The sequence below is a fragment of the Capsicum annuum genome, chromosome 3, assembly GCF_002878395.1.
Source record: "Capsicum annuum cultivar UCD-10X-F1 chromosome 3, UCD10Xv1.1, whole genome shotgun sequence".
NCBI lineage: Eukaryota > Viridiplantae > Streptophyta > Magnoliopsida > Solanales > Solanaceae > Capsicum > Capsicum annuum.
In genome coordinates this window covers 198,949,227-199,021,315 of record NC_061113.1, presented here as the reverse complement: position 1 = coordinate 199,021,315, position 72,089 = coordinate 198,949,227, and the positions used below count along the sequence as shown (strand labels likewise).

At 32.9% G+C, this 72,089-nt stretch overlaps 1 protein-coding gene and 1 pseudogene across 1 annotated transcript; both read left to right on the top strand.

Annotated features, from left to right (window-relative positions):
• Window positions 1–11,550: 11,550 nt before the first annotated feature.
• LOC107866205 lies at window positions 11,551–12,552 on the top strand. The gene is made up of 2 exons (XM_047408564.1): window positions 11,551–11,676; window positions 11,791–12,552. The coding sequence occupies exons 1-2, from the start codon at window positions 11,620–11,622 to the stop codon at window positions 12,376–12,378; spliced, it is 645 nt and encodes a 214-aa protein (XP_047264520.1). The 5' UTR covers window positions 11,551–11,619; the 3' UTR covers window positions 12,379–12,552.
• A 43,757-nt stretch (window positions 12,553–56,309) lies between these two features.
• Window positions 56,310–56,446, top strand: LOC124897489 (annotated as a pseudogene).
• The last annotated feature ends 15,643 nt before the right edge of the window (window positions 56,447–72,089 follow it).

Below are 72,089 nucleotides of genomic sequence, written 5' to 3'. Positions count from 1 at the left end.
TAAGGCTTCAGTATCCCCAGGTTGACAAACACCAATTTTTACAATTTTATGCCTAATCAACATGATCCCTAAGTCAATACCAATTGACATGCCCTCTAAAACATAGTAAGACTATCAAGAATTTTATTTGGGTATTTCACTAAACATTTAGCTTGCATCTCAATTTAACACTTGTTTGGAAAATATTTGGGTACTCAAGATTTCCCGAATGATGCACATACCAATCAACAACAGCAACCACACAAAACATCCTTAATTTAAAAACGAATTAAGCAAAAAAATCACCAATTCAAGCTATGGTCCTACACATGCTTCTAAAGTTTAAGTTCAAGCATTAAGAAAAGATTTAAAGGACATAACTGATGCTTGAATGCAATTAAGGATGATTAAAACTTCAGAACCATTTAATAATAATGAAAATTGAAAGATTTTTGGGTATTTTAATGGGAGTGTATGGATGGACCATTTTAGAGAGGATTTTTTTTGTAACTGCTCCTCTCGCGATCGCGATCGCGATCGCAACAAGGGCATTGCAATTATGATGGCTCAGTCATCACGATCGTGAGTGTCTTGGCGATCGCAATACCTGAGACCATGCTGGGAAGACCTGAGTCTTCAGGTTGTGATCGTAACTCCGCAGGTCGCGATCGGGCTACTTGAGACCAAGTTCAATTCCCCTGTTTTTCAACTAGGGTGTCTTCATGTTCACTCTACTTCATTTTTTGTTCTCCAAGTTTTTCAAATGCACCTCCAAACTACCCAGATTCCATGGATTAATCAACAATAAAAATAAAAACTACTCTAACAATTAGAATTCAAAGGATTCCTATGATGGGTTGCCTCCCATTCAATGCCTGATTTAATGTTGCGACGCGATGTCCATCCATTGTCAATTTGGATCCTTGGGCTGAAGCAACCCAAGATCCATTCCCATAACACCGTTCACTTTCTTATCTACCACATCGATTACCGGCACCACTTGTAAGTCTATCAGTTGCTTCTTGTTTTGCACACCCGGAAAGAGACTTCATCATTGCATACTCAAAATTTCATCTCTCCACATTCCATATCAACTAGAGCTCTACCGGTGGCTAAGAATGGCCTCCCAAGGATGATTGGTATCTCATGATTGATCTCACAATCAAGGATGGCAAAATCAATCGGAAGGATAAACCGGTCAACCTTAACCAACACATCGTACAATATGCCCACCGATTTCTTAATTAAATGGTCCGCTATCAGGAGTCTCATGGTGGTGGGTGTGGGAGCACCCATGCCTAGCTTTTGATACACGATAGATATATGGTATCAAGTTGATACTAGCTCCAAGATCACACAATGTTTTTTCAATTTGTACATCCCGATGGTTCTAGGAATGGTAAGTGAACCCGGGGCTTCCTTTTTCTTCGCCATTGTGTTTGCCATGATAGCACTATAACTATGAGTTACCTTGATAGTCTCACAATACATAAGCTGCGTCTTTGACATACCTTGTGGTTACCTTGATTGCCTTGATGCTAACCGCACTTACATCATCCTCTCTATGAATTAAACTATTTATAGTTTCTTAATCATTTATTCAATTATTCATACTTGCGACAGGTCCAAATTTAACACTTCAAATTCTGTTGGGCGGTATATTTGTGTAAGGAGCCCTTATGAATTTTATAGAAAATAGAATTATACCTACTATTTCCCCTCCCCGCATAAACTAGAATGTTAAAAACACTTTAAATTGTTTCAGATCTTGTCATCATGACTAGTGTCTAGCTATGATAGTTAGTATTATTGTTACTCTTTATAAATCCATAGTTATTTATTTATATCGTTTATACATTTTTCTTTTCCTCTTCTTGGATGAGAAAGTCGAAGAAAAAATAAATCATGACGGAGACACATCTTCCAGAAGGATTCCATTCATTAAGTTCATATGTAACTTAAAATTTACTCTATTTCAGATTAATGAGTACTGTATTACTTTTCTTTTTAATCGCCAAAAGAACTACAAGGTCTTACATGACATGTTTAAGATCATAAGAAAATTACGTACATGACATATCCGGTACTAAGACACATAAAATGAAATCGGAGAGTAATTAAATATTCATATCAAGATACACCGATTCCTTCGTTTACTTTTACTTGTCACGTTTCGCTTCTAGAGAGTCAAACTGCATGAACCTTAACCAATATTTTAAGATATATTTTTCATCATATTAGTATGAAAAGGATTGCAACTTATAACATTTTTCGTATAGTTTTCGAACATCTAATTGATTTTATATTTAAATATTAAATTAATCTACATCAATTTAACTTTAAAATTTGGTTAAATTGACTTTCATAAAACGAAAGGTGACAAGTAAGAGTAAATAGAGGGAGTATTAAGTTGAGGATGGACCACTACTACTGGAGTCATCAATATCACATGAAGTTCAGAACAAGGACTCCTTAATTACCTTCACAACAATACACATAGTTGCATGGTTCCACATGGAAAGATACATGCGTGAAGACGAATGTGAAGAGGGAGCCCCCTTATCAGAAGATATAGATACATGCAGCAGGGGGGCATGGTAATGGCAAAGCAGCAGAGACATCATATCAAAGTTACCTTTTTTGAAGCAATATATAACTACTGGTCCAACTTCCTAACCCCATGCACATATGTCCCTTTTATTACAACTATCCTTTCTACCACTATTTATTTTTTTTTAGACCCATAACTTGTCCATATTTCTTCGAACTTATCTTCCTCATTCTTCCAATCCATATAATATTCTTTTGGAAATTTAATTCCATTTCTCTCTGGTTGAGTTGTCCTATATCTATTTTGGGATTTGGTCTTGTCATTTTATATGTGGTTTCGGGAAATCCTCTTCTCATCTAGCTAGTTTTTGGGATTGAGTTTAGTTTTAAAATAATCTAAATGAGGTTCAGCATTAAGCTGCTCCGGTTGGCAAACCTAGGCGTGTAGGGATGTTAAGTTCTCTCACATGCATTAGTTACGTTGAAGGATGTGGACTGGCTTCCTTATATGATGTAATTAAGCAATCTTCACCTTATGAAACTGATTTTTGGGGTTGAGTTAAAGGCTCAAAATTCATTTATTATCAATCATTTATACGATACAATTAATTTGCACAAGCTGACTCACACATCATCATTATTAAAAGAAGAGGGAAAAAGACACTAGCTAGGTACAATGACATAAATTTGTACGTGTGTGAGTAGTGGCTTCACCGCGATGGAGATCATATAGGCTTAAAATTTAAAGAATTTCTCCAGCAGGAAGTAACAAATTAATTGGCCCCTGACAAATGAAAGAGATATATGAACAGATAAGACCACAACACATCAGATTGGTACATGGATTTCCTTGCTTTGTTTTCAGCGTCTGTAGTGTGTTCAATGCATGAAAGCCCATGCAGCACTACTTTATCTTTGGTTTTATTATGTGAATTACTCCTTCTATTTCTTTTTAAGTGCTCTATTTATGTTTAACACGTTCCTTAATAAATTTCTTATTACTTCACTCCTTAATAAATTTCTTACTACTTAAAAAAATTGAAAGTACTTTTACTGTTATACCCCTAATTAAATTTAGGTTGGGCACACCCCTAACCCCTTCTCAACTAATGATATTGGTAATTTGAACAATGGCATAGTAGAAAGAGTTTAACCAAATTATTCTTGAAAGATTAAGAAAGAACGTAAAAAGGAATACATATAAAATCTAAATAGAGCACTTAAAAACGAAATATAATGGAGGGAGTATATATTTGTGCAGCATTGTACTGGATTCTCTAATTAATATTTCATCAGATTATATTGCAGAAAGGAACATTTTGCATTTTCTCCAAGTAATGGAACATTTTGCATTTTCTCCTATTTATTAGAATACTAAAAGTGATTAATTAGGCTCCCATTTCCTTAAACAAACACAATCCAACATAGTGTTTATAGATGCTCTTGGAACATACATTGCTTTTTCTTGAGAAATATTCCACTAATTATTTATCAATCACAACCAATATCTAAAATATTTAAGCTAACAACCAAATCATGACTAAATGCATTATTTCTTGAAGGATTTTGAACCGTACGTACTCCAATTCCAAAGGACCAAGGCCGGAGAATACCAATTATATATTTAATCATTAATAATTCAGATAATAATAATAAAACTATATAATCTTGAAATATACAACAAGTTTGTTGGATGGTTGTCAGGTCTAACATGTACCTCGTCAGTTTTGTCTCTACGATACTAAATGATTTTATATAAATTGCTTCCATAATCCTACTTACACATTATAATTTTCATTTGTCTGCCACATGTACAACACTACAGCTAGCTAAGACCCGAATATTTTGGTTATGCCAAACGTTTTATAAATTAATGCACGCACGGTGTAATCGAAAAATAAAATGGATTATCATAGATTCTCAATTTGATTAAGAGCTACTCCTTTCGGGTGGTTTATTGAGGAAAGTATTACCTATTAGCATGAGGGTTGTTTTGTAAATATCTCAAAGTTAGAGGACTAGCTCAATTAGTAATTTAATTAAGAATAGTTAGACAATTAGATGAGATAGTTAGTTGTATAAATGTGACCACTCTATAATCATTCTAATTAATGAAATCAGTTTTCACTTTCACAAAAATATTTCCTTCTTCTTTCTTCAGCTTGTATGATGATTAAGATTCCATTAATGGAGAATTTCAACATGGTATCAGAGCCATGAATCCCTACTGTGATTGACCGATCATGTTCTGTATTTTCCTTATTATTCTACATTACTTGTCTTCAACTCTTCTTTGTTCATTTCTTTCTTCACCAATGGCGATTGATGACACATTACCGGAGAAGATCAGTTCAAATCATCCATTGTTCCTGGGTACAGGTGATAACTCAGGAGCAATGCTCATTTCTCTGCAGCTAACAGAGAACTACTCAATTTGGAATCGTGCAATGAAAATTGCGATTTTAGGAAGAAACAAGTTAGGGTTTATTGACGGTACATGTAAACGAGCTGATTTTGATCTAAATTTAGTTGCATTATGGGATATGTGCTATGCAATCGTGCTTTCATAAATAATGAATTGTGTTTATAAGGAATTACTTGGGGGAATTGTTTACTCATTGATGTTGCGTCGGTATGGCATGATCTTAAGGAACAGTTCGATAAGGTTGATGGATCTCGAACTTATCAACTTCATAAGGAAATTGCAACGATTCACCAAGGTACTAGAACTGTTTTTGTTTACTTCTCAAAATTGAGAGCACTATGGGTAGAATTTGATAGTATAGCACCTGTTCCATGCTGTGATTGCCCCAAATTTCGTGAATTCGTTCAGTTCATGGATGGATTAAGGTTGTTTCAGTTTCTCATGGGTCTGAATGGCACCTATAAACAAGATAGGGCTCACATTTTGATGATGATCCCTCTTCCTACTGTTAATAAAGCCTACTCTATGGTAATTGAGCATGAGAGAGCTAGAGAAATATAACTAATTTAGCATTTAGGTGAATTAACTGCTTTAATGTCTATGAAAAATAGGGATACCTCATACCAGAAGAAGTTTTATGATCCAAATGTACAATGTGACTATTGTAAGGTCATAGGACATCCTAAGAAGGCTTGTTTTTGTCTTGTTGGATATCCTCCGGACTTTAAGTTCACAAAGAGAGGACTACAGTTAGGTAATAATCAAAGATCTAAGCAAGGGCGAGGTTATGGATTTCAGCAGAAGAATCTTCACAATAACACACCCTCTCATCAGAAGAATTATGCTAAAAAACACATCTCATATCAGGGACAAACCAGCCACTATTCTTCTCCATATCTTGCTGCTCACAATGCTATGAAACAACCTGCAAAATCTGCTATATTGGACACTTCTGATTGCTCTTCATCCAATGTTAATAACAACTATGGCTTTGGAATCAATATCACCCTAGATCAATATAGAAATATCGTCAACTCTCTTAATTATAATACAGGACAATGTAGATCTTCTAGTACTTCAGTTTCTGCTAACACTGCAGGTACTATCCCTATTTCTTCTAATATATGGGTAGGAGATTCAGGTGCTACTAACCATATGACATCCAACTCAGATCTGCTCACAAATCTCAAGGGAGTTACTAGAGAAAAATCCAAAGTAAACTTGCCTAATGAGGCTACCACCGATATCTCCAATAAAGGATCCTACTCTTTGAACATTAATGGCTCTATTCTACAGGATATCTTATATATCCCAGAATTTAAATTTAATTTTTTATCAGTCTCTAAACTCACTAAAACTTTTTAGTGTTCAGTCACTTTCTTCCCTGACTTCTTTGTCTTACAGGACCTCTTTAGTGAACAGGTGCGAGTGATTGGTAGAGAATCAGGTGGTCTCTACCTCCTTTCCATTCAAGCTCCCAGTAAAGAGGTTCTACCATTACCAGTCAAGTCTCTCGCTGCTTATGATGCAGAAGCTTCCACATCAGCTGCTATTTCTCTCTGGCACAAGCGGCTTGGTCACACTTCTTCCAAAGTTTTATCTCATTTGTTTAATTTTTCCCCCCAATCCTGTACTCAGGAAGTTTATCAGTGTACTATATGCCCTCTAGCTAAGCAAACCAGAACCTCTTTCCTTGTCAGTACCACTAAGTCTGATAGCTTGTTTAATTTACTTTATTGTGATGTGTGAGGTCTATACAAGACCCTTACCTTTGATGGAAATAGTTTTTTTGTTACCTTGGTTGATGACTGTTCCAGAATAGTTTGGATTTTCCTAATAAAATTCAAATGTGATGTGTTCGTCATTCTTCAGAATTTCTTGAAAATGGTCACTACTCAGTTTGCTTCTTGTGTTAAGACTATTATGACTGATAATGGGTCAGAGTTTGTCAATGTTGAGTGTATCAAACTATTTGCTTCTTATAGGATCATTCATAAAAAAAACTTGTACTCATACTCCTCAACAAAATGGCATTGATGAAAGGAAACATAGATACCTACTAGAGGTTTCTAGATCATTGAGATTTTAGGGTCATATACCTATTCAGTTTTGGGGTCACTGTATTTTGACTGCTGCTTACATTATCAACAAATTTCCTACTTTTGTCTTGAAAGACAAATCTCCTTATGAAGTGTTTCACAAGGTCAAGCCTCAGTATGATCATCTAAAAATTCTTGGTTGTTTATGTTATGCTGTTCAACTCCCCAGAAAAGATAAATTTCAACCTTGAAGTGTTCTTTCTATTTTTATGGGCTATAGTCCAACTATCAAAGGTTATATCCGTTATGATCCACACTCTAAGCATTTTTTTATCAGTAGGGATGTACAATTCAGAGAGATAATTTTTCCTTTTTCTTCTTCCTCTACAGATAACTTCGATCTTTTTTTGTTACCTGCATATCCTCCCACTGATACACACCCTCCTCTTGATCCCATATTTGTTCCCTTTGTTCCTGATGCATCATCTGCCCCCTCTATCTCTGATGCACCATTTGCACCTTCCATACCTGATGCTCCATCTGTACCATCACTATCACCACTTACCTCTCCATCACCTGATGTCTTACCTCTTCCATAGATAAAGTCTACTAGAGATAAAAGACCTCTCATCTGGCAGAAAAATTTTGTTACTGCCTCCAAACCTAGCTCTACTTCAGCCCTTTATTCTATTACCAATTATGTCTTATATGATCATCTTTACCCCATATATCTAAACTTCACCATTGGTGTGTCTACTGAATTTGAACCCTCATCATTTGAGGAATCTTAGCTTGATTCTAGATGGATACAGCCATGCAAACTGAAATTACTACCTTGGAGAAAAATAACACTTGGGAAGTGGTTTCTCTCCCACCTGGAAAATATGTTATTGGGTGCAAGTGGGTGTATAAGATCAATTACCTTGTTGATGGCTCCATTGAGAGGTTTAAGGCCAGGCTGGTAGCTAAAGGCTTTAATCAAAGAGAAAGTCTTGATTACCAGGAGACTTTTTCTTCAGTAGTCAAGATAGTGACTGTCAGATCCGTCCTAACTGTTACTTCTACCATGAAGTGGTATATACACCAAATGGATGTGTACAATGCCTTTATTAAGGGTGATCTACATGATGAAGTATATATGACCTTGACTCAAGGATTTAAGACACCCTCTGGATTTGATGTGTAGGGGGAGAAACCTGTATGCAGGCTCATCAAATCCCTTTATGGCTTGAAACAAGCACTAAGGGAATGAAATGTTAAACTCATTGAATCACTGATCAAACTTAGTTTCATCCAGAGTCATTTGGATTACTCTTTGTTTACTAAGAAGACTGGTACATCAATTGTTATTCTTCTTGTCTAAGCAGATGATTTACTAATTACTGAAAGCGATATAAAGCTTATTCATAAGACTAAATCAGTGTTGCATCAAACCTTTAAAATAAAAAACTTGGGAGAACTAAAGTACTTTCTTGGTATTGAGTTTGCCAGATCAGATAAAGGTATAGTCATGCATCAAAGGAAGTACACTTTAGAGATTATCTCTGAAGCTGGTTTGAGTTTAGCACAACCTAGTTCTACTCTCTTAGATTTTTATACTAAACTCACTACCAAGAAATATGATGAGGGAGTAAAGAGACCAGGTAATGATCCAGAACTGGAAGATCCATCAGTTTAGAGAAGAATGATAGGAAAACTTATGTATTTAACTGTAACTAGACCAGATATCTCATTTGTTGTTCAAACACTGAGCTAGTTTCTATAGCAACCTAAACAATCACACCTAAATGCAGCCTTGAGGGTAATCAGATATGTAAAAGGACAAGCTGGATTGGGAATTCTATTATCTAGTGAAAAATCAGATAAAATCACAGTCTTATGTGATGCAGACTGGGTTGCCTGTCCAAACACTAGAAGATCAGTATCTGGCTTTATGGTCAAGTATGGTAATTCACTCAAATCTTGGAAATCAAAGAAACAAGGAATTGTATCAAGAAGCTCAACAGAAGCTAAGTACAGAAGCATGGCCAACTCAGTTGCAGAAGTGGTGTGGCTAAAAGAATTGGTTGATGAACTAGGAACAGAAATTGAAACACTTATTGTGATCTACTGTGATAGTAAATCTGCTATGCAAATAGCTGCAAACCCAGTGTTTCATGAAAGAACAAAACATATAGAGTTGGACTGTCACTTTATCAGGGAGAAGATACAAAGTGGTTTGGTTGAAGCCAAGTACTTGAGTACTAAAGATCAGATAGCAAACATTCTAACTAAGGGCCTTGGAAGACCACAACATGAACATTTGTTGTCCAAGCTGGGAGTGCTAAACATCTTTGCACATCACAGCTTGAGCGGGAGTATTGAGAAAAGTATATCTAGTAGCATGAGGGTTGTTTTGTAAATATCTAAAAGTTAGAGGACTAGCTCAATTAGTAATTTAATCATGATTAGTTAGACAGTTAGGTGAGATAATTAGTTGTGTAAATGTGACCACTCTATAATCATTCCAATTAATGAAATCAGTTTTTTAGAAAAATATTTCCTTCTTTTTTCTTCAGCTTGTATGATGATTAAGATTCCATTAATGGAGAATTTCAACATGGTTCGAGGAGGCTAATGAAGTCTTTGTTTTAGGTTCCACAAAATTTGATGCCCCACAATTTTTATAATTCTTATTATTTTGTCTCATTTTAGTTGATCATTTTATTAAAAATAATGTTTCATATTAGTTGATCACTTATTAAATCAGGATATAATTAATTTATTTTTTTATTTTATCCCTACAATTAACGGTATACATTAAACGTGAACAATTACAATTCCAGTATCCATTCATATGCCAAATGAGTATCTTTGATATGAGTAAAGGGTAAAATAGTAAAATTATTATTCAATTTATGATTTTTTAATTACCGTGTAAAATAAAATGTGCTCATCTAAAATGAGATGAAGGAAGTAGTGAGCTTTATATTAGATAAGTACTTTAAGTTTAAATTAAACTACTCACATCTTTATATTAATTGGCAAATAAAATTTCATACGACATCATCCAACAAATTGTATTACAAATGAATGACCAACATATCATTAACTTGAACTAATTCTAGCTAATAATAATATTAATATGTAAAGTTAAAAGACTTTATGTTTTTCAAAGATATATACTACACTATAAACAAAAAAACATCGAAAAAACAATAGAAAAAGTTATAGGTCTCGTATTAAAAATTGACTTTAACCCATTAATTTTATTGAGTTGTCTCAATTTTTTTTTAACTTATCCAATATTTAAAAAATATATTCTACTTTTATTTGTCACTTTTAAAATGTCACAAAAAAAATAATTATTTCTTTCCTGTTTTAACTCAACATTAATTTCTTATTTCTCAAATCATTTTTCAAGATCAAAATTACATCAATTAAAAATGAATATTATGATAAAATAATCATATTAATCATTATTTCTTAAGTGATGTACAAAATCTAATAAATTTTGTTTTCTAAAATGTCAAAAAAATGACATTTTGAGAAAGTAAAATTTTAAATATTGAAAGTCTCAAAGAATTTTCACACTAGGAATAATAGTATCTAAGTTATTGCCTATCGGCATGAGAAGATTTACCCATCCCTTGATAGTCTCCGAAAACAAGTGAGAGGTTTAATTCAAATTGATATAAGGAAGATCCCTAACCTTAGGATTAGGAAGAAAAAGCCTCATGAATTGGTCTTTGATATGATGATATCTGCTGATCATCTGTACACTTTTGTGGAGATAATCATGGTTAGGATAAAATCTACACATATCTCGTATCTCTTATAAATTATAACAGTCTATCAGTACATCTCTATTAGAGTCAAAACCTGTTTTTTTGGCATTAAATTGTGAAGGCCTGACCAACTCCTTAGTCTCTTTCGATAAGGTTAGGCTTCTCATATGCTCATCGCATATGTATTTTGCTTTGTTCTATTAGTCTACGAGGTAGGGATCTAGCCTAACCCGTACCAAGAAGGTGGCTTAAAATAATGATAAAAAAATGTTGCTGGGAATTAATCATAGTAGAATCAGTAGCCTTGATAACTAGGCAGATAATAATTTAGGTTAAATTACACTCAAAGTACTCTCTCCGTCCCAAATTATGTGTCATTATTTCTTTTTTAATCCGTCCCAAAATAAGTATCGTCTTTCCTTATTTGACAACTTTTTAAAGACATAATTACCCTTTTACCTTTATTGGTCCCACTTAATTAAAAAAAAAAAATATGAACACATTTTTTGATAAAGAATAATTTGCTAAACTTTACCAAGTCTTCCTTTATTCCTTAAACTCCGTGTCCGGTCAAATGGTGACGGGAACGAAGGGAGTAAATATTTTTGATACTGTCTCTGTGTAGTACGGTAAATGCTTTAGATAATTAGTACAATAGAATGCAATTTTTTAATCTAGTTTTGCCTTCATCTCAGGACACTGCTACATTGATTGGACAATTGGACCCTATTACCTAGCTCCTTGCCCATAACTACTTCCCTATCTTTTATGCTATATATAGCTAAAAATACATATCCATTTTCCAGGGCACTCGAGAATCAGAATCAAACTTCTTAGGCAAAAAAGTATAGGAAGAAAAATGGCATGCTGGTCAGCTGAAAATGCAACCAAAGCGTATCTTAGAGCAATAAAGATGGTTAGTATCATTGACTTTCAAAATGAATGCATAGTACTAACATTTTCTACCTTCAATTTCCAATTTATAATGTTGTACTTTTTCTAATCTTTGATTCAATTGGTAATTTTTCAGGGAAAGAGAGCAAAGGAGCCAGAGATGGCAGAGTTCATTTCAGCACTTGCTGCAGGCAACAATGCACAACTGATGGTTGTTGCATGTGCCGGTGCAGCTGACTCGGCCACCGCACTAGCTCTAGTGGCTGCAGCTCACCAGACAGGTGGCCGAGTCATCTGCATCATTGGATCAGCTGACAAGCTAATTCCATCAATCGAATCTCTAGGCCACAACTCAAGACACGTTGAGTTTGTAACCGGAGAGGCCAGCACACTACTAATGAATGATTATAGAGAAGCGGATTTCGTACTCATTGATTGCAACCTCAACAACTGCGAAGGCAACCTTCAAACAGCTCGAATGATGGGAGAAAACGTGAGTGTTTTGGGATACAACGCACTTTGTATGGGTTCATGGAGATGCGAGAGCTTCAATGCTCATTTATTGCCCATAGGGGAAGGATTGTTAGTGACTACTAATAAAACGGCGAAAAAAGGGGGGAATTTGGGAGTTTCAGGGAAGAAGAGTAGATGGATTGTGAAAGTAGATAAATGCACAGGAGAAGAACATGTTTTCAGAATCAAAGGGAAGCCAGTTGAAGCCTAAGGCTCTCTATTTTGTGAACTCTCTTTGCTAGATTAGTAGTGTAGATTAATTAGGAGAAGATTTTTTTCACCATGTCAAATGCTAAGCATAGAGATTTGGATTCTCTCCTTAGTAGGCTATATGATTTTGAATTGTAAATAGCTGCAATATTATTAATTAAGCCTTATTGATTTAGTATATACTTTGCCATTTTGCATAATGCAAATGCCGATTCGTCGAATTACTGAGTTTTTACATTTTTTTTTTAAAAGGTGGTCGAATCTAAGACAATTGTAGCCCAACTAAACCAATACGTTATCAAAACAGCAAAAAGAAGACATAAGAATTTTTCAAGATTAATGATCATATTTATCTGTTATCTGGATAATAAGAAACTCAAAATTACAATTATCTTGCCCCATTAAAAGCTGGATAACTTTGAGCACAATAGAATGTGTTTTGTTGATGTGAACAGGAAGGGTAAATTTATCAGATTTCACTTTTGAGTTGAGAATTTAACCCATATATAGGTTCATTTTGAATATTTCTCTTGCAGTAAGTTGAGATGTAACATGGTTAACATTGTCTACAAGAGTAAAATATGAGAAATACTCAATATTCACATCAAATTAATGAATACATACATAACATATAATCTTATGATTTTGTGTAAATACCATGCATAAATGACCATTATCTTGTCCCGTATGTGTATTGAATCACCCAGCGTTCACCAATTTGTCAAAGGAACCAACAACTATGCCAGTTGGCTAGCTGACTAATACTATTTTTCTTCCTTGTACTTTTCATTTTTAATCAAAGGGTTACAAGTCTAATCTGGAGGGCAAATACCAACCAATAATCTAAGTATGAGCTCGATCAATAATGTTGACTGAATTTATTTGAGCTAATTATAAACAGGATCGTGAAAAGATACAAATCTGCAACTTATCCACATGATGCACGTGTGCCTGTGGCAACATAATAGCTACTCCATCCGGTCCAATTTACTTGTTATGGTTGTTAAAAATAACTAGTATTAGCACCCGCGCAATGCGCGGAATATATTTTCATAAAAGTATTGTTAAAAAAAAATACTAACTTATTCATTAAAATAATAAAATTAAAATTTTAAAAATATCTATTATATCATATTATCATATTTTAGATTGATTATTAAATATTAAAAATAATTGTTAATAGTAGAACTATAATTAATTGTTAATTATAATCACAATCGCAATTATTTTTGACGTTTTGCTATGAAAGACTGAAATTAATATTTTTATCATATTCTGTTCATGATTTTCAAAAATAATAAATAATTGTTATTTTATATATTTTTAACCAATTAAGATACGTGATTAATATTTATCTTTCATGTTAAATTTTAACTTTTTGTCTATCAACTCAAAATCAACAACTTCACTATAAAAGTACTCGATTGTTTCTAATTTCAAAAATTATTATTTTAAATTGTAGAATTTACTTATGAGATGAAAAACTAAGCAAATACGATCTATTATATTACTCATTAAAAAAATTACAGATTTTTTCCCCCCATCACCACCTCCAATCCCCTACCTCACCCTGACCTTGACCCACCCACGCAAACACACAAATCTTTTAAATATTTCTTCTCCTACTCAACTCACCCTCATTTACATTCATCACCCCGAATAAATTTTAAATATTCCTCTCAATTCAAATATATAGATCATAAGATAATTATGTATTGTATTTGAAAAAGTAAGGATAAGGAAGAATAATAATCTTTTCAAATTGTAATGTCTTTTCGAACATGTTAAATTATATTTATCTTAAAGAAGTTCTACTATTATATTATTATCTTATAAAAGTCAACTATCATTTTTTTTATTCCCCCCCCCCCCCCCCCCGCCCCGGGTTCCCAACCCCTATCCTCCCTATAATTTCATAAGCATATCTATATGAATAAAGATGATGAGTCATACAATAATTGAAAAAAAATATTTTATATTTTTATTTATTATATTATTCACTGTTTAAATTTATTAGGCTATTAATATTAATTTTTAATAGCTTATCACTTGACTTAATATAGTTATCAAGTGCTCTTCTTATTTCGTGAAACAAATATATTTGTTTTTTTAATTCTTGAAATTAAATTTGTTTCTAAACTTGTATAGCTCATAATTTTTTCACCGTTTAGATTTATCTATCATATTTTATTTAAAATTATAAACTTTATATTACGAAACTTGTTATGACAATTTATCTATTTACATTTTATAATTAGTAAGTTTTGTTTTAAGTGAAATTACAATTATAAGTTTGTCATGCACAATAGAAATGATAAGATGAGTATGCATATTAGAAGAAAACTCCACAATAATATTGTCTGTTAGAATTAGATATGATTTAAAATTCAAGCTATACACATTCACACTTATTGAAGATAATCTTATTTCATATTCAAGTTTTTTAATTCATAATTTTTAACTTTATCTTTTTAGATGAAAAATAATTTAATAATATATAAAAAAATTAGAAATATTAAAGAAGAACCACAAAATATTACTTGTTGATACAATATAAACAACACACAAAATAAAAAAAAAATTTATACATAAATATAAATTTGCAACTAAAATCATGAAAATAATAAATCAATAAAAATATATAAATACCTATAAATATATTTTATAATTCCTCTTAGAAGAGAGTAAATATGTAAATGTGATAATACTGTTCTAGAGTCATCTTCATGCGTTAAGAGAAATTTATTAAGATAAATAAAATAAAATATAATAATATTGTACGCACACATATTAACCATAAATAATAAAAAGTTATTTTAAAAATTAAATTAAACACAAACAACATACCTTTGTAGTTATTCAGAGAAATTTGATGAACATTACCTATAATTTTTTTTAAGAAATATCACTGTGAATTAAAAGATCAAAGAAAACTCTGTCAAAATAAATAAAATCTAAATTTTAAAATAACTTATAATAAAAGAGAAGAAGAAAGCTTACACCTAATCTCATTTTTAAATCTTCTCAAGTCGTTTATCATCCTCATCAATCATCACTATACATATGGATATTGTTCCTATAAAATAAAATACGTTTAAAGCATCAAAAGAACGTGAATCAATATAAGTAATGAATGACAATCAAATTACTGAATAGCAAGTAAATCATATTTTTCATCCGTTTTTTTCTATTAATTTAGTACTAAATTAAAAAAAAGTTAAGTACTCGAGCCAAAAAAAGAAGACGATCTATAAAAGTAAATGATCAAAAAGTAAATATTGATAAGTGATTTGTTATAGTGTATCTTCCCTTTTGTGTTTTTTCTCTTTTTTTTTTATTTGATTTTCTCTACACAACGTCAAAACTTCACAGCATCCTACAATACATGCTTATCTTCTAAAATGATAATAAAATATAAAGATTTAATAGTGATCAATAAAATTCATAATGTAATGTATCTTATATTCTTGTACAATATACCTAAACACATACCTTTAAAAATACATATAGAATTTAGTATTCATCTCATAGTGCTTCTCATTTTCATTGTATGCATTTTTTTATATCCTTCCACATGTATTATGCTTTAAGTTGATCTCACACTTCCCCTTCTATTACTAAAAATAGAGATATTTCTTGAGGTAAATCAATAGTGAATTGAAATATTTATCATTCACATGCATATAACAAATAAAAATATTAAAACAAAAAAAAAAATTAAAATGAAGACGGTAATAAATAAACTCACAAATGGAGTCAATGCACAATAATAAAAAGACAGAAGAAACTTGACATGATATATGGTTAGAATTTCATTTCAACTCAAATTTTATTTAAATTCAAATTCAAATATTATATCAATTTGTTAAAAAAAAGATAAATTTATTACTCTTCCTTATCCTTATTTATTTTTAAATAGAATGATACTACAAATAAAGAACTTCTAGTTGCTACAAATAAGGAATCTATTTTTTTTTTTTTTTTGTGTGTGTGTATGTAAAACCGTGTATGCATGGAAGTAAGAACGTGTATTAGTATACGCTTCTTATTTTTATCTTATTTTATTCATTTTTTTTCTTTTTCTTTTTTTAAAGATAGAATAGGATGGTAATTTTTGTTTTAAATACATATTTTTATTTGTTAAACAATTCAAATAATTCATTTTTTAATCTAAGTAATTTTTTGTCTAAAATTATGTTATTATTTTGCAAATTTAGAATGCATAAAAATATTTACTTTTTAAATTTAAAAATATTTTTTGTCTTTCAATTTAAATTTAAAATTAACAAATAAAAGTATAAGTTTAATAGTTCGAGTTTAGCTATAACTCCTCAATTATTTATATCTAGTTACCACAGATAAGGAATTTCTAGTTGCTACAAATAAGGATTTTTTTTTTTTTTTTGTGTATATGTAAAACCATGTATGCATGAAAGTAAGAACGTGTATTAGTATACTCTTCTTATCTTTATCTTATTTTCTTCTTTTTTTTATTTTCTTTTTATTTTTAAAGATAGAATAGGATAGTAATTGTTGTTTTAAATATATTTTTTTATTTGTTAAACAATTCAAATAATTCATTGTTTAATCTAAGCAATTTTTTGCCTAAAATTATGTTATTTTTTTACAAATTTAGAATGCATAAAAATATTTACTTTTTAAATTTAAAAATAATTTTTGTCTTTCAATTTAAATTTAAAATTAACAACTAAAAGGATAAGTTTAATAGTTAGAGTTTAGCTAGAACTCTTCAATTATTTCTAGCTTTAAGCTAATGAATTTATTTTTTTCTTTAAAAGCTTAATATTTTCAAATTCAAATATTTTTATTTCTTTGATTCAAATTTTATATTACAATATTATTAAATTTTACGCTAAAACTATAAAAATGAGTTACTCTTATGTTGCAAACTTGACTAATTATGATGCTTCATCCTCTTCATGCACTTTTTAAATTTATTTAGTATTTATGTAGAATATATTCAAACATATTTTTGTTGTTGCTGCTGCTGCTGTGTATAATATTATTGTTATCTTTGCATTTTTTTTTTCAAATGTTGTTGTTGTTGTTGTGTATAATATTATTGCCATCTTTGCGTTTTCTTTTTCAAATTAAAGTAATAAACTTGCCTATTACTACAACTATTATTTATTGCTTATTATTATATTATTATTAAAATAAACTCTCTCTGTCTCTATATATATAAGAGATAAGTTTGAAATAGTAATAATATATTTAGAACTCTTCAATTATGAGTTTTTAGTTATTAAGATAATGTATTTCAAATTTAAATACTTAATTTTTCAATTCAAAATTTTTTACAATATTTTTAACTTTGTCTTAAAGTATTTTTAAATTTTGTTCTAAAAATTGCCACATGGCTATATTAAGATGTTGCCACTTGACATCTTGTCTTGATTTAGTTTTGCTTTTATATATATATAGATTGATCAAAATTATTTGTTATTTCAGAAAATTAATATAGATTTTTTTTGCCTATTTAATCATTTTCTAATAAAAAGAGGAGAGAGAGATATTAAAATGGTGAAATTAAGGGAGGGTTATATTGAGATCAAAGAATAAAGAAGGATATTTTAGTCAACTCATTTTATCAAATGTTTTCTTAAGAAACGTGTAAAAAGTAAATATGACAACTAATTAAAATGAATTTGAGGGAGTAGCTAGTGTCTGTTACAGTATTAGGGAGGTTGAGTGTGAGAATAAAGTTAAATAACATTAAGGTGTAAGAATACTCTTCTTGGTATGAGATCATTTGCGAAACCAGTAAGAATTTGACCCAATACAAATGGTATCTCATTATGTTAAAAGTATCATTAGGCTGATTTAGTCAAATGACTTATATCAAAGCCATTGATTTGACTAGACGAGGATGAGGTGTCAAAACAATTTGATAGTGGTCGGTTTACTACCTTTAGTATGTCAAGGCTAGTTTAAAGACACGGACAAGAAGAGGCTATGCGGTGGAATAATAATGCGCCACTAAGTCCTTAGTTCGAGGAGAGACCCATAGAAGGAGCGAACCTATTCTATTAGAAGGGGTGCACGGACACGTATTAACTTCAAAAAAAAATTCTCTCTATATCCCTTAAAGAATTACCATATATTATAAAAGGATCCTCAAATATATACACTGGATTGAAGCATTTGGTCCCCTTGGATCCTTGAGCGCAAGTGTACAATCACAGTTCTAGTATCGACTACAATAATTTGTATTTGGTTATGGTCGTTATAGATCATGGTGATAGGCCTCATGAAACTTAATTTGAAGAGGAAGATTGTTAGGTAAGTCAACAGATTGAAAACAATGTAAAAAATATAGGAAGATTTCTTTTGGTGTGAAGTTTTATAAAGAAAACCTATGAGCTTAACGAGAAATAGATAATATCACAACATGCTAAAACAATTTTTGAACTGCTCAACGACGGAAACTAGTACGACTTCTTCAAATTAATGACACGGCAAGTTGGTGCAAATATGTCCACCATTAAGTTAACAGTGTCAATACAATATCCTAATATTTAGCTTACAGCTTCTATAATCATATTACGTATTGACTCAAATCTCTCCTGTCATGTTTCTCTTGGTATATGTCAAGGAAAATAAATTAGAATAAAAAAGAAGGTTCCAAGAAGTGTCTTTTAGTGGCCTATTGGGAAGAGTAGTCTAATTATGTTTCTTCATTACTGCAAGTTGATAGCAACCATGAAGTAATCAATAAAATACTGTCATATGAATTGAAGGTCACATATTTAAATCGTAAAAACAATTCCTTGTTGAAATGTAAAGTAAGATTGCGTAGGATAAATCTTCGTGGTTTGATCCTTTTCCGAACCTCACACTTAGCTGGAACTTTAGTGTGCGGGCTTCCCTTTCATTACTACAAGAACATCATTTTTCTGCAAAATCAGAAGATAATATATAATGGGGCCTCTAAAGACCAGGGGACAGAGAATTTATGCACGTCGCTTCTCTGTTAGACAAGAAGTTCTCAACTTGATTGGATCTACATCTACGCTTCCCTATTCAGAGGCAACCAAACAGTGAGCTGTTCTGCTTCTGAACTACCGGCTATTCTTATGCTAATTGTCATTTATTCATCCAGGGTCATACTCATTTCCTATTTGTACAAAGTTAATAATTTTCCTACCTTATCAGTGTGGTTTACTGAATCGTAGCCTTTACTCAATTGCAAGAGGTAAGAGTTCGCATAATTAGAAGAGTTTAAGTTTGATGCACCTTCTGTGTAGTATTTTTTTGCACCATCAGGTAAGGTTAGCCTGCTATAGCGGGTTACCAACTTTCTTCTTCTTATTATATTTTAAAAAATAAATAAATTTAGGCAATGATTTTTTATTTATCTAATTTCCTTTCCTTCAAATTTGTTGTCTTCATAGTGAGTTGATCGGATTTTTGTTTCTTTGCTTCTTCTACTACTGTAAGGTTGTATCTCTCATTCAAACCTTTCTCTAAATTGTTCTAAATGGTTTCACAATTGAAAAGTAACATATTTATTCAAAACTTTTTATTGTTATAATATTGATAAAACTTCAATTTCTAACATTATATTCCAATCCTTAAATGCGCGTAACCGAACCCAAGAATTTATTAATTAATGAGGACTTTTAGTTAAACAAGAAAAAATTTCTCAAATTTCAGAATACATAATGTGTTTAGAGAATTACATGAAGAAAGTTCATAATATGTTTGAAGTGTAAATGAATTACTTCAATAATAATCTAAGAAAGAGAAAACGTCAAAATGGTAAATATAACTATGAAAAACAAATAATTTTGTTACCAGTAAAAATAGGAACTCATTTTGGTTAGAGTACAAGTAGGATTCCACTTTCCTTAATTTTAATGACTCTTCAGTTAATTACAATTTAATGTAAAAAATTATAAACATATTTACTTAAGAAAATTACTTTATTTATCTTCAAAATTACCTGATAGTGTAAATTTTTTTTTTTACACTGATAGTGCACAAAATTTAATACTGGCGGTGTAAACTTTTTTTTTACACCTTCATGTAAATTTAAAGCCTATTAAAGGTAAATCTATATAAATAGATATATAAGCAAAACTAAAAGTAAGACAAGAAGACACGGGGCGAGTTATTGAGAAGCCACGTGACAATTTTTAGGACAAATATTAATATTATTGTAATAAAATTTTTGAATTAAAAGATATTAAATATTTGAATTTGAAAATGTATTATCCTTTTAAAAAGAAAAAAAAAATCATTAACTTAAAAAAAGTATGATTAAAGAGTCCTAAATAAGCTCTTACTATTTCAAAAATTTATTCCTTTTATATACTGTAAAATACATTTAAAAACACTTAATTTAATAATAATAACTAGTAGTACGTGGTGCATTGTATGTTTGATTTAATTAAATATTAAATAAAAAACAAAAAATATGAGGATAATAATTATAGTAGTAGTACTGATAGTAATAGTAACAAAAATAATAGTATAATAATAAAAATATTTGAATTGATTTAAAAAGATTCTCTTAATTCAAATTTATATATTATTGGATAAATATACATTGTATTTAAAAATTTAAGGATAAAGAAAAATAACAAATTCATCTTTTTTTAATAACTTGAGATGATATTTAGATTTAAATTTAAATAAGAATTTGAATTGAGATTGAATTCTAACTTCCTAACCTCTCCTACTACATATACTGCTACACATGGTAAATAATGTTAAGTTTTTTTAGGACAAAGGTTAATATTATTGTAATAAATTTTTTTGAATTAAAAGATATTAAATGCTTGAATTTTGAAAATGTATTATCCTTTTAAAAAGAAAAAAAATTATTAGCTTAAAAATAGAAAAGTATGATTAAAGAGTCCTAAATAAACTCTTACTATTTCAAAAATTTATTCCTTTTATATACCATAAAATACATTTGAATACACATAATTCAATAATAATAACAATAATAATAAATAGTAGTAGTACGTGGTCCATTTTATGTCTTAATTAAATATTAAATAAAAAATAAAATATGAGGATAATAATAATTATGTTATGAAATAATAAAGAATAAAGAAGAAGATTAAAGGGAGAATAGATAGAGTATTTGTTATTTCTCTTGAGGAATCAATTACAACGAAAGAAAACCCCTTTATTTATAGGGGAAAACTAACCTTGGGGTTTGTAATTTTTCCATAAATAGACATACACAATATATGGTAAAGTAGGTATTCAATATATATGGTAAAGTAGAATTGATAGATAATATGCATATATGCTGACTCATTAAAAACCTTACAAGAAAAATCCAGTGGAATAAAACCTCGTAAGGGAAAAAGAGTACAACACGTATTAACTCCCCCTAATGAGAACATCCTTAAACCTTTGTATTCCGATCTCGTGCACCGTTTTCTTGAAAGTTGCACTTGAATGAGACTTAGTGAATAAATCAGTCACATTGTCACTTGAACGAATCTGTTGCATGTTAATATCACCATTCTTTTGGAGCTCATGTATGTAGAAAAGCTTTGACGAAATGTGCTTCGTTCTATCTCCTTTTATGGATCCTCCTTTAAATTGTGTTATGCATATTGCATTATCTTCATATAAGATTGTGGGTATATTGTCACATTTCAAACAACATTTTTCTCGAATGAGGTGTATCATGCCTCAACCATACACATTCTCAACTTGCTTCATAAATAACTATTATCTCAGTATGGTTCCATGAAGTGGCTACGATAGACTGCTTTGTATATCTCCAAGATATTGCAGTACTACCACATATGAACACATATCCTATTTGAGACCGAGCTTTATGTAGGTAAGATAAGTACCCAACATCAACATGACCAATAAGATCGAGACTGCAAATTTGCTAACAAATTAATTGAAAAAGGCTGTCACACCCCTCTTTTTTACCGCGTCCGACCCCCGCTAGGGAGTTGGTTTTAGAAAAAATGGGTCTTTCCAATTAAGGTGACGTTTTGAAAAGGGATTATTTTATTTACAGAGTCGCCACTTGGAATTGAGTTTGGGTGTTCCAAGTCACCTTATTGAATCCCTATTCAAAAAGAAAATGACTCTTTAATTTTTTATTTTTCGATCTGCGAACTAGAAATCCGGATAAGGAATTCTGTTGACCGAGGGGAAGGTGTTAGGCACCCCTCGAGTCCCGTGGTTCTAGCACGGTCGCTTTAATGACTTACGTCCGACTTAAATTAAACTCCCCTTTTTTTTTTTTTTTTAGGATTTATGATATTTGTTAACCTAAAAGTTGTTTGCCTCCCACTTTTAATTTATTTCGAAATTATTTGTTATATTGACGTGCGGCTTACCACTAGCAATACTTTTCGGCCTCACCACAATGTTTGGCACGTTTCTCGCGCCTTTATGGCATTTATGAGTCGTCCCTATTTTCTAATCTAAATAAGCACCTAATGGGTTTAAAACCTACCCAACCCAATTCAATCAGCTTTAAACGGTAGGTTAATTTATTATAACGAATGATCGGTAGCAGGGCTTTCCAACTTCATCGTTAACTTTCACTTGTATATTAAAACTTAATTTATTTGAGATTAAGAACCTAACAAATTCACTCACTTTCAATTGATTTTTCCCCTCTCTTTTTCTTTCTGTTGCATGTGTGCGTTCTTAATATGTCCCCTTTTTTTATTTTTATCTCACCTAATTTCTTATACTTAACTAGTACAATAAAATTACAATAAAAGAATCTATTAAATAAAATGATTTAATCATATTATGATCGACAAAACAATTAATATTTTATATTCAATAATTTAAATAAATTACATAAACAGTATATAGACACACCGGGAGAAAAAAAAAGTATTATCTTAAGATTATTCGTTGCCTTTTTAATCCTAAATGAATATTTTTAGAGGCTTAATTTATAGGGATCAAAGAAACGATTTAACAATAACTAAAGACGCCCATCCAATTATGCCTGATAACATTTACATTGGCACATTATAGGAAAATAGATAATACACATTTTGCAATATAAACAAATATAGATATTGAAAACATAAAAGATAGAGTCACACTAGAAGACATACAAATAGAAGTGATATAGAGGACAACATGCAGATAATATAACAGTAGAGAAAAAACAAATTTATTGGATACACAAAATATGAGAAATAAAGAGGTTAATAGAGTCTGACTACAACGACCGAATTGATTATCTTCATGCATAAGGATACTAGATTACCTAGTAAAAAAGATTATTGCGAACGAACATTCACACAACATTAAAAAAAAAATTACTCGGAACATTTTCATTCATACTTTTTCATGACAAATTTATAACATAAATAATACATGATTGTATAAGAACCTGTGATGAATTAAATCGAGTGATGAAGCAAGAAACCGTCACCGAAAACTCGAACGAAACCCAAAACTCGATTCAAAAACTATTTCTTTTCTTTTTTTTTTCCTCGTTTTTTTTTCTTCTTTTCTTCCCTTCTGTTTTTTTTTCTTGCTCTTGATTTTTTGTTGTTTTTCAATCTTTTGGTTTTTCTTTTTCTTTCCTAGTGTTCGTGTGTGTGTGTATTATATATAGATAGTGTATGTTGTTTTTTTTTCTTTTCCGTGTGTGTGTGTATTATATATAGATAGTGTAGGTGTGCATGTGTGCATGTAGTGTATGTGTGTGTCATGGATTTGTGTCGTGTGTGTGTGTGGGAGAGTGGGAGAGGTCAATTAGGAGTGGGGAATTGTGGGTGGTTTGGGTAGTTTAGGTTTTTTTTTTTATTTTTTTTAATTTTTTTCTGAAAATAAATAAAAAAAACAAATAAAAACTAAAAAAAAATGAAAGTAAAAACTTATTTAAAATGTGACTCTATTTTTTGTAGTTTTTTTTTTTTCAAAATTTTAAAATAAATTTAGCAAAAATAAGATAAATTTAAAATATCTAATTTGGACCCTAAAACGAAATTGAACACTAAATGGCAAAAACACTTAGGTTTGGTAAAAATTAGGTGTTTACAAAGGCTATATCAGACCCTGTAGTATTTTCAAGATACATTAGTGCATCGATTGCACTAAGATATGATACTTCATAACCAAGGAGTTCCTCATTCTTTTCTTGAGGTCGGAATGGATCCTTATTACTTTTAAAAACTCTCCAAGAGTTCCAATGATACTCAAATAATCAAATTATCTCTTATGAGGATAGTAAAAAGTTTTCCAAAAACTTTATATGCTTCAGGCATTTTGAATCCTTTAGGATTTTTCATATGGATTTTTGTCGAGGGACGATATCCAACATGTCAAGTGTGACATCTCCAAGTGTCTGGACTGTAAATCAAATAAGTTTTATACTTATCAAAATGCATCCTTTTGTGTCACTTGATAAACAGTATGCTTAATAAACGTAGAATTAGGATCCTCGTAATATTTGATAAAATTGCATCAATATTGTATCAAAGATATTATCGATGATATATCATTTTGTATCGGTTCACAATGTGACATAACATTTTGAGATCTCATTGCTTCATATTTTCAGGTACCTGAATCTCTCATAAGGCTTCATGAAGTGTTATGTTATAGGCTCTTCAAGAGCACATTGCCTTCTTATTATGATTATTTGCTCCTTATTTTTTTAAGAATTATTTCATTTGGAACCAATTGATCTACCATGCTTTATGCATGCATAGTCTTTAGAAACACAAAATAGGAGCGCTTGTAGCTTAATGTGAGATGCTTTCGGTATTTGACTTGAATTATCTTTTGAAGAGGATCTGATGATAATTCCTAACATATTTCTTAGCTGCTTATAATCTCCCTCTTATGTTAGAAAAACTAACCTACATCCTTTATCTTCTTTAAAGAATACATCTTTGTGCATCATGGTATATTTATTAATTGTATACGGCACATCAAAACTATTAGATGAAATAGTTGGTTCCTAACCTTGAACCAATTGAGAGGGAAGAAATAATCATAATTTATTGTTCTAATGCATCCAAGTCTTATTGTATGCAACTTATCATATTTCAGACCAACACATGAAGCTTTGTTCTATCAATAGTGGTTTAGCTATTTATTGAAGGCATTCAATGCCAAACCATTTTCATCAAGATGAATTGTCTTGATTGCACAATATGAAAGTTATGCTAATAACTCAATTTTATTGAGCAAGCAACTTTATGAATGTCAAACTACATAGACAATAAATATACGTGTGATTATCTTATTGATGCATCTTTTCAACATATCACTTGAAAGGTGAATGCGCCTTTATTCACCTTTTGTATTTTTTAGATTTGAGGGATCCAATCCAATAATTAATTGGTCCAACCAACTGATCATGGGAACAAACAACATGAATAATTCTTGAAGAATTTTCTAATTCTTCATTACATGTCCAATACTCAATATGCACATCTTCAGGATGTCATAATCATTCATGTCAACTTATGAACTTTTATTCTATCAAACTCCAAGTTTACCATAACATGTACCTTTTTACTTTAGTAAATTTCAAATTTACTATTACATGAATGAATTTCAGATTTACTACTTTAGAAGTAGATTTCAAAATAACTCTTCTCAGTTATTTTGCCTCATTCGGAGGTGAGTTGAGAAGCCATCACAATCAAGTTCACGTTTGTTGATAAGCTTCAGTAAATATCATCACATTCACATAGGGAATGGATCTATGCTTATAACAATTAAAATTTCATTCCTATGAATGAAATAATCGTGTCTTAAGCCTATCAAATTGATAGCTTATAACCTCTTTTATGATATTGCTACTTCAGGAGCAAATCGAGGCATACATATGATCTAGAGAATTTTTGTCTAACATATCTTATGATCATAATACGCGTGTGAAGATATCATCACTTTTGATGATCATTATCATATTGTCCCTCCATGCATATATTCGTGCATTCAATCACTTGTCTTCTTTTAGACATATTATGCACTGCTATCATATACACTTCAAGAATGAAGTAAGTTGTCATATTTCAGACTTATCATATATTGCTACCACATTCACTTCATGGAATGGAGCATATTCAATGGGACATATTTCATGACTTTTTATTAAAAACACATTATTTTGCCTTAACTACCATAATATCATTAATATGGTGCACTGAGATTCAAACTCAACGTCTTACCCATATAAAGGCAGCTTAGGCATAAATTGATGGGACTTAAACCCAAAATATTATCATTCCTTTTGATAATATTGTTCTTGAGGAATAAATTTAAAACATAAATGGTTCCAAATCAATTATTTTTCTCAAATCCAACAATAATTATATCATTAGTAACAAAAGACAAATAACTATGAAATTACCTTTAATTTATAATCTCACCTAGTTTGGTAAAGTCTCGTACTGATAACGTGTTATGAAATAATAAAGAATAAAGAAGAAGAGTAGAGGGAGAATAGAGAGAGTATTTGTTATTTCTTTTGAGGGATCAATTACAACGAAGGAAAATTCCTTTATTTGTAGAAGAAAACTAACCTTGGGGTTTGTAACTTTTCCATAAATAGACATACACAATATATGGTAAAGTAGGTATTCACTATATATGGTAAAGTAGACATTCACTATATATGATACCTTTATAACAAATTAAAAATATTAGTTTAAGTTGCAATTGTATTACACACTAATAATAGTAGGTATACTGATAGTAATAGTCAAAATAATAATAATAATAATAAAAAATAATAGTAATAATAATAAAAATATTTGAATTGATTTAAAAAGATATATTCTCTTAATTCTAATTTATAGATTATTGGATAAGTATACATTATATTTGATAATCTAAGGATAAGGAAGAATAACAAATTCATCTTCTTTTAAGAAATTGGGGTGATATTTAAACTTAAATTTAAATAAGAATTTGAATTGAAATTGAATTCTAAATAAGAATTTGAATTGAAATTGAATTCTAACTTTCTAACCTCTCCCACTATATATAGTGCTACACATGATAAATAATGTTAAGCTTTTTTTTTCTCCTTTGTTATTAATCATCAACTTATTTTTACTGCATTTTCCTCTTTATTTATATTTTTCTTTTAATTTAGCATTTTTATTTTTTATATGCGGAAATCATCTTGCTCCTTTTATGCTTAAGGTCTATCAATGATGTCAGTATGTTTTTTTTTCATGATGATCCAATTTAACAAATAATTTATTGTTACTTCTCTTTTTTTTCACCATAATCTCTAATATGTATCTCATGTTTTTTAAGATTCATGACATCTTTATCTACATACACATATTGAGATTACTTTTATGACAATTTTTTTTTAAATACGTCATTGAATATTTTCTCTTAAATTTTGTATATTTTTGGTCGTTATTTTTAATAGAATATGCTTATATATTTTGTCTAATTTCATGGATGAATTAATATAATATGTCTCAAATAGTTTTAAATAAAAGACAAAAAGAAGAATTTATTTGCAGGATTAAAACATTCTTGAACTCAACCAAGTAATTCTTGAAAATTTTAGTCGAGCATTTATCATTTTAAATGCGTATTATCATTCTCATATTATTATTTTATTAAAGTAAGTGTTAATTTTATTTTATCTATTTTTATTTGTTATTTTATGGTTATCAATTTATTTAATTCGATCAACACAAATTTATCATGAATTTCTAATCAAATTTAAAAAAATTGAGTTAGCTTAAAAATAAAATATAATATGCTCCCTTCTCTTATTTAATCTCCTAAATCATTGTCAATTCACAAAAAAATTGAAATGTCATAACTTTTGTTTGAGGCGGGTTAAACATTCATATGTTTGCAAAATTTATTTTGGCTTTATTTTTTTTTGTGTGTGCAGGTGGATTGTAGTAAGAGAATCACGTTTGAAAAAATTTAACTGATTTTAAATTTAATTTTTATACACACATAGTTTTTTTAAGAAAAAATAATTAATTTGAAAAATAAAACTGTCAAATGATAGAAGTGCGAACATTCTATTTAAATTTTGAGTTTAAGTTAAAAAATATGTAACTAAGAGAATTCGAAATTTTTTATTAACATAGACTACAAACTAACTCCCGTAATTCTACTTAAAAAGGACGAAAAATTACGACATGATTAAATGGTTACTTTTTGAATCTTTCATTTATTTTGGAATCTTCTTCTAATTTATATTTCATTTTTATGTTGTGTATAACAAACCTTCTCTATTCTAATTTTTATATTTTGAGGTAAGAGAGAAGAACACTTAACTGGTGATGTGTGTAACACAAAAAAATAATTTAACTCAGTTAAGTAATTAAAATACAATAGAGGATTTGAATTAATATTGAAAATGTAATGGAGTAATTAGATAATACATATATTGTTATTTATAAATTTTAAATGAACGATATAGGATAAGAGTAAAAAAAAACGCTAAAACAATCAATGTTAATAATTTGAAATCCTTAAATTGTACACAATATAATAAAAAAAATATAAATCATAAAAGATTTTTCACAAGTATGTGATTATTTTTACTCATATAGATTTAGTTAGAAGTGGAGTAAAATGATTTTGGGGGTGGGGTGGGATGGGGTCGGCGGGGGAGGGGGGAGATAGGGGTGGGGTGTGTCGAAGGGGGTGGTCGAAAAAAAATGTTTTTTATTCACATTTCATTGAGAATGGGGAGTGTGGAAGGGGGTGGTCGAAAAAAATATTTTTTAATCACATTTCATTGAGAAATAATATGATAATTGAATTTTTTTAAAGATAATATGATTTAGCATGCTCGAAAAAGACATTCCAATATGAAACGATTAGAAATAGTACTTTAATTCTGCGCATCGCGCGAGTACTTACACTAGTTTTCTTTAAAAGATAAGTTATAAATAAGAAAAATAACACTACATTTGTATTACCTAATTAATGATGAACTTGTTTACCAAAAATACAAAATATTCCTACATGTTTTTGTTTTCATCGTCATTGGCCAGTTAACAATTTACATGTTGTGCTTCTCTTATACAATTGAAAAATATAGCATCATACCTTAGGGAAACAATCACCATTATTGTTATTAAGAGTAACAAACTATTTTAAAACTATTTATCCTATATACAAAACTTATTTGCGAAAATTCTTTATTTTGACAATCAAGTTAAAGCGAAAATAAATGTTTTCATCATTGTAATATTAGAAAGACTATAACTTATATAATTTTTCGTGTAGTTTTTGAATTTTATATTTAAAATATTGAATTAATCTAATTCAATTTAACTTTAAAAATTAACCAACTTCACTCTCATAAAGCGAAACGTGACAAGTAATACTGAAAGAATAGAATAACAAATAGAACTTAGGGAAGAGGGAGAAATGGGATAGAATGAAATCGGAAGAGTTTGAAGGCAGAGAGGCGTCTAGGGAGAGAGGAAATTGAGGAGATGAGTATTTATTAACAAAATAAAAACTACTAAAAATAACTTGACAGTATAAACAAAGCTTCCACCGTCGGTGGATATTAGTTAATCTCTGAAGAAAAATAAAACCTATGTAGTTATTTTGGACTCGAATTACATTGTGTGAAAATTATTATTTTATTGATTTAAAAGAGAAACATTAGTGAATTTATATATTAAATGGACTCTCCTATACCTTATAGGTTAGTCTTTTGGGTTGAACGCTCATGTTCAATTTGTAATAATTGATATCAAAATTGATCAATCAATGCTTGAAGCAGTCAAAATCCTAGCTTAACGGATTACCGGGGGGGGGGGGGGGGGGGTATCAACCATGACAAACTAGGGCCAAAAAAGAAAAAAGATTAAATATCAACCGTGGATAACGAGATTATTAGTCCTCAAACAAGGGATATTATTGTAAATATTGTTTAACACAGTTGGTTGATCGCCATTTGAATTTAATTATTGCAAAGTAAGAACTAATTAGCTTCAGTCTAGCACTTTTTTATGCTTAATTATGTTTCTTTCACTCACACTCTAGCAGCTTTTTATTGCTCTCTCTTACTTGACTTTTCGCTCATGGCCTTAACTCAATTATAATCATGTATGAAATATACTAGTTCATCGTGAATCTAATTCTCCCTCTCTCTAATATTTCTTTCTTCTTAATTCACTCAATTATTCTCTCGAGTTTATCTCTTGAATAGCTAATAGCCTGTACTTTAATCAATTATAATCATATATGAAATATACTAGTTCTTTGTGAATCTAATTCTCTCTCTCTCACTTTGTAATATTTTTTTTCTTCAGTCAGTTGTTCTCTCGAGTTTATCTCCTGAAATAGCTAATCAATCCTCAAATTCACTCAGAATTCATGCTATCGAGTAGCATTTTACTGGCACCCCTAATTGTATTTTCTTATCTGAAAATCAACTATTTTTCTATTAGTATATAGAGGCACAGTAAAAACTTTGAGTGACGGTAGTAGTATAGATGAATCAACTTTCAATGGATGACATAGATGAACTTTTTCTAAAAATTCATTGATATATTTGAGCTTTTTTTCTTTTAATTATTTATAATGAGTTTTATTTTTTTTTATATTAGTTTAATACTTTTTCTTGCAATTATTTGACATTAAAAAATAAGGCAAACTTATCAATGAATTGCATCTATGCTTTCCTTTCAACATTTTGCTCTTCCACTTGAACCAATATTTGTTCTTCTAACTTTTCATCAGGTTTATATTCCTTTTAAGACAAACTCTAATTACAGTCATTCTAACACTACTCCTGATATCTTTATTTAAGATCAAAGAAGGTGCAATACCTCTACATATTATAATCTGGACATGACAGATGACGCGGCTGATGAAATTTTTGTTATTTTCCGGTTTAGTAAAATCTGTATTTTACATCAAGAATTTCAAACACATATTCAAACTAAAGTATGAACAATCAAATGAAGTTGTAACTATGTATTCACAACTTTAAACTTCACCAATAAGTTCAACACAACTTGTGAACATCAACAAAATAAAGTTCCAACTATTTTCTGAAAAATGAAAAAATCAAACATTTAGAAAAAGATGAAGATTGGAAGATTCAAGTCCAACGAATCATGGTGTGTCCTTAATAAATTATTTCTGTCATGTACCTGAGGTTATGGAATATATCCTCCAAGGATAAAATGAATCACTCTGCCAGAATATCGATAGCTCAAACTCTGTTGAACTACGAATGCACTCAACGATAGCAAATCACTCTAGAGTTTTCCAAGATAGAGAAGTATTTATTTTCTTCAAAATTTCATCTATGTACCTGAGAAAAAAATCAAGTATTTCTAACCATCAAGGTGTTACTTCATGAAGAGATGTAATGATTTATAAAAAGATGCATCTTTTCATAAAGGTGCAACTCTTTCGAAAAGGTGCAACTCTTCAAAAAAGTCACAACCTATTGGAAAGGTCATAACCATCCAAACTGAAAAGGTGCTTATTCAAATTGCATCCTTTCTCTTGGTGTCTTTTCGAAAAGCACCTATTTATTTTCCATTCGCAACTCTTAAGAACTTAAAAATCCCCCCATATAAATGGGGAATGACTATTTTATCAAGAAATATATGGACAAGTGTGCGATCTACAAGCAAAGACTAACTACATCAGGATAAGTAGGTTTTCTTTAAATTTTTTGTAGTGAATTTGCATCGAATGCACTCGATCAATCGATAGATGCGATATCTTTGCACCGTCAAACTTTAATGCACACCTAGACAACACAAGTCAAACAACTAGCCTTTACCCGTCTATGGTTCTGACGATTTTATTCGTTTCAGCCATGAACACTTCTTGATTTTATAAGAGCTTAGAGATAGGCCTTTACTATCATTATCCTTAAAGTAATTTCTATTTCACCCTCACATAGGTGATTCCTAAATGTTTAATCCTATATATCTGTAATACCCCGTACTTCTACCTAGCTTGAAATCGTCTTAAGAATGTTAGAAACTTACTTTGAAAGATGAATCCACTTTTGTACACATGAAATTTTTAAGATTTTCACTTTTATTGGGTGAGAGATTGAATAAGCTTTCCATCGATACCATTTCATCAAAATCCGGTATCGAGGTAGAAAGTTATGGACAAAATAAAGAAAGGAGTCAAAATTGTCCAGGTGCGATGGTGAGAGCCGATGAACCGTCGAGCTAAAAATGGACCATCGTCCAAGCTGTCGCAGTGGAGACAGTGAGACCACATTCTACCTAAGAGCGACAGCTCAGGCCGACAGACCGTTGAGCTAGCGATGGACCATCGCCCAAGCCGTCGTAGGAGAGGCAGTGAACCGTGCGACGGTTAGGATCGACGGACCATCGACCCAGTGACGAACCATCACATATATTTTTTAGCTATTTTAAGCTGTTTTTAAAAGGGTATTTGGGTCTTTTTCCACCCTTTTTAACCCCTAATTATATTAGACCAGAGCTCATAACTTTTTTATTCATCTATAACACCAATTAGGGTTTCTCTCAAAGATCAATCCCCAAGAATACGAAACCCTAGGTGCTTAATCCTAAGTCAAGAACTCAAGCTTTCCTCCTCCAATCTTCAAGAAATCATCTACCCAGGTATGCTAAGTTTTCATTCATGGATTCCTTTCGTCCATGAAGCTCAAGAATCTAGTTTTAAATTATAAATTATGATGTTTATGTTGTGGATTGATTATGATCATGTTGATGTTGTGTATGATACCCAAGTTGGAATCGTTAAATATGTTTTCATTAATTTATGCTAGCATGTGGATTGAAATCTACTAAATTGTGTTAATTTATGCAACCATGATGAATTAATTTAATGTCCATGCCTAAGCTTATAGTTATGCATGCAAGGTGTTTGATAAAATGCCTAAGATAATAGAAAATATGCCTTATGACTCAATTGTGACCAAAATGATGAACCTATGCTTTACCCTTAAGTTCAAATGACTCCCATGTTATTGTTATGCTTTGTGATGGATTGATGTAATGCTCTTGAGATTAGGCTTATGAAATTATGACATATTTACATGAACTTCTATTCATGTGTGAGCTTATGGCATGCAAATACTTAATGACTATCCCCAATGATTGTACTATGAATTATTGACTATGGTCATGTGTCAAGAAGTATCAAGTCTTATCAGTTTCTTGCTATTGAGCCCTGGGGATACTTGTACCCGATAATTTAGCTGTGTGCTTAGAGCCAGTGTCATGTTTTCATGATATCTTCAGTCAAGCCATGATCCATAGAACTCAGTCAGTCATGTGACTCAGGAAAGCTCAGTAATCTAGTAAGCTCGGTACTATTTTGTCAGTCAAAGAAAATTAGCTAATTCAGTCCAGTTCAATTTAGTAATCCATGTTTAGTGTCTATTCAAATGGGAGTAGGAATTAGCACCGAGTGAACCCAAGGATGGGAATACAGACTGTCAGATGAGGGTGTAATTCTTAGAAGTTATCCTTGAATTCCAAAACTATGTAGCCAGTATAGGTTAAGACATCAACACTATTAGATGAGAGTTGATGAGGTGGATAAACACTGTCAGATAAGGGTCCTACCATTTTCTTTTGGGAACACTATCAGATGAGGGTCACCTTCAACTTGTCTTTACCAGTGGCACAGTATTGACACCCTTCCAATTGGGGTTACAGATTCGACCCTAACTCAGTTATAATGGCATATTAGGGGCATGTCAGTTAGATGACTACTTCCTACAGTTTCAGTACAGAATTTAGGACTGTCAGATACAGTTACCTCAGAATAAAACAAAACTCAGCTAGTTTTATCAGAAACTAGACTGTCAGATATAATCGCTCAGTATTAGTTATTTTAGTTATACAGTTATTAGTATCTCATGTTATCAGTAGTCAGACTCAGTAATCATGTTATCACGACCCCAGTTACTGTTATTATATATTCATACATGTATTCTCACGTTCATGTTATACAGTCGGTTTGCATAGTTCTTGTATATAAACCTTTACATTCAGCCTACCTCACTTGCATACCAACATATTCAATTAAGCTGACGCATTTGCACTATGGTGTTTTATATCATAGTTTCAGAAGCACGAGCTCCAGAGCATCAGTAGTATTCCAGTCTCAGCAGTCAAAGTTAGCAGTGAGTCCTCATCCTTCAAGGACATGACCATTACTTTATTATTTTATTAATTTATTTATTTCAATAGTTGGAGTTAGTTAGGGACATGTCCCATCAACTCCTTATTCAGACAGTTTAGAGGCTTTCAGACTAGCATATTTAGACAATTATTTTAGTTGTTTTGGTATTGATATACCATATCTTCAGATGTTATGTTTTATCGAATCTTTGAACCTTATGGCATGTTTCAGTCTATTATTTTTGCATTTTACATGATGTCATATAGTATACAGTTAGATATATCAGTTATGGGTTAGCTTGTGGTCCTTCGAGGTCATGAGCACTGTGTAGCATTTTGGGTACTAGATTCAAGGCGTTACAATCTTGTTATCAAAGCCTAAGGTTCAATAGTGTCCTAGGAAGTCTGAAAATCATATCTAGTAGAGTCTTGTACATGGGTGTGTTGCACACCACATTTATGTGCAGGAGGCTATAAGATGTTTTAGGAATAATTTTCCTTCTTTCAGTATTCATGTCGTACCAGTGATCATAATCTTAAGTTAATCTCTCAGTCTAATCTTTTTTGTCTTCCGCTTACAGAACATGCCTCCCAAGAAGAGAACTGGGAATCAGTCAGCCCCTCAGCCCGAAGATCCTTTGGGCGAGCATGCCTCTCATGCAGAGTTCAGAGCTGCATTCACTACTCTTGATCAGTCAGTTGCTACTCAGAATGAACATCCATATGTTATTTCGGCCAACCAGTGGCCAATTCAGCTACATCTAGGATTTGGGACTTCACCCGAATGAATACTCCATTCTTTCTCGGGTCTAAGTCAGACGAAGACCCTCAGGAATTCATCGATCAGGTTTAGAAGGTTACAAAAATCATGGGGGTTACTCCTAGTGAGAGTGCTAAGCTAGCTTCATATCAGTTGTAGGATGTTGCTCACAATTAGTTTAAATAGTGGAAGTAAAAAAAGCCAGATGATGCAGGGCCTATTGAGTGTGAGGAGTTTTTCACCGCATTCTTAGATAGATTCTTTCCCCTAAAGCTGAGAGAAGCTAAGGTATTGGAATTTATCAACCTCAGGTAGGGCAACATGATGGTGAAAGAGTATTCTCTTAAGTTTACTCAATTAGCCATATATGCTCCTCATGTAGTTGCAGATAGCAGGGCCAAGATGAGTAAGTTTTTCTCTGGGATAAATGATAGTGTGGTCAACGAGTGTAGGTCTGTGATGTTTAATAGCGACATGACTTTAGCCAGGCTGACTCATACTCAGCAGATAGAGGAGCAAAAGATTAAGATGAGGGAGAAGCAGAATAAAAGAGTAAGGATAGGTAGTTTCAAATTTGCTCATCCTAAATCAGAAGGAGGAAACCGTTCTCAGTTTTGTCCTAAGTCATCAGTTCTAGCTCCTTTCTCAGCCAGTGCTCCAACTCCTAAGTTAAGGGATGGTAATAGAGATAAGGCACCAGACTCTAAGTCTCAAGGCAGTGTTAGCAATGCCTGAACTAATCCCCTTTGTCAGACTTGTGGGAAGAACCACAAAGGTGTGTGCAGAGATGGTAGCGATATCTATTTTGGATGTGGCAAGCCAGGCCATAGAGTCAGAGATTGTTCCCAATCGGGTTATCAAGGTCAGCAGAACCGTTTCTCAGCTCAGTCTGATTTCCCAAATCAGCAGAGTACCACTTCCAGTGCTACTAGTGGGCAATGCCCAAATCGACTTTATGCTCTCCAGTCCCGATAGGATTAGGAAAATTCTCTTAATGTGGTTACTGGTACGTTATAGATCTTTCACTTGCATGTTTACGCTTTGCTAGATCCAGGAGCTTTCTTATCTTTTGTTACTCCTTACATAGCAGTTGATTTCAGAGTCAGTCCTAAAATTCTAGTAGAGCCTTTCTCAATATCTACCTCAGTGGGTAAAACTATCATAGCTTGACGGATAGACAGGAACTGTCCGGTTATGGTATCTCAGAAAATCACTTTAGCAGACTTAGTCGAATTAGAGATAACTGATTTTGTTGTCATTCTTAGCATGGATTGGATTTATTCCTGCTATGCCATAGTCGACTGCAGAAACAAAGTTGTCCTTTTTCAATTTCTGAATGAACCTGTCCTAGAATGGAGGGGTAGTACTTCAGCTTTTAGAGGTCAACTTATTTTCTACCTTTGGGCAGGGAAAATAATATCTAAGGGATGCGTCTATCATATTGTTTGAGTTAAGGACACTAGTTTTGAAACTCCCAGTCTTGAATCAGTCCCAGTCGTAAATGAATATTCAGATGTCTTTCTCGAAGATCTTCTAGGAATTTCTCCCGAAAGGGAAATAAGACTTTGGCATTGACCTTTTTCCAAATAGTGAGCCTATATCTATTTTGCCATACTGAATGGCACCAGAAGAATCAAAGAATTCAAAGAGTAGTTGAAGGATCTTTTAGATAAAGGATTCATCAGACCCAGTGTGTCCTCGTGGGGTGAACCGGTCTTATTTGTGCACAAGAAAGACGGATCTCTCAAAATGTGTATAGACTACTGTCAGCTCAATAAAGTCATGGTCACTAACAAGTATCCACTTCCCAGAATTGACGACTTATTTGACTGACTTTAGGGTGCTAGCTATTTTTCTAAGATAGACCTCAGATCAGGCTATTATCAGCTCAGAGTCAGAGAATGTGATATTCTGAAAATAGCCTTTCGTACTCGATATGGTCACTTCAAATTCTTAGTTATGTCCTTTGGTCTTACCAATGCCCTATCAGCTTTCATGGGCTTGATGAACTGCGTGTTCAAGCAGTACTTTGACATGTTCGTCACAATCTTTATAGATGATATTCTGATCTATTCCTACAGTGAGCGTGATTATGCAGACCATCTCAGAGTCGTACTTTAGTCTCTTAGAGATTATCAGATGTTTGCCAAATTTAGTAAGTGCGAGTTTTGGCTAAGGTCAGTAGCATTCCTTGGTCATATTATTTCCAGTGATGGCATTAGGGTTGATCCTCAAAAGACCAAAGTAGTAAGAAACTGGCCCAGTCCTATCTCTCCATCAGATATCAGGAGTTTCTTAGGTTTGGCTGGCTATTACAGACGATTTGTTGAGGGATTTTCTTCTATTGCATCCCCTATGTCCAGATTGACTCTAAAAAAAGTCAAGTTTCAGTGATCAGGTCCTTGCGAGAAGAGTTTTCAAGAGTTGAAGACTCGACTCACCTCAGCTCCAGTTTTGGCTCTTCCAGATAGTTCTGATGGGTTTGTAGTATATTGTGATGCATCCAAAGTAGGTTTGGGTTGTGTCCTTATACAGCATGGTAAGGTCATAGTCTACGCCTCTAGACAGCTTAAATCCCATGAGAAGAATTATCCTACTCATGATATCGAGTTAGCAGCCGTAGTTTTTGCCTTGAAGATCTGAAGGCATTATCTATATGGATTTCTTATAGATATGTTCACAGATCATAAGAGCTTTCAGTATGTCTTTTCTCAGAAAGATCTCAATCTTTTTCAGAGAAGGTGGTTAGAGCTCTTGAAAGATTATGACATGAGTGTTCTTTATCATCTGGGTAGGGCCAACGTTGTGGCCGATGCTCTCAGTAGACTGTCTATGGGTAGTATTGCTCATATTAAGGACATTAAGAAGAAATTAGCTCAGGAAATCTATCATCTTGCTAGACTATGCATTCGCTTAGTCGATTTAGAGGAGGGTGACATATGGGTTCAGAGTAGTTTAGAATCATCTCTAATTTCCAAGGTGAAAGAAAAGCAAGATAGAGATCCCAACCTTGTCAAGTTAAAAGAGTCAGTCAAGGATCAGAAAGTAGAGGTTTTCTCCCAAGAAGAAGATGGTGTACTGCGTTGTCAGGGTCTCTATGTGTTCCAGGTATAGATGACTTAAGCCAGCGAATTCTTCCAGAAACACATGGTACGCACTACTCTATTCATTCATGGGCCACAAAGATGTACCGTGACTTGCGAGAAATCTATTGGTAGAGTGGGATGAAGAAAAATGTTACAAAGTTTATGGCTAAGTGCTCTACACATTAGCAGGTTAAGATAGAGCATCAGAAGCCTAGTGGGTTTATGTAGGAGTTCAGTATTCCTACTTGGAAGTGGGAAGAAGTGAACATGGACTTCGTGACGGGTTTACCTCGTACTCATCGCCAGCATGATTCAGATTGGGTCATTGTAGATAGGATGACCAAATCAGCTCATTTCCTTCCAGTCCATACCTCTTATTTAGCCGAGGATTACGCAAAACTCTACATTAGAGAGTTGGTCAGATTGCAGGGTGTTCTGTTATCTATTATCTCAGACAGAGGTACCTAGTTCACCTCTCTTTTTTGGATAGTGTTCCAAAAGGGTCTTGGTACCCAAGTTCATCTCAGTACAACCTTTTATCCTCAAATAGATGGTCAAGCAAAAAGGACCATTCAGACTTTAGAAGATATTTTAAGGGAGTGTGCAATCAATTTCATGGGTAGTTGGGATGACCACTTGCCTTTGATTGAGTTTGCATATAACAATAGCTATCATTCTAGTATTCGGATGGATCCATTCGAAGATCTCTATGGTAAGAGATGTAGATCTCCATTTGGTTGGTTCAAAGTTAGTGAGGCCTCAGTTATAGGTCATGACTTAGTATTCGATGCCTTAGAAAAAGACCAGTTTATCAGAGAAAGACTCCGGGCTGCTCAGAGCCGACACAAGTCTTATGCAGATGTGCGCAGAAAGGATCTCAAGTTTGATATTGGTGATTATGTCTATCTAAAGATCTCTTCCATGAAGAGAGTGAAGCAGTTCGGTAAGAAGGGAAAGCTCAGTCCCTGATATGTCGGTCCCTTCAAAATTCTCAGTTGTTTCGGCAAGGTAGCTTATGAGCTCGAGTTGCCTTCAGATCTGGCCTCAGTTCATCCAGTCTTCCATGTCTTTTTGCTCAAGAAGTACATAGGTTACCCAGTAGTTGGAGTTCCTATTTAGAGAATAGATATTTTACGACATGAAATAGGGCCTGACTATGACAGACATCCAGAACCATTAAGGCCCGAATGTCCTACTCTATCTGGCAGTCATACACAACATTCATATAATAAAAGAAAATGCAGAATTATGCTCTAAAATAGAAATATGGTCATACTCTGGATTAAGTTTAACAATAAGAAATGAAATTCGAAATCACTAACAATATCTGGAACAGTCTGCGAAATCTCTACTACATAAAAATCTGACAACTATCTAAAAATTGGGACAAGGCCCCTAGTAGACCAAAACTATAATAGATGACATAATCTGAAAGGACAGGACTTCTGGAATAGACAAGGCTCATAAATGCACTATCTGATCTGCTGTTTGAATTATCTACTGCTTATCTGGACCCCTAGACTGAGCCTCAGAACTTGAGAAGTAGGGGAGGGGGGTCAATACAGATGTACTGGTATGCAGAGAAAATGCAAAATAATCATTTATATTCAACATATATGAGATCAATTTAAAGCAGTTCATAAGCATATCATATAGTAAGAAATCACATTGGCATTTTAAAAGACTCTGTGAAAACATCTGAAATCTGTGACACTCTTTGTCTTGCTTCTGCGCTAGGTGGTATACCCTAAAATCTATAATCCCACTGGCTATATAGGGTCTACCATTAACTCGGCAGCCAAGCCCCCAACCCAAGTGTGCCGCAAAGGTCGGAGTCTCTGAATCTACTACGCCACACGATCGTCGCCAGCGTATAATAATAATCTACCCATATTGGCAAATAGGGTTTTAGGCTAAGAGTTACTTGAACTCATGCGTTCTTCGGATAACCACTTAACCCTCTTTATGCCCATTTTTAGTTCTTTAAACATGCATGCTCTGAAAACATACTCTGAAATCTTTAAAATCTGTCATGGCATATACACATATATGGTATCGTCATACTATTGACTTGCAAGTCACAATCTCTGATCCATTTATAGTAATTTATATCTCTATTTCTAAATCATGAAATTCAGGACCACCATAAAAACAATTTCTTTAAGGAACTCATGCTTTAAAATTCATGTAAAATCATGCAAGCAATTCTCTTTATCAATAATTTAACAAATAATGGTGGTTATGTCCAAAGTCTCTATCTTATGCAATTCTTCTCTTTAACACAAAACATAGTTATCTCAAGAAACCCTCTCGATAATTCTAAATCAATGTTTCAAATACTATGACGTTGAGAAAATATCTTTCAAACCACAGACATGCATTTCAACTCTTTTCCAACAAAACCAAAATCTTTAATTTATCACAACAGAGGGAGTCCATAATTTATGCTCTCAAACACTCTTAAACGTTAAATTTTTATACATATACATATACATGTAAATCAACTTAGGGGAAAGGCCTAAGGGCCAAATCAACAATGCATTTAAACATTCATAATGCATAATAAAATCATGTATTTCAAAACCCCTTTCTAAAATCATGCTTGAAAATCTTTAAGTCATGTTCTAGTATTTAGAAGCCCATGTATTTTTAGAATAAACCCTACGTACCTTAAATTATAAGATCTAAAACATGGAACCTAGATCTTGATAGATGAAACCCGGATCTTGATTTGTTTCTTGGAGATATTGAACTTAAGGCTTGATTTTCTTGAATTTCTTGTTCTTGGAGAAAATCCTAATTTGATTTTATTTTGAGAGTGAAGAGGAAGTTTTTGATGTTGTAAACTGATAATGATTGATTAATAACACTTAAGGGGTGATTTAATTCATGTGAAAGGTTTTTGGAGTGAGGGGAAGACCAAAATACCCCTAAGGAATCCAAAATAATCGCATATTTGCATTAGTTGACGACCACGGTTGATGGGCCGTCACTCAGGTGATAAGTCGTCACCCAGGTCATCACTTTTGGGATGGTTTTCACCATTCACTGCCTTAGGCTGACAATCAGGTCTGGCGGGCCGTCACACAGCTAATAAGTCGTCAGCCTCATCATCACGTTTTGGCAGACTGACACTTCAAAGTAAAATAAGCATAACTTTCTACTCCAATATCGAATTTTGCCAAAATTGGTGGAGTTGGAAAGAAGACTCAAAGACCTTTCATTTGATATATATTAGGCTTTCCAATTAGTCATATACAATGAGTTATTGTCGATTTAAATTGATCCAAGTTTTGACGCTCACTAAAACTTGAACGATAGGAAAGCTTTCAACTAGTCCTTGAGTTTAGGGACCTCTATGATCTCGACTCATGCCTAACTAGATTAAAACACTACATAAATGATTAACACACTATATTTGCATTGGATTTATGGCTTTTGGAACATATACGTGAAGGAATAATGGTTTTAGTTCTAGCCCGAAATGCGGGGTGTTACATTATCTCCCCCTTGGGATCATTCGCCCCCGAATGATGGGTAGGAAAGTTAAAGCTTAAAGGTATGGAATAATGCAGACATGATATGTCTTCTAAGAAAGCATATAACTGATCTGAAACATTTAAACTTCTATTATGAAACTAAATTCTGAGTTGACTTGACTTTACTTACTTCAAGGAGATGATTTATGATGAGAGTTTAGGATTTCCTTGAAGTGTTCATGATCTAATCATACATATTGAATTGAGGAGTGATAAATTATGCAAGTATGAATCATGAGACAACTGGACTTAAATCGAATCAGGGTATTACACCATCTGAGCTAAAATTCTTAGGAAAATTTTGGATTATGCGTTGAACTCTTATGAACTGAGTCATGACTAAATAGTTGAATCTGAAACATGATGCTTGGACTAAATTGGATTCGCAATTTACATGGATGGAATTGATTGTCTCACAACATTCTTTCTAAAGAAGTTCCAGTAGCATTTGGAAGCAACAGATTTGGGCACAAATTACACCAGGTATCCAACTATGGGATCACAACATTGACACTACTCTATAGCAAGGAATATAGACATGTAACTCATAAACTAGGATAGAATTACCAAACCTTAGGCAATGCAACTTCTTACTTTCAAGGTTAGCCATACTTCTAAAATACTCTCTCAACTATACTTTCCCCTTAAACACCATGCTCATTAATTCCACTTATTTTTCTTACATGGCTGCTGCTATTTCCATCTACTAATGTCTAAACTGAACTAAATCCCCTCACCATCTTCAAGCCTAACTTAAAATCACAAGACGCACCACATAATAATGTAGTACTCGTTTGAATCATGAATTCAGTACACCTTGCATTTCACAATTCCTCATCTCATGCATAATTCTTATTGCCACTCCAACAATCACCTTCAACTTCGCATTAGACATTCACAAACACTCAAAGCATCCATTCGTATGTATACAAATATGACATTCAAGCCTATCTTCATACCCACATATGCACTTCTAAACAAACACTCATAAAGAATCTTTCTCAAATTCTCTAATACTTCTATCCATAACAACTTCCCAGCACTATTCAGATGATACACATAAAATATTCTCAACTAACCAAGCCATACACAAAAATTCACCTCAAAATTCTTTCAACTTATGAACTTACATAAAAAAATCACACAACAATTTTTCCCAAATATAACACATAAAAATTCAACTAACCTTGACATGTATCAAAGACTTGGCCTCAATATTACTCCATAATTACTACCTTAACTCAAATAAGCACACAACCATCTTTCATCAACAAGAAATGTTTGCTCTTTTCCATCTAGACAACTAGTCATCATCACTATCTCGACCTAAGGGAAAAAGGTCACTGAAAAATTGGAATACTGGAATCCGGAACATGAGGGAAGTACTAGTCATAACTTGATACCCTACTTAGGCATGAGGAATAGAGCACTCACGGCATGGACTCATTAAAGAGATCTAATCTGAGGGCGTACCTGATATAAATCTAAATTTTTACTAATTGTTAAGTGTATCACATGTGCGCAAGAGTCATGAACTGCATGACCTGAATTCTTTTTGGAATTCATAACTTACAGAATGTGATTCTGACTGCTGAACAAACTGGGAACTCATCATACTAGGAACTAGGAGAGTACATGATTCTTTATTATATGCATGAACACGGACTATGATCATGAAGCTAAAACATAAAACATGAGTATGTATTGGAATAACTGAAGTAAACTGCTGAAATAAGAATAGATTGAGCATTGTTCTTTCTCACGGCCAATTCCATAACTTACTAGCACATTTATTAGCATCTGAAAACTTAACTTGGTTACTTGTTCTATCATCTCCCCCTTGGATTTAAGCCATTACTCTAAGTCTGTGAACCACTATATACACTCTGGTATAAACTAAAATCACTTTACTTTAGAGTCGAGATATAACAATACACATAAAACTAAAATTAGCTTGTATGACGGTATCTTCATGTATAACAACCAATGCTAATACCTCCTTCTAAGATTCAACCCTTAGGTTTTTATAGCCCAAAAGTCATCATATAACAGTTTAAACATTCACCAACTTAGATTCTTCTAACACTAAACTTGGATATCTCCAAACCTTTGACGGACCATACCACTTCTGTCATAGTCTACCAGCATTATGCCTACAAACTTATATTTCTAAACCATGAGAATTAAAATTATGCAAAAAAAGGCTCAACATCATTAATCATAACTCCATAACTTAGCTATCAAGAACATCACATATTATCTAACTAGTATTTCTTTGCCTAGCAACTCAACGGTACTACTAACCACACAATATGCAATGATCCTTGAAAATAATGCAGCCCCATAGCACCTTGGGCGTACTTCTACATCATACTTACAACATCAGACTTGATTACAAATCAAATAAACTTAAGCTCTTGTATACAGTATTAAAGCCTACTAGATCACTTTCATACAACTAACACCCACCACATCAATCATTATATCCACCTTGATCACCATCTACTATTCCAACTTAGTGTCTAGTTCTAGCTATGATGAACCATAACTTCACACAATTTTCTTCCATGCCAAACATCTGAAAACATTAATCTGCCAAAACTTCATAACAGTAAGGATCAATCACAATCCTATGATATATCTTGTTTAAAATCCATTAACACATCTTCTTTTTACACATCATTAATATCTACCCTTTTATAAAACTAAACTTAGTTCATAGCTCTATAAGTCCCAACTAAACTCCCTCTTGCAACCTCAGGGGCATCTAAATTAACAACACTTATCCACCAAGTACCTTCATCAATAACCTATAGTTTTCTTACACGACAACCACCATTAACAACTCTTCTCATACTTCAAGTAAACAATAATTCGACTTAACTAATAACTCCTTCTCTACCTTACGTTCTAAGAAACTAACACACAGGGATGTATCACTTCATTACCAACTCAATATCATGCAAAAAGATTCAGCCATACATATATTTAATAAATCGCCCTTACCACTTTTCTTGCCATTATGCAACTAAATCCCTAGTCTCAACCAACACAGGAACAACAAGATGAACAACAAGTTGCTAGTGAATCGAAATAGGCCCCACACGGCTTTGCTAGACTTTGATTTTTTTTGAACAAGAAAATGAGATGAATGATAAAGCAGCTATGCTAGTGAATCGAAAGAGCCCCACACGACTTCACTAAACTTTCAGTTTCAACAACACAATGATAACAAGAGATTGAAACTTGACACACAATATTCAATAATCTAAGAATACACATCTTACCCTATATAAATAAAAATCTGAGTCAAACACTCCCCTTACATACTACCATACAATCTACACATGCTACTAGCTACCACATTAGTCTATCACTGTAAAAGGGTAAATCATTCTCAAACATCAGTTATTCAACTAACTTATTTATTCACACAAACATCACCCTCACTTAAACTTCTAACTTTGTGACTTCATATCACCAGGTTCTTGGTCTAACCTCACTACCAATAGATCATGACACCGACACTTTAACTTATACTACTACTCAGATGAAAATATAGTTCCAACATTCTGCTACACATCATTCCCCCTGAAGTACTAATAGATTCTTCACAAGTCCTTGCACAATTTCAGAATATTATATGGCTCAATTAGAAAGGACCATACTATTTAAATTCTAAACTTCTGCACTTGATTCACTACAACAATGAGAAATATCGGAGCCCATCAAAGTAAGGAAAGAATTGGGATAACTTTATATTCGTATGGACAACACCATAGAACGTATTAGAGTATGAAAGAGGAATATTCTGACTCTATAGAATGAACTAGAACATAAAGAAAGGGAAACATTCCTAAACGCCTAGTAGCCTCCTGCTTATAAGTGTGGCACGCTGCACACCCATAAATAAGACTCTACCTGATGCAATTTTGCAGACACCCTGGGACCATGAATCGTGCTCTGATACCAAGTTTGTCACGACACAAACTAGGGCCTGGCCATGATAGACATCCAGAACCATGAAGGCCTGGACGTCCTACTCTATCTGGTAGTCTTGCACAATATTCATATAGTAAAAAAATGCAGAATTACAATCTAAAATGGAAACATGGTCATACTCTGGATTAAGTTTAACAATAAGGAACAAAATTGTAAAATCACTAAGAATATCTGGAATAGTCTGCGAAATCTCTACTATATGAAAATCTAAAAACTATCTGAAAACTGGGACAAGGCCCCCAGTAGACCAAAACTATAATAGCTGACATAATATAAAGGACAGGCCTTCTAAAATAGAGAAGGCTCACCACTGCACAATCTAATCTGCTGTCTAAATTATCTACTGCTTATCTGGATCCCTAGATTGAGCCTCAGAACCTGAGAGGTAGGGGAGGGGGGTCAATACAGTTATACTGGTATGAAGAGTAAATCTAAAATAATCATTTATATTCAACATATATGAGAGCAATTTAAAGCATTTCATTAACATATCATATAGTAGGAAATCACATGGGCATTTTAATAGACTCTGTGAAAACATCTGAAATCTGTGACTCTCTTTATCTTACTTATGCCTAGGTGATATAACCTACAATCTATAATTCCATAGGCTATATGGGATCTGCCATTAACTCGATAGCCAAACTCCCAACCCAAGTGTGCCTCAAGGGTTAGAGTCTCTGAATCTACTATGCCACATGGCCATTGCCAGCATATAATAATAATCTACCCGTATCGGTAAATACTGTTTCAGGCTAAGAGTTACTTGAAATCATGCCTTCTTTGGATAACCACCTAACCCTCTTTATGCCCATTTTTAGTTCTTTAAACATGCATGCTCTAAAAATATACTCTGAAATCTTTAAATCTGTCATGGCATATACACATATATGGTATCGTCATACCATTAACTTGTAAGTCACATTCTCTGATCCATTTATAGTAATTTATATCTCTATTTTCAAATCATGAAATTCAGGACCACCATAACAACAATTTCTTCAAGGAACTCATGCTTTAACATTCATGTAAAACCATGCAAGTAATTCTCTTTATCAAAAACTTAACAAACAATGGTGGTCATGTCCAAAGTCTCTATCTCATGTAATTCTTCTATTTAACACAAAACATAGTTATCTTAAGAAACCTTCTCAATAGTTCTAAATCAATGTTTCAAATACTATGACATTGAGAAAACATCTTTCAAACCACAAACATGCATTTCAACTCTTTTCCAACAAAACCAAAATCTTTAATTTATCACAATAGAGGGAGTCCATAATTTATGCTCTCAAACAATCTTAAACCTTAAATTTTTATACATATACATATACATGTAAATCAACTTAGGGAAAAGGCCTAAGGGCCAAATCAACAATGCATTTAAACATTCATAATGCATAATAAAATCATGTATTTCAAAACTCCTTTCTAAAATCATGCTTGAAAATCTTTAAGTCATGTTCTAGTATTTCTAAGCCCATGTAGTTTTTAGGATATACCCCACGTACCTTAAATTATAAGATCTGAAAGATAGAACCTAGATCTTGATAGATGAAACCCGGATCTTGATTTTTTTCTTGGAGATATTGAACTTAAGGCTTGATTTTCTTGAATTTCTTATTCTTGGAGAAAACCCTAATTTGATCTTATTTTGAGAGTGAAGTGGAAGTTTTTGATGTTGTAAAACTGATAATGATTGATTAATAACAATTAAGGGGTGATTTAATTCGTGTGAAAGGTGTTTGGAGTGAGGGAAAGACCAAAATACCCTTAAGGAACCCAAAAAAATTGCATATTTGTATCAGTTGACGACCAAGGTTGATGGGCTATCACTCAGGTGATAAGTTGTCACCCAGGTCGTTACTTTTGGGCTGGTTTTCACTATTTGCTGCCTTAGGCTGACAACCAGGTTTGACAGGCCATCACACAGCTGATAAGTCATCAGCCTTGTTGTCATGTTTTAGCAGACAGATACTTCGAAGTAAAATAAGCATAACTTTCTACTCCAATATCGAATTTTGGCAAAATTGGTGGAGTTGGAAAGAGGACTCAAAGAAATTTCATTTTATATATAGTAGGCCACCCAATTCATCATATACAAGGAGTTTTGGTCAATTTAAATTGATCCAACTTTTGACGCTCACTAAAACTTGAACCATAGAAAAGCTTCCAACTAGTCCTTGAGTTAAGGGACCTCTATGATCTCGAATCATGCCCAACTAGATTCACACACTACATAAATGATTATCACACAATATTTGCATTGGATTTATGGCTTTTGGAACATCTTCATAAAGGAATTCCAATTTTCATTCTAGCACAAAATACGGGGTGTTACAAGATGTTCAGAACAACCTCTCTTATAAAGAGATTCCAGTCAAAATCCTAGACTATCAGACTGAGGAACAAAGAAGTCCCTCTAGTCAAAGTTCTTTGGCAAAGTCATTCCATTGAGGGAGCTAATTGGGAAGAAGAAGTAGACATGCAAACCAAGTATCCTCACCTCTTCTCCACCAACTCAGATTAAGCTCAAGGTAATAGTTCTCCTTAAGATTACTTAGTTTCATGTTCAGAATTCCATTACAACTTGGTATTAAATACCATTGCATATTCAGTCATGCATTCATGTATCAGACCAGCCAAGTAATCATGTATCAGATATGCATTCTGATTGTGAGAAAACTTAGTTCCTCAAAACACTCAATTATGCATTCATGAATCAGTTACACATGCATCAGATATACGTGTTCAGTATGATATATATAGTTATCAGTCATGTTAGTCATGAAATCATATTCCAGTCATTCATGTTCAGTATGTACTTCAGTTTATCTTTGTCCTCTCTCGCTCAGTCTTATTTAAGGATGAATGTTCTCAAGGGGGAGATATTGTAATACCCTGTACTTCTACCTAACTTGAAATCATCTTAAGAATGTTAGAAACTTATTTTGAAAGATAAATCCACTTTTGTACATGTTGAATTTTTAAGATTTTAACTTTTTTATTGAGTGGGAGATTGAATAACTTTTCCATCGATACCCATTTCATAAAAATCCAATATCGGGGTAGAAAGTTGTCGCCAAAATAATGAAAATAGTCAAAACTGCCCCACTGCGATGGTGAGAGCCGATGGACCATCGAGATAGCGATGGACCGTCGCCTAATCCATCACAGTAGAGACTGTGAGACCACATTCTGCCTAAGAGCAATGGCTCAGGCTGATAGACCATTGAGCTAGCGACGGACCATCGCCCTAGCCGTCGTAAGAGAGGCAGTAAACCCCTATTCTATCCAGGTAAGATAGTCAGGACCGAAGAACCGTCGACCCAGCAACGGACCATTGCACCTACCATTGTATATTTCGTTAAGCTATTTTAGCTATTTTTAAAAGAGTATTTGGATCTTTTTCACTCGTTTTAACCCTTAATTATACTAGACCAGAGCTCATAACTTCTTTATTCATCTATAACACCAAATTAGGGTTTCTCTCAAAGATCAATCCCCAAGAATACGAAACCCTAGGTGCTTAATCCTAAGTCAAGAACTCAAGCTTTCCTCCTCCAATCTTCAAGAAATCATCCACCCAGGTATGCTAAGTTTTCATTCATGGATTCCTTTCGTCCATGAAGCCCAAGAATCTAGTTTTAAATTATAAATTGTGATATTTATGTTGTGGATTGATTATGATCATGTTGATGTTTTGTATGATTCCTAGTTGGAATCGTTAAATGTCTTTTCATTAATTTATGCTTGCATATGGATTGATATCTACTAAATTGTGTTGATTTATGCAACCATGATGAATTAATTTAATGTCCATGCCTAAGCTTATAGTTATGCATGCAAGGTGTTCGATAAAATGCCTAAGAGAATAGGAAATATGCCTTATGACTCAATTATGACCAAAATAATAAACCTAGAACTCATGTTTTCACGATATCCTCAGTCAAGCCATAATCCATAGAACTTAGTCAGTCATGTGACTCAAGAAAGCTTAGTAATCTAGTAAGCTCAGTACTATTCCGTTAGTCAATGAAACTCAGCTAATTTAGTCCAGTTCAGTTTAGTAATCCATATTCAGTGTCTATTCAAATGAGAGTAGAAATTAGCACCGAGTGAACCCAAGGGTGGGAACACATACTGTCAGATGAGGGTATGATTCTTAGAAGTCATCCTTGCATTTTAGAACTATGTAGCCAGCATAGGTTGAGACATCAACACTGTTAGATAAGGGTTGATGAGGTGGATAAACACTGTTAGATAAGGGTTCCACCATTCTCTTTTGGGGACACTATCAGATGAGTGTCACCCACAGCTTGTCTTTACCAGTGGTGCAGTATTGACACCCTTCCAATTGGGGTTTCACATTCGACCCCAACTCAGCCATAATGTCGTATTAGGGGCATGTCAGTTAGATGACTACTTCCTATAGTTTCAGTATAGAATTTAGGACTGTCAGATACAGTCACCTCAGAACAGAACGGAACTCAACTAGTTTTATAAGAAACTAGACTGTCAGATACAGTTACTCAGTATCAGTTATTTTAGTTATACAGTTATCAGTATCTCATATTATCAGTACTCAGACTCAATAATCATGTTATCACGACCCCAGTTACAGTTATTATATATTCATGCATGTATTTTCACGTTCATGTTATACAGTCGGTTAGCATAGTTTATGTATATAAACCTTTGCATTCAGCCTACCTTACTTGTATACCAGTACATTAAATTGTACTGACGCATTTGTGCTATGGTGTTATATACCATAGGTTCAGAAGCACGAGCTCCAGAGCATCAGTAGCATTCTAGTCTCAGCAGTCAGAGTTAGTAGTGAGTCCTCATCCTTCAAGGACATGACATTACTTTATTATCTCATTAATTAATTTATTTCAGTAGTTGGAGTTAGTTATGGACATGTCCCATCAACTTCTTATTCAGACAGTTTAGAGGATTTCAAACTAGCATGTTCAGGCAGTTATTTTTGTTGTTTTGGTATTGATATACCATATCTTCAAATGTTATGTTTTATTAAATCTTTGAACCTTGTGGCATATTTCAGTCTATTATTTCTGCATTTTACATGATGTTATACTGTATACAGGTACAAATGTCATACAGTCATGGGTTAGCTTGTGGTCCTTCGGGGTCATGAGCACCGTGTAGCATTTTAGGTACTAGATTAGGGGTGTTACAATATCAAACTATTTTGTCAAACCTGTAAAACTTAAAAATCATTAAAAATCTTCAAATCATAAGCCTTATCCTTGTTTTTGTGAATATTTTCTTCATCATGATAATGGATTAAGTTAATTGATAATGTTAAACCATCAGTCACAACTTTGTTTGATCTCCTTGAACTTGCTTTTGTGATCTCTAGTCTTCTAGGTAGAGTTACCACTATGATGACTTTTCTTAGACCGTAAACCTATTCCCTTCAATGATTTTTAAATCCCTCTCTAGATAGGCCTTTTGCAAGTGGGTCTGACATACTATCCATTTAGTTTATGTACTCAGTCATGATATTTCACTAGAGAGAAGTTCTCTAACGATATTATGTCTCTGTCTTATATGATAAGATTTCTTATTACACATCGCCCTTCTTGCCCTACCTATTTCTACTTGACTATCACAGTGTATGCATACTGGTGCCAAAGGTTTGGACTAATAAGAAATATCTTTTAAGAAATTCTGGAGCCATTCAGCTTCTTCACTTGCTTTATCTGACGCGATAAATTTAGATTTCATATTAGAGCAGACAATACATGTCTGTTTGAATAATTTTCACGAGACTACTCCTCCACCTAAAGTAAATACATATCCACTCATGAATTTTACTTCATTAGATCCAGTGATCTAATTTGCATCGATATATCATTCTATAACCGCAGGATATTTGTTATAATGCAAAACATAGTCTTGAGTATGTTTTAGATACCCCAAAACTCTTTTCATTTCGATCCAATGAGTTTTATTGGGATTACTCATATATCAACTCAATTTAGTAATAGCACATGCTATTTTTGGTCGCATACAATTCATGATATACATTAAACTTTCCAACACTCTTGCATACTCCAAATGTGAGTCGCTTTAATCTTCACTCTTTTGAAGTGCAAAGCTCACGTTTAATGGTGTCTTGACAGTATTGAAATTCAAATACTTGAACTTGTCAACTACCTTTTCAATATAATGAGACCGTGACAATGTCAACCTTATGGAGTTCTATGAACTTTTATCCCCAAGATCACATCAGTAACTCCAAGGTGTTTCATATTGAACTTGCTCTTAAGCATTCATTTCATAGTGTTTTTGTTAGAAATGTCTCTACTGATGATCAACATGTCATCCATATACAGACAAATAATGACTTTGTGATTTTAGAGTGTCTTTAATGTAAACACATTTATCATATTCGTTTATCTTGAAGCCGTTTGCCAACATAGTTTGGTCAAACTTTGCATGCCACTGTTTGGGTGTTTGTTTTAGTATATAAAGTGAAATAATAATTTTGCATATTTTTATTTTCTACCGGAAACTACAAAACCCTCGAATTGTTTCACGTAAATTTCTTCCTTAAATTCTCCATTTAAGAATATTGTTTTCACATCCGTTTGATGCATTTCATGATCATATATACCATTGCTAATGCCACCAACATTTGAATGAAAGTTATCATTTTTTACTGGTGAGTATGCATCAAAATTATCAAGGCCTTCTTTATGTCTAAAGACTTTCACAACAAGTCTTGCCTTATATTTGTCAATAGTACCATTAACTTTTATTTTTCTTTTGAAGATCCATTTAGAACTTAAATATTTATTTTCTGGAGAAAGATCAACCAACTCTCAAGTATGGTTCCTCATGATTGAATCAGTCACACTATTGAATTCCTCTTTCCAAAAGGATGAGTCCGAAGATGATATCGCTTCTTTAAATATTTGAGACTCATTTTCAAGAAGAAATACTACAAAATGTAATCCAAAGAAAGTCAACATTTTTTTATGTGTTCTACGCATTGTATTCTCATCATTAGGTACATTTTTCTTTGGTTTGTCCCGAGGTCGCTTAGATCCCCCACTAGATAACTCATATCTAGTTTTATACAGATAAATGTGTTAAAAAAACTCAATATTATCTGATTCGATTATTGTATTTTCATGAATATCTGGATGTTCAAATTTATAAATCAAAATCGACAAGCTTACTAGTTGTCGCATATTCAATGAACACATAGTCCACAGTCTTTGGTCCTATTTTTACTCCTTTAGGCATAGAAACTTAGACTTTAGCTAGACACCCAACACTTTAAATATTTTAATTTGGGTTTTCTTTCTTTTAATTTTTCATATGGAATAGAGCGTGTCTTGCTATGGGACACTCTATTGAGTATTTCGTTTGCTGTAAGGATAGCTTCCCCCACATAATTTGCGGTAATCTTGAACTTTTGAGTAAGACAATCATTGTTTTCTTCAACTTTTGATTTTTTCTTTTTGGAAGGCCATTTGATTGAGGTGAATATAGGGTAGTAGTTTGATGGATAATTCTATTTTCCAAACATATCTCCGCAAAAGAAGATATATACCTTCCACCTCTATCACTTCTTATCATTTTGATCATTTTATCCAACTGATTTTCAAATTTAGTTTTATATTTCCTAAACACATCTACTGCTTCATCCTTACCATTTAGCAAAATAAATATAACAATATCTAGTGCAATCGTTAATAAAAGTTATGACATACTTTTTTCAACCACGAGATGGTGTTGATTTTATATCACAAATGTCTATGTGAATTAATTCTAAAGGATTGAATTTCTTTTCAACAGATTTATACAGATGCTTAACATGCTTAGACTATATATATTTGATACTTTGATTTATTGCACTCAAAATTAGGCAAAACTTCTAAATTAATCAGTCTTCACAAGATTTTATAATTGACATGTCCTAAATGTTTATGCCACAATTCATTTGACTCAAGAAAGTAAGAAGAAGCCTTAACTTTCTTCATTTTAATAGACATTACATCAAGTTTGAAAAGACACTCACTGAGATAGCCCTTTCATATATATATATATATGTATATATATATATATATTTATTTATTTATTTATATATTTCACTCTTGCTTATTACAACTTTATGTAAAACAAACATACATTCAAACCTTTTTTAATGAGAAGTGTTGTGTACACTAAGTTCTTTCTAATAGTAGGGACATGGAGAATATTGTTAAGAGTCAACACCGTATTGAAATTTATTTTTAGGACTTTTTTCCACTTTGGATATTGTATTATTTCTAATGAAGATCACTTCTTGAGACCAACGGTATCATAAGTAGCAAAAACTTCTTTGTCCACACAAACACGTCTTGTAACTCCTGAATCAAACCACCATTCATTTGGATTTCCAACTAGATTGCTTTTTGTGATCATAACACACAAATTTTTAATATTTCTAGTTGTTTCCAATATGTTATCTGATCTCTTTTCTTGTTATTCTTTAGAACTTGAAACTTTAGATCTTTGTGGGCAACTTCACTATAATTGTAGCACATGCCTTTGAAACTTTCCCTATTCTGCTATTTCTTTGTCTAGAAGATTTCTCCCTCTTTTTATTACATGTAGAATCATCTTTAAAAAGATTTGCAACTATCATTGATGATATTTCATTCAACTCATTATCCTGTTCTATCTTGAGATGAATCACAAGATTTTTTAAATCATACAATTAATTTTCAAATATTTCTTTTTCAGAACTATGAGGATCTCTACTTGTGAATATTTGCATTTTAAGTTTAGTTAGCCTAAAGCACGTCATTTGCTATCATTCTTTGAAATTCACATCAGATTTTTTTGTTTTTTCTATCGATGCCATTGCAAAAGCAACATCTGAACCTCTTAGTAACATAACATCAATTGCCGTTGGAACAACACCATTCACGACCGAATTAATTTATTGTTTAGTTTCGTTTGTCATTTTTTTGTCAGCTTTGACAAATATTTAGTATTTTAGAATACTAAAGATAAAATTTAATCTTTAAACAACTTGTTTCTAGTCAATACTGAAGTTTTTATGTCTTCAAATAGTTAATCAAATAGACTTTGACTTGTGATGAAGTTTTTATACTATCAAATCAGTATCAAGTTCAAATAGATTGAAAACCCATAGATTTTAAACTCCAAAAATCAATACAGAGAATACAATGAATCAGTGAAATTTTTATATTCTTCAAATTGAATTTCCAATTTAATTTCTCGGTAAAGTTTTTATATTCTTAACCGAGGGAGTAGAAATCAAAAGATTTTACTCTCTACAAAATCAAATCGAATACATATTAATCAAGTACTTGATTTATGAATGGTGATGTATTTTTCACCAAAAAGGTACAAAAAAATAAATATTTTTATAATTTTCTTAAGATTGTTGTTTTTCAGGTTTAGTAAAATCTGTATTTTATATCAAGAACATCAAACACATGTTCAAACTAAAGAATGAACAATCAAATGAAGTTGTAACTTAGTATTCACAATTTTAAACTTCACCAATAAGTTCAACCCAACTTATGATCATTAACAAAATAACGTTCAAACTATTTTTTGAAAAATACAAAAATCAAACGTTCTCTATAACAAAAAGGTCTGTTTAAGACCAATATTTAGGGATGAGTTAATAATTCCATATCTAAAAGTATAGTTATTGAGACGATATTATATTCCGGTCCCTAATTATGCATTTTATTGCGAAGGGATAAAATATGGTCCTAAAAAAATTATTAACTGGTCCCTATTGAAAATTTGAGACTTGAGATGGAATCTTAAAATTTTAATAAAAAAATTATTTTTGTTATTTAATTAATAAAATATAAAAGAGCGAAATTCATATCTTATATAATTAAAACAAAAAAAAACACTCCGTATCTTGAAAAAAATAGAGAAACGTTACATATTCATATATATGGTTATTCATCTTAAAATTATTTTCCTATTTTTTCACAAACTGCGCACGTCTACTATTAATTTCCATCGCCGTTCCATCGCTTTTACCCTAATCAGCTAATCAGTTATGATATTCTTAGTTTTTCTTTCAATTTTGATTGTTTGGTTTCCTAATCTGTGTGCTTGCTCAATTTTGTATGTTTTCAAATTCGTTTCTACTACTTGTTTGATTCAAATTTCATTTTTGCTCAATTTTGTTTATTTGATTTCACTATTCTCTATTTTCTATTGTATTATTTTTAATTTTATTTCTATTGTTTTGTATCGTATAAACAATGTCAAATCATGCATATAATGACTTGGAAAGGAGCTTTGTCGGTCACTGCTTACTGATGATGAAACATTTCATTGCTTACAAATTCTAATAGCTTTATTGGTTACATGCTGGATTTTTAGTTTATAAGTTTTGAATCATAATCCTCTTTGCTTACTTTATCTTTTCGCTTGGGGCAATGATGCAGTCAGTGAGGTTCTATCTGAGGCGCATCTATTTTCGGTTGAAATCTATTTCCAACTCCCCCGCTTTCTAATGATGAAACGCTTTATTTCTTACACAAAATTTCACCAGAAATAGACCAGTGACTTACAGATTCTTATAGCTTCATTGCTTACATGCCGGACTTTTATTTTATGATCAGTTTTGAATCATAATGCTCTTTGCTTACTTTATCTTTGCGCTTGGGGTAATGACGCAGTTAGTGAGGTTCTAATCAATGCTCATATTTTGCTGGTTGATATCTATTTCCAAACCCCCTCGTTGTCCTTCTACTTTTATCTAGAAGTCTTTAAACCACCTATTTTGAATAGCAACCCTCATAATTCTATCAAAGCCTCCCATTGTCAATATAAACAAAAAAGGAGGTATAAGGTAACCTTGCCTAATTTCCTATTCTGATAGAAAGAAACCCACTGGCTCACCATTTATTAGGATAGAAAAACTTACATTGTTGATGCAAAACCAGGTCGAACCTAACCATCTATCACCAAATCCCATTTGCTTAAAGGTGTTCAACAATAATTTCTAATTTATATGATTATATGCCTTTTCAATGTCCAACTTGCACATTACACTGGGATATTTCCATTTTAATCTTGATTCAACGCATTCACTGCAATGAGGATAGTATCTATTATTTGTTTCCATTTAATAAATGACATTTGATGTTTATTGACCAACATATCCAACCCTATTTTAATCTTTTCTACAAGTAACTCTGCTATCACCTTAAAGATGCCTGTGAGTAGATTTAGTAGTCTAAAATCCTTAGTTCTGATGCTCCTACTCTATATTGCTCAGGATCTTAAAATATGTCATCACCTGCATGTCGGATCCTTTAAAAGTAGTGCATTTTTATAGGATCCGACATGGGTGCAGCCACATTTTTGGAGAGTCCAAGCAACTTAGCTCCTACTTTCTTAGGATAGTGCAAAAAAAGTGGCATTGAAGCTTTTGTCAAGTGGAAAAACTGCTTAAAAGTAAATGGTTCTAAAAGAAAGACAAGCCTTAAGCCAACTAAATCTAAGAAGGTAGGTTAAATTGTCTAGACTTCCTTCTGAAATCTAGCAAGACAACTTGGGGATTTAGGCAACTCCCTGGTTTTGAGATGGGTTTCCTTATGTGGATTTAGGAAAATTCCTTTTGTTTTATAATTTTTATTTGGATTATTAAAATTTAGCTTATTGTTTTACAAATATAGGAGAGAAGCAAAAGGAATGCAACAAACCGAGCTAAGTTGATAATGCTTCATCACATGGGTAGCAAGCCTATTCGAGATATTATTTTTGAAAAGGTATTATCATAAAGTTATTTTCCTAAAAAATTATTTATAAGGTATTATTTTACATGTTTGTCTTTGATGTAAAAGGTGGGGGGGGGGGGGGAGGGGAAGAAAGATGGCAATCCAACAGATTTAGGACTATTTTTTGTGAGAGTTAAAAGAAAGATAACAAGCTCGTTGAGCCTGAAGAAATTCAAAAACATATGAATTTGGTAAATTTAATATGTATATTAATTACTTGAAATTATATGGAATAATTATAAAAAGTATTTCTTTCTACATTTTGCAGGCTCAAATAGAAGAAATAGTGAATGCAGAGCCGTTTTTATCTAGAATAGAGATTGTTGAAAAGTGTTTTAGACCTCAAAATCATAGCCATGTATATAGTTGCCTTTGGGGGTAGAGTAAAGGTGAAAGACTTAAAAGGTATCATTTTCCCCAAGGCTAAATTATTGTCTATGCTACGTTCTACTCAAGAGGAAAACAAATACTTGAATGATCGTTTGTCTATCTTAGAAGACGAGATGAAAGAAATAAGGAAAATGAAAGAATTTTTGCTGCTCAACAACCACAAGTCATGGCTACAATATGGCCAATTTTAACTGAATGACCATTGCCTTATGGTCTCCAAGTTAGTAATAGTATACCTTCTCACTCCCCTTTGTATATTTATTATATTGGTTTGAGAAATTTTGGATGCATGAACTGTAGCAAGTGGTTGGTGTCTGTAGCATGTAATTGTTGTGATTCTCGTTGTTTTATCATACTTTTTCCCTCTATTAGCTGGTACCAGAGCTGTTCCACTTGAGCGCGATCTGTTTTATGCTTCTGGTGTGATTTACTTAGAATATTACCATATGTTATTAGCATAATTGGTGAATTATTTAGATATTTCCTTTGACTTGGTTATGTGAAATCCCATGAGGTATAGTTGGCTGATTCTTAAATAGCATTAACATCTAGACCCCAGTAGAGAAATATATACCTTGATCCTGTAAAATTAAAAAAATTTAACAAACATACCTAATGTATTTATTGGTTAAGGAGCCTTTGTTGAGACGTATGAAAAGTTTCAATGATTTACTTAGTGTTGGCTAAATGGTAGTATTCAAAGTCCTCAACTGTAAGGCTAAAATAAAAGGAGTTGTAGTATCTGTCTTGACAAGGCAAACACTTATGGAATCAGTAGAAGGGGTGTGTATAATTTCCTTCACATTTACTGTAGAAGTATTAGATATTGTGACTGTGTCCCAATAATAATCACCAATGAAAAAGTACTTTGGCATAATGTGATTAGAAAATAAAGCCTAAACCACTTGTAACTAGTCATGCTTAATAATATGACAACAAGTTTAACAAAATTATCGTTCATGCCATGTGGACCTACTGCAGAATGAGGGCTCATAGAGAACACCACAGTTTTTAGCTCTTCTAAGGTAGGGTCTTGTTGGAGAATGTTAGTCTGATCATCATTCACCAACCCGGGAATATATTTGAGGAATTCTTCTGGAATAACTTCCTCTTTTCCTGAAAAAATCCCTTGAAAATTGTTGCAAGCAGTGCTTTTTATATCTGGCACTATATTTTCCACCTCATCCTATAAAAGAAAAGTGATAGAATTTTCCATAATGTTCAAATAAATGGATTTACTAACGTTCACATGCTTCTATCACTGTTAGTATTCGAACTCTCTGTCAATTTGTGGTTAAACTTCCAAGCTGCATCGCTGACTTGTGGTGCATGTGTTTGAAGGAATTCAAAATTTATAATATAGATTCAATATCTAGTCAGCTGAAACTCCAATTTGCTAATCTTAATGTTGATTATGATCTTAGTTCCACAAAAAAAAGGAACAAATAAATACTTTAGTTAGGAAAAAATAAAGCAGAATAGATGTTTATGAATCATAAAACCAACCACAACTAATTTGGAATTGAAGCTTAGTTGTTTGGCTCTGTTTGTATTATTACTCAGAGGAATATTTTATTTGTTGTGCATTTGTAAATCCTAATTCCTTTTGTTCTTTAGAGAGACTTGCAGGTCCTTATAAGGAGAACTGAGAGATTTAAAGAACCTCTAGTTTTCTAGAATTCATAATTTAAGATCAAAGAAAAGTTTTTTAGGATTTTGGTAGACAGGATTGAATAAAGCAGAATGCAGGTGAAGGATTCATAAAAACCACCTGATCTAGGATTATGATATAGTAAAGGATGGAGGAATTGTGAGAAAAGGAAATCATTGTTTTTTATTGTAACTCCCCAAAAATATACCCTGGACGCCACACAGTGCTTACGGTACCGAAAGACCACAAACTAACCCATGAACTGGTACATGTTGTAAGAACTGAAAAATTGTAACAAAATACACATGTGCGGAATAATTGAATATGCTTAAGGTTTTAAATACTGAGAACTTTACTGAATCATAAGTCGGAAAACAACTGTCTAAAAACTAATAATCTAACTGACTGTCTGAAAGTGTCTAAAAAGCCTCTAGCTGACTAATTGTGGAGCTGATAGGACAAACCCCCAACTAACTCCAACTAAATAGAAATACAGAACTACTAAGATACACCAAAATAAAGAATTCATATCCTCAAAATATGAGGACTCACTATAGCTGTTGCTAATAATCTGACCTATCTAAGCACGGTCAGGAAACTGACCATTCGAACCTATGATATTAAACATCATAGTGCAAGAAATTAGTATTCGATCAGTATTTTGAATGTACTGATATATGATATGAGGTTAGGATAAATGCATGGGCTAACTATGCATAAAAAAATCATAATAACAGACATGCATCAAAATACTGAAATCTGACTGAATAAACTAATAACTAACTGGCTGAATAGCATGAGATAACTGATGCAAAGATACATGAAAACTATAAAACATGAGTATACATGACCAAGCATATAACATATTTCTAATATAGTCTGTAAACTAAAATACTAAAATCTGATAACTGTATGCTATGGTCAAGCAAAATTGAACTGAGTTCTGAACTGAATACCGAAACTAAAACTATAAGAGGTATCATCTAACTGACATACCCCAAAGCTGAGCTGATTAGGATCCAACCTATGACCCCTGTTGGAAGGGTGCTAGTACCGTGCCACGGGTACTAACAATGGCTGTGGAGTCGGTCCTAATCTAGCGGATGACCCCTGAGATCAGTCGTAAACTGACGGGTGACGTCTCATAACCTATGCTGGCTATGTAGTTCTAAAACTTAGGGATTTCTTATAAGGACACAGTCCTAACTAATGAGTGAGCCCTCGTCCCTAGGTTCGCTCAGTGCTGAATTCGACTCCCAACTGAACTGACTCAGATTACTGAACTGATCTAAGTGTGACTGACATGATAACTAACTGAACCAATAATGCTCATACATATCTGAAACCATTTTGAAAATGTTAATACTAAGTAAACAACTAAATTTCAAGTATTCATAACCCCCAGGGCTCGATAGCAATAACAATAGGGACATACTAAAGCTTGAAACTATAACAAGAAAGCATTATTCAAAACTCATCAGTTAGGCATTTCATCAAACACATGGAGATCAAGACTTTAACATGAGGATACTTTCAAACTTAATGATATAGCAAGATCACATGACAAAATCATAAACTGAGGATTTATTCTGAATTCTCATTAACACGATATGAAAACCACAATATTTAAAACATACCATAATGCATTCCACTTAAAACTAATTATAATCTTAACTTGAAATTTAAATGGAAATAAATTCATGGACATAAGCATGGGAATGAGTGAAACATGTGGAAATAGCATAATTGCAATACTAAAACCATATTTAGAGAGTTGACATTGAAATTTCCATCAATTAAATGTGTAAGGGAAACTTCCATCAAAATACACTTTTAAACATGATGTATAATCTAGATTCGTAAAAGCTTTATGGAGATAATTCATAGTAACATGTAAAAACCATAATTTAAATCTTTAAAATGGATTCTTGTACTCCATGGGTAAAAAGGGCCCATGGACGAACATCACACATACCTAACTGATGAATTTTTGTGAGTTCTTGGTGATTTCTTGAAGCTTGAACTTAGATTTGAAGAAGATAGGGTTTTGTTATTGTGAGAGTTTGTTAAATAATGAGTGATTTTGCCCTTTTGGGACCCTAATCTCGTGTTATAGGTGAGGTAAAGTAGAGGGGAAATGGCTCAAATACCCTCACATACCCGAAATTAATTAAACTGAATGTGGCCAGCGACATGGAAAGTGACGCATTGCATTAGGTGATGCACCGCATTGTACCCCACCAATGAAATAAGCATCGCGCCGTTGTTATATCGCCCTAACTCACTGGTTTGAACATCCAATCAAACCTCAAACCTCCTCCTAAAAATCTTAAACCTACCCGAGACATGCTGTCGACCACCCCAATCATGAATAAACTTAAAAATCGATATTCTAAGGTCGAAAAGGTCAGAATTAAAATCATCAATTTTTAAGAGGCTTTGGAAATGACTAAATCTTAATACTTGGTGAAATTTTTGAAGTCTTTGAACCTCTTTAGTATGCAAGAGTGAGATGAAATAAGCTAGGATCTTACAGGGTCTTACAATATCTCCCCCTTGGGAACATTCATCCTCGAATGAGACTGGTTAAGCTGAGAATTATTGAGGTACTGAGATTATATGCTGAATATGCAGAATTAAAACATGATTCCATGACTAAGTCTGAAACATGCTACATAAACTAAATTGCTTTCGTGAAATGCATGCAATGACATGAGAATAGTTATAAGGTTGAGATAGAAATGTGAGAGTCCAATTATGAGTACCCATTACTTTAAGTTGGATCTTGTTTCGTGGAGGAAAGTTAAGAGATTAGGACATGGAAACTCAGGGTATTACAACATCTCCCCCTTGGGATATTTCATCCCCCCGAATGATACTGACTTGGCTAAAATACTAAGGAAAGACTCAGATAATACATGAGTCACTTATGAGACGAATCATGATTAAATATCAGGAGTCAAAAAATAAGGCTTGAGGAATAGAGTATCAATGACATGAACTCATTAAAGAAATCAGATCTAAGGATATACATGACATATTCTAAATTTTGCTGATCATTAGAAGTGTAGCATGAGTCATGGGAACTGAGCATACTGTAAAACATGAATGCATGAGTCATGAGCTACATGACCTAAGTTTGGAGTTCATAAATTCATGGAATATGATTCAGACTACTGGGTGAACTGGAACTCCTTATACTAGTAACAGGGAAGTGTACATGATTTTCTATAAAGTGCATGAATATGAGCCATAATCATAGGACTAACATGTAAGGCATGAGTAGATATCGTGATGACTGAAAAAACCTTGCACTAAGATAAGAATGGGTCGGGCATCTTCCTTCCCTACTGAAGTTCAACAATACACTGGCATTACTACTACAATCTGAGAGCCTAACTTGGTTACTTGTTCTATCATCCCCCCTTAGCTTAAAGCCATCATTCTAAATTTTGGAACCACTTAATCAACATCTCTAAACTGAACTGTCACCATTTTACTCTAGAATCTGGGGTATAATACTATGCATAACTGGTAAACTCACCCTGAATGACTATGCCCGATAATAAAAAACTTGTTGTTAGTACTTTCTTCTGAGATACAAATCTTAGCCCTCTATCGCCCCAACAATCATCATGTAATAACTTAAAATTGACGAAATTAGAATTTTCAACTCCTCTTTCTATTAGCTCAACCTTCAAAGATTCAAACTTAGATTCTAACACATAACATGGATATCTCCAAATGTTTACAAACCATACTACTTTTATGATAGCCTATAAATATTATATCCACAACATATGTTTCAAATCAATAAACCTAAATTCCTGCGTACACTGCTTTAAGCCTATGGATTGACCTTTCGTACAACTAGCCCCATGAAATATAATATGATCAAATTAAGATAACACTATCCTAACTCTACTACTATTGCCAAACTCTTAGTTTCATGCTTCTAATTCTAGATCATATGCTATCATAGAATTCTAAGAAGGAATCTAAAAACACGTCTGACTCCTAAGCACTGAGGTAATACCCCTTTATTCGTTGGTTGGTTCATCAAGAAACTAAAATTAAACGACTCTATTTTTGAAATCAACTGAACTCGTTTGCTAGAATACTGTAATCAGGCAATTTTTTTATAACCGCTTGGCTATGATAGATTTACCCTATGGGCATCCTTTGACTCAATGGCATGACTTACCATATCCAAAACATATACCATTACCATCTCTACACACACCTTGGTGATTTCTACCACATTTCTGGTAAAGTGGGTTTGTACGACCTCTTTTCATACTACCCTGAGGTTAAGAGCCTGACGTTCTATCCCAACTGGCATTTCTAAATTTTGGCATTAGCGCACTAGATACAGAAGGACCTGGGGCTAAGAATTTTAGATAAAACTAGAAGCGATTACCACCCTCTGACCTTGTCTTATAACTACTTGTTCTAACTCTCTTATTCTCACTCTCTTTCTCCTTATGCTTCTCCCCCTTACTTTGCTGAGTATGAACCCAAGCCTAGATAGTAAAATAGCCTGCAGGTTGTTCTGAGCAACTACTGATAAGCTAAAGTAGTGAAACCAGCTCTAAATTTGATGTGAGAGATATGCTCGTTCAGGGGATCTTCCTGAACAAGCGGAGGTACGGGTTAATTCCCATTCCTTCTTCCGTTATTCATTTTGGGAGGCATGGTCTGTATCAAAATAGAAGATGAATTAAAAAGAGAGATTAAATAGAGCTCATGCTCTTTCGCACAACATGAATACTGAAAGAAAGGAAACTTTCCTAAAATATCATGTAGCCTCTGGTCCATAAGTGTGGTACACTTTACACCCATGCACAAGACTTTACTCAATATGGCTTTCAGACTCCCTAGGACACTTTAAAATATTAGGATCTGATACCAAGTTTGTAACACCCCAAAAATATACCCTGGACACCACACGGTGCTTACGGTCCCAAAAAACCACAAGCTTACCCTTGAACTAGTATGTGCTGTGAGCATTGAATAATAGTAACAAAATACACATATGTAGAATAATTGAATATGCCTTAAGGTTTTAAATTCTGATAACTTTACTGAATGATAAGTTCGAAAACAACTGTCTAAAAAATAATAAAAAATAATAATCTAACTGACTGTCTGAACGTGTCTGAAAAGCCTCTAGCTAATTAACTGTGGAGCTAATGGGACAAACCCCCCAACTAACTCTGGCTGAATAGAAATACTAAACTACTAAGATACACCAAAATAAAGAATTCATGTCCTCAAAATATGAGGACTCACCACAGTTATTGCAAATAAGCTGATCTGTCTAAGCGCGGTCAGGAAACTAAGCATCCAAACCTATGATATTAAACATCATAGCACAAAAATGAGTATACGATTAGTACTTTCAATGTACTATTTTATGAGATAAGGTTAGGCTAAATGCATGGGTTAATTGTGCATAAAAATAGTAATAACAGATATGCGTAGAAATACTAAAATCTGACAAAACAAGACTAATAACTAACTGACTGAATAACATGAGATAACTGATGCAAAGATACATGAAAACTATAAAACATAAGTATGCATGACCAAGTATGTAACATGTTTCTAAAATAGTCTGTAAACTGAAATACTAAAATCCAATAACTGAATAACTGATAACTATATGCTATGTCAAGCAAAACAAAACTAAGCTATGAACTGAATACTGAAACTAAAACTATAGGAGGTATCATCTAACTGACATGCTATAAAGTTGAGCTGATTGGGGTCCAACTTGTGACCCCAGTGGAAGGGTGCTAGTATCGTACCATGGGTACTAACAATGCCTGTGGAGTCAGTCCTAATCTTACAGATGACCCCTGAGATCAGTCGTAAACTGACAGGTGACCCTTGAGAGTATAAGTACTAAATTAGTAGGTGACATATCGTAACCTACACTAGCTATGTAGTTCTAGAACTTAGGGATTGTTTCTAAGAACCCAATCCTAATTGACGGGTGAACCCCCATCTCTAGGTTCGCTCGATGCTGAATCCTTTTCCTAACTAAACCGACTCAGATTACTGAACTGATCTAAGTATGACTGACATGATAGCTGACTGAACTGATAATGCTCATGCATATTTGAAACCATTCTAAAAATGCTGATACTAAGTAAACAACTAAATTTTGGGTATTCATAAGCCCAATGGCTCAATAGTAATAAAAATAGGGACATATAAAAGCTTGAAGCCATAATAAGAAAGCATTATTCAAAACTCATCAGTTAGGAATTTCATCAAACACATTGGGATCAAGACTTTAACATGAGGATACTTTTAAATTTGATGATATAGCACGATCACATGACAAAATTATAAACTGAGGATTTATTCTAAATTCTAATGAACATGATATGGAAACCACAATATTTAAAACATACCATAATGCATTCCACTTGAAACTAATTAGAATCTTAACTTAAAATTTAAATGGCAATAAATACATGAACTTAAGCATGGGAATGAGTGAAACATGTGGGAATAGTATAATGCAATACTAAAACCCTATTTAGGGAGTTAACAATGAAATTTCCATCAATCAAATGTGTCAGGGTAACTTCCATCAAAATACACTTGTAAACATGATGTATAATCTAGATTCATAAAAGCTTTATGGAGATAATTCATAGTAACATGTAAAAACCATAATTTAAATCTTAAAACTAGAATCTTGGACTGCATGGGTAAAATGGGCCCCTAGATGAACATCACACATACCTTAACTGATGAATTTTCATGAGTTCTTGGTGATTTCTTAAATCTTGAACTTGGATTTGATGAATTTAAGATTTTGTTCTTGAGAGAGTTTATGAAAGTATGAGTGATTTTTCCCTTTTGGGACCTTAATCTCGTGTTATGGGTGATGCAAAGTAGGGAGAAAATGACTCAAATACCCCTACATACCTAAAATTAATTAAGCTGAACCTGGCCAGTGACACGGTAAGTGACACATTATTTCGCTCAGTCGATGTGCCACGTTATACCCCACCAATGCAATAAGTAGTGCGCCACGGCCATGTCGCCCTGACTCTCTGGTTTGAACATCCAAACAAGACTCAAACCTCATCCAAAAATTTAAAACTTACCTGAAATATGCTGTCGACTACCCCGATCATGAATTAACTTAAAAATCGATATTCTAAGGCTGGGAAGGTCAGAATTAAAATCATCAAAGTTTAAGAGGCTTTGGAAATGACTAAATATTAACACTTAGTGAAATTTTCTAAGTCTTTGACCCCCTTTAGCATGCGAGAGTTAGCTGAAATGAGCTAGGATCTTATGGGGTCTTAAATGTATATATTAACAAGATAGTGTTGTAGTTTGTTCTCGTACACTGTATTATATTAATTTGATGTTTCCAAAAACTAGAGCTGCAATTTTGCAGATTTTAACCTACTATGAAGTTTGACGTTGCGTTTAATTTGGCTGAGTAGGACAAGCTATTGGATCAGACCAATGTATCCCATTTGTTACCAAGTATCTTGGACTATTGGCCACTATCATGACAGGTTTGCACTCTTTTTTTGATTTTATGGTGTTTGTATGGAAAATAAATATTTAATCTTTGGTTGGTACTATCTACTATATTTAACTAAAAGCAAAAGAAAGCATATTTTTGTATCTTCCAATTTCTGACTGTATATATTGTAGGAAAAAATGTAAAAACTTGCATTAGCTTTTTAGTGAATGCCTATTTCTATTTAGGTTATCCCTGATAACACTTGGTCCTAGATTTCCTTTAGAACAACCATTAGTGTTGAGCTTGTAGAAGTCTACTTTCAGTCTTGACCAAGTGACTAAAATATAATTGATCGTGTCCTTTGCCATTTCAGTGATGTTGAACAAAGTATATTGTGAGGCTTTATTTCTGTATGGCCGCTATTTCATTACTTTATTCTTTATTTACTTACTAAAGTTTGGCATAGACTGACTCTACTAATTACTTGTTCAAGAATACCTTTTTGAACTATAAATGGTTAATGAATCTCAAAGCTTTTCTAATTAGTTTTTCTTATTTTATTGCAATGTTCGTTGATGTTTCAAGATAACATTTAGACAACTTTTTGGGGTGAGAGGTTTAACTAATTCTAGTGTAAACTTTACACAAATTATTATATTATAATATTAATTATTTATCATTTTTTTAAAATCTTACACTTACAGATTTTGAAGACTGAAGACAAGTCAAGATACAAGTTTTGAAGATGCAAAAACTCATATTTTGCTATGTATTCAAATTTTATGGAAAATTTGATATCATATACTCTAGCTCGATTAGGATGGTAACTATGTTTTTTGTGAAACAAATATTGAAACTAATATCATGGGATGTTAACTATGTTTTTTTATAGCTAATTATATCATATTTTTGTATCAATATTATCGATAGTAATTTGATATTTATTTGATGTGTTTTATTATTTTTTGATATTAGGCTCACTTGTGGTCAATTAAAAACTAGAAATATTATTTGTTTAAATGTTTATCTTGGACTAGAGATGTTGCTCACGTTTAAAGGTTGATCTAAGAAATTTTTTTTTCTTGTCGCTAAAGGATAATTTAGGACCAAATATTTCTCATCCTTAAAAGATAATTTAGGACCAATTAATTGTTGGTCAAAACAAAGGTTAACGACCAGTGATAGAATCAAAATGGCCTTCGAATTAATAAAGAGGATGCATATGGGTCAAGAGACACTTTATGACTTCTTGATGGATATCAAAATTCATCCATTGGATGATTAGGATGATCAAAAAGGCTCATGAGGCGTTTGAAAGGCCAAGGGAAGGAAAATCGGTCTAGAAAGCCCCCAAAAGAGGACATGTGCCCCATCCTCTTTGTAGGTTTACCCAACCCACTCTAGATCTGCTATAGCAGGTCAAAATAGCCCACCATACCCTTGGTATTCATCCTATGTGCGCTCCATGTGCCCTACAAATTCTCAAGTATGTGCTTAATGAGCTTTTATGTTTTGTCTTTCCTAGGGTTACTTTTGGACCCATATGATGTAATAACTTAGCCTAGACTATAAATAGGACTTTTTTTCATTTAGTAGGTATTTTATTAATGAATTATGAATGAAAACACTTGTGAAATTAAAAGTGTGAGACAAGTTTGGATTAGCTTGTGGCAAGTGTGGAATCGCTTTTGTTGATTTATTATTTAGAAACATGGGTTGCTAGGGATTCCAATTCCCTTGAGTTCTACATAGGAGATTGGTTCTTTGTTTGATATTGAATATAGGGTTAGAGGTTTGACACACCCTTAGTTTGCGATTCATTCTTCCATAGTGTCTATCTATTATTTGTTCGATAACTATCCCTTTATATTTTGTATTCGTATCGTAGTTTAGTTTTTGATTCCACACGTTGTTCGTATATCATTTGGTATCATATTCGAGCTTGATTTTGTTCCAATAAATTTAATCTTTGGTTTGTTATCTTGAAAATCCACAAAAAAAGAAGTGTCAAAACCAAAAAATCCCAAAAAAGTCACTATTTATGTTTTTAGACCTATGCCAAAATTTGAGTTTTTTATTTTGTGTTTTTCTTGTGTTGATAGTGTTATAATTGTGTTCTCTAACACTATATGAGTCTAAACAAAATTTGAGTCAAATTAGAGCTTATTTGAGTGTTCTATCCTTGTTGGGAGCTTAGGTTGCAGACGTTTGGTGTGAATTAACAAATCTCCAAAATTTGTGAAGAATTTGAGGAAAATTATGTTTGGAATGAGTTTATAAGGCTATTAAGTGCCTTTGATCAAAATTTCAACTCATTCCAAGATCCAAAGAAAAAGTTAGAAAGATTGGTGTTCTTGGTGTTATTGAAGACATTCAAATCTTCATCAAAAGTTGTTGTTTGATCCAAAAGAAAGAAAGTAAATTGGTGAAAACGTGTTTGTACTAAAACATCCAAGGATATTCCAAGTATATTCCAAGGAGGAGTACAAAAGGGGGGGGGGGCGGTAATTAAGGGCAAAACGACCATTACAAGTGCTAAGAAGCAGCCAACCTGCCTTGTAGGTGTGCCTATTATTCCTTGGACCCGTGGCCGCTCTTCAAACCAGTAGGTGGAGGACCTCCTTTATCTAAGGTGTGTTGTACATGTTCCCCACATGTTGCAGCAACTCCCCAAATGCACCTCAACTCAGAACGCCTCAAATTGAGCTCAAATCAGCCCCAACACATCCTAAACACAATTCAACACTTCTCCAACATCAATTCAAGTTCTAAAAAACATCTCAACACTTTAAAAAATCCATTTCTCAAGGTTTGATTCTTAGTTTCAATTTTTCGATTCTTAAATCCCTTTCTTTAATCTTAAAGTACTTACTGACTTGTAATTCATCTACTATGTTGATCAATTAGTCCTTGAGTCCTATATCTTTCATCGTCCTACTTCTTTCAAGTTTTTCTTTTTTGAATTCATTGTTATTTCTTGGTTTAATTCCTTAAGTAATTTTATATTTTTGAGTCTTTCAAACAAGAATCCATTTCGACCTCAAGCCATAATTAGTACCACGCAAACTCATTGGAGTATAAATGATCTATCAATGCTTGCGACACCATTTGAGAGACAAACCAAAGGTGTGAAGTTTGAGATCTTGTAAGATTGATTTACTAACTTTAACTTGTTTGTTGTTTTTGTTTTTGTTTTTGTTTAGTATTTATTTTATTAGGTACATGGATGACAATACCTCAAATGCTATCTTAGCGACCCTTGAAGCTCTCAACCATAAGATAGATAACATGTGTTAGAGGATGTATAGCATGATAGATCTTCTAAAATATCATAACTCCAACCTTCAATCTCCCTTGAGTGGACATTCTCCAAACAAACTTCAAGGTAACCAAGATAACTCTTGCACTCTAGTAAATGTGAAAGATCATTGTGAGGCTAGTAGCCAACTAAGTGTGAGTGATAGCTTATCTTTAGATGGGCCTAATATCTCTTTACTTTAAGATGGTAATGTACAAATTTATAGCTTGGATACACTAGTTGATCTTAATGATGACCAAGTTAACTCTAGTAAGAACGATTTGTGTTCACCTAGTGTTGAAGACATTGTGATGATTGATAGTACATTGTCTTATGGAAATTATATGGACCAACTTATGTGTGAACCTAGTCTACCACTTGAGGATGTTTGTGATATAGTTAATGAACCTCAAGTGAGTGATGATGTTGAAAATGTTGGTCAGTCAAATAGGAGTGACCCTCTATTTTCTTTTAATAATTCTCATGCTAGTGTAGAGGGTATAACACTTTGTAATGGTAGTACTCTTAGGGGAAAAGACTGTTTCCTAAACCTATGCCTGTGTGCACTCTACCCATTTAACCCAAGTGACCATTTGAAAGGTGGTGGTTCTCATTCACACCACTTGGTGCTTCATCAAGATGACAAGAAAACTGTGGTTGAGGTTGTTTGAATTCATCCCTATGATGGAGTGTCTTTCTTGAAGATTTCTAATCTACTTGAGGGACAAAGTTGTGTAAATGAAGGATCTCCTACAAACATGAGTGTTATAGAGGGGTTATATACGTATTGAGACTTAGAACCCATATGAGCCTTCATGAGTTGTTGATTGATCGCAATGGTTCCTCTAGCCATCCCCATTGTCCAAACCTCTTGAATTGCCAAGTAGCTTCTATAATATGGGGATAAACACCCTTGATAGATCATTTTAATGCTTGGCTATATCTTAAGTGTGTGCAACCTTGGCATGATGATATTTTTATCATATTAAGGTTGTTTGGCAATCTTGTTAATAGAACTAACTTATTAAAATACCTTGATGCTTATCATAGCTCAAAGGGTCGGGCAGGTTGGCGTAAGGAAGACTGGTTGTAGAATGATGAAGTTAAGAAGAAAATGGAGATTAAGAAGGGGGCGTATGTTAAGTTGATTGGGAGTAAAGATGAAGAAAAGAAATGGATGAATAGGGAGGTGTACAAAGTGTCTAGGAAGGAGGATAAGTTAACAGTTATGACTGCTAAGATAGCATCATTTGAGATCCTGTATGCGGGGTTAGAGAAGAAAGATGGGGAAAAAAGATTTTATAGGATGGCTAAAGCTAGGGAGAGGAAGGGTCATGACCTCAATCAAGTAAAGTGCATTAAGGGGGAGGATGATAGAGTTTTGGTGGAAGATGTCCACACTAAGAAGAGATGGCAGGAGTATTTTCATGGACTGTTGAATGGGGAAGGGGACAGAAGCATTGAGTTAGGAGAGCTGGAGCACTTGAAAAAAACCAAAATTTTAGTTACTATAGATGTTTTATGGTTGAGGAAGTCAGAGAGGCTATTCATAGGATGTGGAGGGGTAGGGCGACA

Bases quoted from the DNA above. Each gene is read 5' to 3' on its own strand.
- LOC107866205 (XM_047408564.1), top strand. From the start codon at position 11,620: ATGGCATGCTGGTCAGCTGAAAATGCAACCAAAGCGTATCTTAGAGCA. The intron at 11,677-11,790 runs GTTAGTATCATT...GTAATTTTTCAG, and splicing joins ATCTTAGAGCAATAAAGATG to GGAAAGAGAGCAAAGGAGCC.